The sequence below is a fragment of the Amaranthus tricolor genome, chromosome 13 (genome assembly GCF_026212465.1).
Source record: "Amaranthus tricolor cultivar Red isolate AtriRed21 chromosome 13, ASM2621246v1, whole genome shotgun sequence".
NCBI classification, from domain to species: Eukaryota; Viridiplantae; Streptophyta; class Magnoliopsida; order Caryophyllales; family Amaranthaceae; genus Amaranthus; species Amaranthus tricolor.
Window position 1 is genome coordinate 5182031 of NC_080059.1, and position 72089 is coordinate 5254119.

The window sequence follows — 72089 nt, forward strand, 5'->3', positions numbered from 1 at the left end:
AATCTCAACAATCAAGACTAGTAAATCACAAGAGTTAATGATTTGTCTCCATTCAAAAAAAAAAACTGATTAAAACTTAAAAGTGGATTTAACAATTTCAACCATGACATCTAAAATATATTTTCATGAACATAAATATATATTATATGAACTTTTAGAAGGTTATATACTCAAAAGTATTTGAGAGCCCCAATATCTTTCATATGGAAACAAGGGCATATCATCTTACTATTTGAAATCAAGCATAATAGCGTAGTATTTCTTAAACTGTATTATAAAAAATATATAATAAAACGAATCTAATGAGATCTAAATGATCATATACTTTTGGTTCACCGTTCATTTTGTCTCCGTCTCAATTATCATTAAATATAAGAAAAATCGTCCAAAATAATTTAATTTTTGTCTGATTTTTCTACAATAATCTCAAATATTGATTAATCACGAATAATTCATCTATTGATAGTTGTTTTGTGTGGCAATGTAATTTTACCTGTTACCGATTATGAAGTGAATTAATTTTTTTTTACTTTATTGAAATTTAGTTACTCTCACCTAACTCTTCATCTCCTTCCTCCTTCACAACTGATTTTTATAGACTGATTTTTTTTTGGAAATTATTATTTGTCGCCACCATTTTCATTTTATCGCCACCTCTCCTAATGAAATTACGAATTTGCCCCTGAACTTTAAAAATTTACAAATATGCCATTGGAGTTAATAACTTTTCATTTTCATTTTTTAAAAATTTTTCTTTTATTATTTTTTATTTATAGTATTATTGTTATTATAATTTTTATTATTTTTGTTATTATTATTATTATTATTAAACCACAATAATAATAATAATAATAATAATAATAATAATAATAATAACAAAAATAATAATTATTATAATAACAATAATAATAAAAATTTTTTAAAAAACAAAAATAAAATTAAAAAAAAAAAACAGTCGCACAAAACGTGCGACTGGTTTTTTTTTTTTTTTTTTTTTAATTTTTTTTTGAATTTCGACTTATAAAATTTCTTTTGTTTAATTAATTCATTTTTTAAGTTATTATTATTATTATTATTATTATTATTATTATTGTGGTTGTTATTATTATTATTATTAAATTATTATTTTTGTTTTAATTATTATATTTAATTTATATTTTTAAATGTTATTATTATTATTATTATTATTATTATTATTATTATTATTATTATTATTGTGGTTTAATAATAATAATAATAATAATATTTATAATAACAATAATAATTAAAACAAAAATAATAATTTAATAATAATAAAAATAACAACCACAATAATAATAATAATAATAATAATAATAATAATAATAATAATAATAACTTAGAAAATGAATTAATTAAACAAAAGAAATTTTATAAGTCGAAATTAAAAAAAAAAAAAAAACCAGTCGCACACAACGTGTGACTCGACCGTGCAACTCGAGTCGCACGTTTTGTGCGACTATTTTTTTTTTTTTTTTTAAATTTATTTTTGTTTTTTATAAAATTTTTATTATTATTGTTATTATAATTATTATTATTTTTATTATTATTATTATTATTATTATTATTGTGGTTTAATAATAATAATAATAATAATAACAATAATAATATAAATAAAAATAATAAAAAAATTAAAAAAAAAGAAAATGAAAAGTTATTAACTCCAATGGCATATTTGTAAATTTTTAAAGTTCAGGAGCAAATTCGTAATTTCATTAGGAGAGGGGGGTGGCGATAAAATGAAAAGGGTAGCGACAAATAAGAATCGGGTTTTTTTTTACATATACATGAAAATGGAACTGGTTGCATATTCCTTGATTTTATAGACTGATTATTAACACTAATTTTATACTCCCTCCGATCTTTTAATTTAGTCCCATTTCCTTATTTGGCAAAACCTTTGAATTAGTCCCATTTCTATTTTTGGCAATCCTTTTTTACTTAAATACCCTTAGTTCACACAAGTAATTACGAATATACCCCCATATACCTTACTTACCCAACTACCCTTCACTACTTATCCTTCACTACTTACCCTTTACTATTTACCCTTTTTAATGGACCCCACACAACCCTTAATATCCGTGCCCAACCTATATGGGACTATATTGAAAGATCGGAGGGAGTACATCAGTAGCATTTGTGCAGATCTGTACATTGATTTTTTTTGCTTATTCACTGATTTTTTGCACTTGAACGCCAACATTTAATTATTTTTCAAATACACTAATTTTTATAGATTGATTTTTTGCATTCGAACATCAACATTTGACTTGGTTCGTTAGATGCACCATTGCCTTACAATTTTACAAATTCATTGATCTTAAAAGCTTGGGCTTCTCTACCTGCTCCCTTAATTTTCGTCTGTGAAATAGGAATACAGATCAGCATCTTTTCATTATATACACTGTTCTGTATATTTTGGAATTTACACTGATTTTATTCTGTACATTGTATACACACTAATTTTTCATATTGGATTGGAGTGATAATGGTTTAAAATGGAGAAGAAGAAGGTAACCGTGAGAAAGAATGATTTTTAATGGAGAAGATGAAGGTAAACTGATTTTAATGGAGGAAATATCATGTGAAGAAGAAGATGCTTGGATGAAGAAGAAGGTCAACAAATGACCTGCTGTAGCCGGTTGTTTAACCTGCGTGGATGCTATTGGAAATAAATATCAATAGATGAAATTATTTAGGAAAATTTGCAAAGAAACATCTTATAAAATCAGTTTTTTTTGTAAAAAAATACCTTTTAAATTTCTTTTTGTAAAAAACATTTTTAAAGACTTTTTATTAAAAAAAACACGGACTTTTTATTAAAAAAACACCTTAAATCAGTTTCCAGTGACTTTTGTGAACTTTTCGGCGTTGGCTATGCCATTTGTCAACTTTCAGGCGTTGACTTTTGAGCTCAAATGGCATAGTCAACGCTGGAAAATTGACAAAAGTCACCAGAAACTGATTTAAGGTTTTTAATAAAAAGTCTCTTAAAAGGTGTTTTTTTTAAAAAAAAATTTAAAAGGTGTTTTTTTACAAAAAAAACTGGTTTTATAAAATGTTTCTTTGCAAATTTTCCAATTATTTATGATAAATCAATATTTAGGATTATTATAAGAAAAATCAAATATTTAGGATTATTGTAAGAAAATTAAATATAGCTTATTTATTTTGGAAAATTTTTCCCTAAAAATATTGTTTAAAAATGTAATGAGTGATATTAGAGTAGGCCATGAGTTAAAAATCAGAATGGTAGCTAAGACTAGTGGATGATAATTGATAATTGATATTGATCCTTTTTCACATGCGCCCACTCTAAGATGGATAACTTGGTACGATTTTTCCACTTTTATTTATTTATTTATTTATATTTTTCATTCATTCCTAAAACTTCTGCATTATCGGAGAACTACTAATTAAACTAGTCATTTAAGGATAATAATGAATTGGTCTCATAGTTAAGTGTCTTTTTAAAATTTTTGATAGAAATTTAATTTTTACTACTTATAAAAAAGATTAGTTTCTCTTCCCATTGCATGTAGCATGTTGAGATTTTTTAGTATACCCTTAAATAAAAAAAAAATCTGAACCTTATAAACAAATCTAGTTATGCAGTGTCATTTACTTGTCTCTAACCAGGAGGTCGAGCCTCCTTTGACCCATGTAAGTCCCACATAATTTCTGAAATGCACATATAATATATTCTTGTATAAATTAAGTGTGATACTTTGAAAGAAAAGAAGTATTTATTCGGTTAATTATCAATGCTAGTTTAAAGTTTTTTACTTTATTAATTATTAGGTTAATTATCAATGCTACTTTAAAGTTTTTTACTTTATTAATAATACTGTATTCTTAAGTTTTTGGAAGAATTATCCTGAATAATACGAACTTTCACTGATTTTCTTACAATAATACGAACATTCAATTAACCATGAATAATACGAACTTTGATACATATTTCCCGCTAGCATAACTGACCTGTTCTTTACCTGGAGAAACGGTAAATTCCCCATTTCTTCATTATGCTAGCGGAAAATATGTATCAAAGTTCGTATTATTCATGGTTAATTGAAAGTTCGTATTATTGTAGGAAAATCAGTGAAAGTTCGTATTATTCAGGGTAATTTTTTCTTATTTTAATAGGTATTTAGACAGTCTTTTTTCAGCAGCCTCTTCTTCATCTTTTCCTCACTTTGCTCTTCCAATTTAATTACTTCTTCCAACATCTAAATTTTTTTTCCATTTTCATTTTAATCTCTAAAATAATTTGATATTTAACATGTATTCTCCTTCGTTATCATCTCAATTTAGAACATCAATTGCAAAAGAAATTCCTTTATGTAAACATGATGTTCATACTAAATTACAAGTAGTCAAAAAAGATTTTGTAAATTAACCAAGCCATGTTAACAGTTCATACAATAATGGGCAAGGAATCAATGGCTTTAATTCTTTTTTTTAAAAAAATTGGGAAATTATTAAGCATGATATTATTTGAAATCTTTGTGGTCCATATTTTATTGAAATGCAGGTATCCAACAAGATTTAAAGGTCACCTTAACAGTTTCACAGGTTGAGTTAAAAAATTCTCCATCATCACGCATTGGCCAGCCTAACGAAAAATATGTCAGTGCTGCGGCTAGCCACCACCATAGCCCAAAGAACACAAACAAAAAAGGAGATAGAGAGGACTCAGATATACTAGTGGAAAAAAACGTATTTGTTGCGTATCATTTATTACGGTTTTTGTATATACGCAGCAATAAATAGGAAAAAGAATTAGAAAAAAAAACAATTAATTGCTGCGGTTATGCTATGGCCCGCAGCAAATAAATGCATATTAAACTAAAAAAATAAATAAATAAAATATAAGCATTATTTGCTGCAGTTATTGAATGATCACAACAAATAAGTATTAAAAAAAAAGTGAAGAAATAATTTAAAGGCAGATAGACCCTAATCCGCGGCTCGCGTAGATCTCCGCGGTACGCGGAGTGCATTTCGACCCAGCAAAATTTTTTTGCTTTACTTAGTTTTATCAGCCAAAATTTTTTTTTAAAGGAATGAGTAAGTTTACCGGTAACAGGTAAAATGGTATGCCAGCGAGAAATATGTATCAAAGTTCGTATTATTCATTGTTAATCGAAAGTTCGTATTATTGTAGGAAAATCATTGAAAGTTCGTATTATTCAGGGTAATTTTTCCTATGTTTTTTTGATTATCAATGGTACCCTCATGTTATTAAGCGTCTTACGACCATAACCTTTTCTAATTTTTTCCGTCCAAAACCGTCCAAAACCGTTAACTTTTTTTTTTCTTTTTCAATATTTTATTATGTTTTTAATTGAAAAATAAAAGAAAAAGATAAAAAAGGTTAACGAATTTGAACGATTTTGGACAGAAAAAATCAGAAAAGGTTACGATTGTAAGACACTCAATAACACGAAAATATCATTAATAATCGAAAAAACTTAGGAGTACCATTGATAAAGAATTAAAACTTAAAAATATCATTAATAATTTCCTATTTTTTATTTATTATTTATGTAATACGATATTAGTAACATTTTAACTCAAATTACTATGAGCTTCTAAATAATTATACTCGAACACCATATATAGTCCATACTCCATGGACAAGGCTACTTAATTGGGGGTCCTCAACCATAACTAATGTACATTTGTATTAAATGCAATTTCCTTTATGAAAAGAAATTAACACTAATAGGGTGTAGATCACGTGGAATAATGTGTGACCGTAAGTTAGGAAATGGTTCAAGAAGGTTAGAGTCACCAACCAAACATCATCATAACCATATTATAATAACTAAAACTCTAATGTGAAACAAGATTTTGTCTCGGTTGGAGTAAATATTGTCTTTTTCATATGATGTAATAAGATTAATTATCAGCTAACTCATGTTTTCACAATTCCCACGGCCTACCCTATAATCCAAAAAAAGTAAAACCCTAATACAAATTAAGTTAATCTAACTAAATAATTAGTTTAATTTGAAATCTAATTAATTAGGTTATTATTAAAAGCTTATATTGCCCCTCAAGAATCTCTCCTATAAACACACAACATTTCCCCATTAAACTAAGACACAAAAAAGCTCACAATCATGAGTTAACACTCTAATGTGAATTAGATTATGTTTCAATTAGAGCAAATACTGTTTTTTTTGTCAGATAATATATTTAAGATCGAATCTAACATACCAAATCTCAGAGCCTACCTATAATCCAAAAAAAAAGTGTAAACCTAATACAAATCAAGTTAATCTAACCAAATAATTAATTTAATTTTAAAATCTAATATAGATTATTATTAAAAGCATATATTGCCCCTCAAAAATCTCTCCCTATAAACACACAACACTACCACAAAAAACTAACACAAAAAAGTTCTTCATATCATTTTCTACATATATTAACATACATTCTCCCAAAACATGTCACTCTTGCAAATAGCATCCTACACCATAGCCATTGTCATCTTCCTCTACTACCTAATCACCACCACCTTCTTCAGATATCCGCGACCGCTTCCTCCCGGTCCAAAGCCATGGCCCATCATCGGAAACCTCCCACACATGGGCACAGTCCCACACCATGCCCTAGCAAAGTTGGCCCAGAAGTATGGTCCAATTTTGCACCTTAGATTGGGATTTGTACATGTGGTGGTGGCCGCATCGGCGAGCGTTGCCGCCCAATTTTTAAAAGTAAATGATGCAAATTTCTCAAGTAGGCCCCCAAATTCAGGAGCAAAATATATAGCGTATAACTACCAAGACTTGGTTTTTGCACCATATGGTTCAAGGTGGCGACTACTTAGGAAAATTACTTCTCTTCATTTGTTTTCTGCTAAGGCCTTGGAAGACTATAAACCAATTCGTCAGGTTCACTCTTATTTTGCTTAATTCATGCTATTTCTTTGATGCTATTTTTATGCACCTAACTGATATAGTTTTTGTTGTGTTACAAATGATATATGCAACCCTATTTAAACATTAATTATTAAATAACTAAAAGTTGATATACGAGAATCCTGCTTAGTAGTTGAGGGTTTTCCTATCACCCTTGTAATATGATTTATGTTAAAGTATATAACATAATATGAGGCTTCAATAATAAGTTTTAAGCTTTTGGTTGAGATTTCAGATTATGTTATAATTCATCTGACACGTCCTCTTCACAAAACCGTTTGAAATATTAGTGTGGATGCAACACAAACCCTTTTTATACTATATATCAAACAAAAATGAATTGTCCTTCTATTACAAGGTGTCATTAAAAATTAATTAGACAAATTGTAACGGATGTGAAAGATAATAAATAACCAAGTAAAGCATGAATACAGTATAACTATTATTATTTTCTTTTTATTGTTGTTAATTTCATTATTTATTACTCCCTCCGTTCTTTTTTGATCTTCCACTTTGGGTTTTTCACACATATTAAGGAAGATAGAATCTTTGGGTTGTAATCGGTATTATTTTAATTAAATAGTAGTGTGAAGTAATGATTGTATTGGAAGTATGAGGTTGTAGTGGGTATTATTTTAATTAAATAGTAGTGTGAAGTAATGATTGTATTGAAAGTATGAGAAAGAAAATAATTATAAATAAAAGAAAAGGGGTACATTAAAAGAAAAGGGGGGTTTTAAGGGGTAAAAGTGGGATAAAAACTTTCTAAAAATAGAAAGTATTCTAAAGTGGAAGAACTTTTGAAACTACCCGTTATAGTAATGTGGAAGATAAAAAAAGAACAGAGGGAGTATTTATCATAAATTGTTAATAATTATGAATAAAATTTATTTATTTTAATTTTTTTGTTACTCATATCTATCTGTCAATTTTTTTTACGAAAATTTAAGTTTATATTAGTAATGTATGCTCTTTTTTAATTATTAGGTAGAAGTATTTCCTATGTTTTCATTGTTCTAATTTACGAATTTTAGTGTCAAATTCTGATTATAATTTATTATTGATTTATATAAAAAACATAGTTATGTGTGATCTTGATAAATTCTTCTCAATATATATTTTCTAAATATATATCAAGTTTTTAGAATTTTCAAAAACTCATAATTAAAATTATATAACTTTTAATTAAATTTGCATTAGGATGAATAAGAAGAACAAATGAAAACATAGATATATAAAGTACTTTTTAGTAATCTAATACTTTTATGCAAAAAAATACTTTTAATTTTGTGTTTGGCACGGGTAAATACCTACTAAAGTTGAATCCCAAATCAGTATACAACAACAGTGTATCATTTGTTGGTTTGTTCTTATTTAGTAATTACGTATGAACTTTGTATTTAAATAACTATATTGTATTTTATATTTGTTGATTATATTTGAAATATTTTATATATGAATAATGATATTCTTAAACATAAGTTTTCATAAATATAAAAATGTTAAAATATATCCTATATAATTTTAATATATATATATATATATATATATATATATATATATTATAACTTTTTATAAAGTATATTTATAATATTTAAACTCAAATTTATTAATAACGGTGAAAAATAGTCAATAAAATGGGGTCCACTAATAAAATGGGAACAGTAATATAAAAGTATTTGGTTTCTAGTGTTGGAAACGATGCCACATTTAGGTAAGAAAAATTGAGATACGTTAAAAAGTTTCTAATTGATTAGTTATCATGTGCCTCAATTAGTTGAAACTTCTTTTCAAAAGCATTATTCTTTAAAATTATATAGTTGAAATTAATCTTTTCTTTTTAAATTTATATCATTCTAAATAGTAAATTTATTAGAGATGTTCAACATAACAATTTAGGTAAATATTAGTGGTTTAATAAGGCTTACATGCTATTTTAATACAACATCATTGTTTTGTAAATTGTGTTTAAACAACGTTTAATGGTACAAATAATATTTTTAGAACTTTACAATTTACTGTTTTAAAATCGAAAGTAACTTTTAAGATTTTTTAAAATATTTTTTTAACAAATTTTTCTCCAACAGCTATCATAACAACCACTACTTTTAACTAACATTTCTAATTTATACACAACTAATTAGACAGTTAAATATCTAACACATATAATTATACAATTATAAATTTCCACAACTACCACTACTTAGATAATCACATATAACTACCTTATATAAAATGATAGGACAATAGCAATAATTTTAGTGCCATGTTCCACTTTACCTTCTTTTAAAAAAAAGTTTTCTTGACTTCTTGTTAATTATGTTGTTAAAATTATTCTCCTTGTTTATTTAAGTTATTATTAATAGAGACATTATTATATGAAAAAAACCATTATAATGTACAAGTACAAATTTAGTAAATAGAGGTATATATATATATATATATTTAGCGTTTTAAAAAACATTAAGAAGTATGCAATACGTAACGTCAACTAATTATGACAAATTTTACTCCAACTATAATCTATAATAATGTGTACACTTCCATGTAAATTGTCAATTGTCAAATGTTTATACTTTGAGAAAGTAGTTACCATTTCAATAAATTGTCATAGTTATATATCGTATAAAAATTAAGAAATAGTGAGATTATTTGACTTGTGTGAATGAGAATAAAAATAAATAACAAGGTTAATATTAGAAATTATAGCAAAATAAAAAAGACTGGCTAAAAAGAAATATGTAACAATCTCTTAACAACAAAGAAAAAATTACCAGGAATAATATAACCTTTTGCTTATTTCCCTACAATAATACCAACTTTTGATTAACTATGAATAATACCAACTTAAAGGGATATTTTCGTATAATATACCTAACATGTTGAAAATCAAACTATAGGAGATTATATGACCAAAAAATTTGGTAAATTAGTTAATAAACTAAAGTTAGTATTATTTTAGGAAAAAAACCCCTAAGTTAGTATTATTGATAGTTAATAAAAAATAAATATTATTGTAGAAAAATTATTCAAAAATTATATTATTTACATTAATTTTTAAAAAAACAAAAGTTACTAGATAGGAAAGTAAATTTAACTCGGTAGGTTGTCAGGTTAAACCTTTTCCCACTAACTTGTGTATATATTGTGAACGTATAAATGGACTATGGAGTTTTATTTAACCACGTCGAGTATTTTCTATTTTCATATCATATGTCTTTCACACAATCAGTAATCGCCGAAAAAGTTTGGAAATTAATAAAATCTACATATCACAAGAAATATCAAGTAATTATTAATGAAAGAATTAATATCCTAATATGTCAGTTTAATCTACAAATTTTTTTTTAGGTTAGAAGTAGATTAGTTAATAGAAGTATAACCTTTATAATGAAATTATAAGTTGTGATAAAAGTTTTTGGCTTTCGCTAACTAGAGCTGATTATTTGCGGGTTGTCTACTAAGTTTGATCTGTCCAATTTAAAATGGGTTGATTTGGATAATAATATTTTAAAAAATTAAAAGTGTAAGCGGGTCAAACTCGCCTGTACGTGTAACGACACAAATAAATTACTAGCGTGTGAAAGCTCAATTTGAGAGAGCTTTTATTTAAGACTTGGGAGTAATATTGTTTAAATAGTGTCTTAAGGGTAATTATTTTAAAGAGCTTTTAGACTCCTAACTTCTTGTTTTCAAAATCCAATTTGAAAGCATTTTGCAAAATAATGTTGATTTAGGAAATGCTTTTAAAGTGCTTGTTTGAAATATTGCTAATTTTTTTTTTTAATTTTTTTTATCTAAGATGGCTTTTACTTAGGAATGTGGATCATGTACTTTGTGCCATGATTTATTATTAAAAATAGGTGATATATTTCTAAGTTAATAATGTCGATTTTTTCGTTGTAAGTTATACTCTAATAATAAGAACAAAAAAATATCGTAATATATTTAATTATAAAATTAGGCCAGTGGGAGAATAGCAGTAATAAAGTAAGTCCGCTAAAGCAGACATGCTTTGTTATAGGGCAACGATTAGATTTTTCGAGAAAAGCTCGGTCTGTTACTCACCCATACCCGACCATAAACACCTCTACAATTAACAATGTCGACTAAAATATTGTGGGTGTGGGTGGTAAAATAAATTGTTAAATAATTTTAACTTATTTTATATACAAATAGATGAATAAAATTATCTAATACAAGTGTTTGATACATTAATTGGTCGAAAAAGTTTATTAATATGAATAAACTAATTTACAATATACTCCTATTCTTTTTAGAGGTGGAGCTCATTTTAGCTTTACACAAATTTTTTTAAAGAACAAAATTATTCTAATACCCAAACAACAAGAAGTCATGTTTATAATAATTCTCTTTCACATTTAAGTATATAAAATAATTTGCAACTTTGATCATTGTCATGTAATTCAAAGCGTTAATTATTTAATACTATAACATAGTCATTGATTTTTCTTACTAACTAAAAGAATAATTAAAATGTAAAAACTTACTATAAAATAATGTAATTACTAATGATTTTTAAATAATTACTAATAATTTAAAATATAATTAATATAACACTCCAAAAAATAAATTTATGATTTGATTTGTATTAGGAGGAAGTGGGCATACTCACAAAGGCACTAGCAAAGGCTGGTAAAAGTCCGGTAGAATTAGGACAACTTCTAAATGTATGCACCACCAATGCTCTCTCAAGGGTAATGTTTGGAAGGAGAGTGTTTGGCGATGGTAACGGAGAAAGCGATTCAAAATCAGAGGAATTTAAAGATATGGTAATGGAAGTCATGATCCTTGCTGGTGAATTTAACATTGCCGATTATATTCCCATTCGGATTTTGGAATGGCTAGACTTGCAAGGTGTTGCTACTAAGATGAAAAAGCTTCATAAGAGATTTGACAATTTTCTTGGTGCAATTTTGAATGAACACAAGAATAATTCTAAGGGTGCTGATTTTCTAAGCACATTGATCTCTTTGAAGAATAATAATTATGATGATGAGGGTGGACAATTAACTGATACTGAAATTAAAGCCTTGCTCTTGGTAAGCTTCTTTTTTTTTTCCTCTTTTCTTTACTTCCTAGTATTTTCTTTGATTGTTAAAAGTATAAACGTAAACCGCAAATGAGATTCTAACTCAAAATTATGTGATAGGAGTAGTAATTAGTAAGTTGAGTTATTCATTACTCTTTAAAATAACGTAAATAAGTGATTTGATGTGGTATGATGCTTTTACACAATTTTTTAAATAATTCAATGTGTTTGCAGAATATGTTTACAGCAGGGACCGATACATCATCAAGCACAACAGAATGGGCCATAGCGGAGCTAATTCGTCATCCAAAAATTTTGGCCCAAGTCCAACAAGAGCTAGACTCAGTTGTGGGTCAAGATAGACTAGTTACCGAATCAGACCTGCCCAATCTATTTTACTTCCAAGCAGTAATGAAGGAGGTATTCCGGCTTCACCCATCGACACCACTTTCCCTCCCTCGAATCTCAGCTGAACCGTGCGAAATCAATGGCTATTACATACCTAAGAACACCACCCTCCTTGTCAATGTATGGGCCATTGCACGTGATCCAAGTGTTTGGACAGATCCACTACAATTCAGGCCCGAAAGATTCTTGCCGGGCGGTGAACGGCCCACTGCAGATGTTAAGGGGAATGATTTTGAGGTCATCCCATTTGGAGCTGGTCGGAGGATTTGTGCTGGCATGAGCTTGGGGCTTCGTATGGTTCAGTTAATGACAGCCACTTTGGTCCATGGTTTTAACTGGAAGTTGGCTGATGGGCTAATGGAGGAGAAGCTGAACATGGAAGAGGCTTATGGGTTAACATTGCAACGAAAGGTTCCCTTGAAAGTCCACCCACTGCCTCGGCTGCCAGCTCATGCATATAACTGGGCCAGTTAAAATGATGCATATACAGCTTTAATGCATACTTGCAGCTTATAGGGACGAGGAAGTTATGCCTTCCAGAAACAGTACTGAATGTTCACAGCTTATTGCATATCGCCTACCGTGCTTGTAGTTATGGTGAAATAATAACATGAACCGTTGTAGAAATGCTTTCATTTAATTTAGTCTTCAGCTAATATTTTAAATCAGATGTTTCAATCATGTGTTACTTGTTACAAAGCAATAACACAAATTCGGTAGAGGCATTACTATGCATGATTAAATTTCCTATTTCTCAACTCGAAAGATAGCATACAGATAAATAAGAGTCTGCACCTCGATTTTGAAATCTTGTACAACATAAAGCAGAGAACAGCTCGCTGCATTATATTTCAAGAGTTCTAAGTCGGATTTCGATGCCATTTTACCATTTGCTAAGTTTGGTAAACCCTTCTGTTTCTCTTTGATTAGCTCTTCAACATGCATACAAATTCATTAAGCAGTTGGCGCATAAGTTATTCAGACCAGATGACCGAATCAAGGTGCACACATTTTCTGAAAGCCAGCCTTCTTAGAAATCTTGCAGTTGACCTTTGAGAAGTTCTTCCAAGGAGTATTCTAGTTCATAACCAAGATAACAATCTGAGACCAAGATGAGCTTCAAATCCTGGATTGAAAACAATTGAGATGGGAAAAATTGCGGTTAGCAAATGATGGCATAAAAACATTAAGTTTGTAACTGAGCATCAAACGAATATCATAACATTGTAAATGGTATATTTCAAGTGAAAAAGGATACCTGGCTAGTAACTGAATGTGATGGTAAGTCAATGTGCGTAACCAAATGGTCAGCAAATGAAACTCTCTTCAATGCATATAACTCAGAAGTGATAGTATTTCCGAGCACAAGCCACCACGCTTCATCTTTAACCTGTTAACATAATTTTGGCATGTGAAATTAGTAGAACATGAAGTTAGAAGTAAAAGTGGTTGCAAGATGATCTTGGATCAGTATTTAGGCTCAACACCTTTAAGCCAGACATCACTGACTCACTGCTATACCCATTTTTCCATTCAAATAATTTAGATTAGATAAATATTGGCAGATTTGGCTAGCTTTTAGTTTCTGTTTATAAATTATGCATCTCAAATTGAATTCCAGTATCCAGAGTGAAAAATAATATTTATTCTACATTGTGTTTGGTAGGGAGAAAATCAAGTTTGGAAATAGTTTAGTGAGTCAAACAAATCCAATACATGGGCCATAACAAATATCTTCCTATAACACATGCAACACATACCTTAGGAAATCGAGGAGCAAATGCTCTAGGTGTCTTCCGTTTGCCATTGGCATTTTCCAATCTCACATTAAGAGAGTAAGGACTGCTTGCACTCTCATCCTTTTTCTTAAGTCTCAGTTTGATGTGTACGCAAGGGAATTTTTGCAAGTCCTGAAACAAATGGGGTAAATGAGAAAAATGAAATCAGAAGAAAATGGGACATACAACGGCAAAGAAATCCGCATAAAGTAGCAAAATGACACAGTAAACGAAAAGTGAACAGTTTCAAGCATTAAATAGAACCTATAAACAAAGCCCAAATAGATGCCACAGTGGAATTGCTCGACTCTGTTAAGTAATCCAACTTCAAATAAATTCTCTATAAAGGAGAACTAGTACCAACTAGTACTGTATCAGCACAAACCAGATTTTTATCCTCCTGTCTAAAATTCTCACATAAGATGAATTTTACTTTTTAGGAAAAATCACCTAGATAATCTAACTTTTCATTGATTTTCCTACAGTAATCCCAACTTTTGATTAACCATAAATAATCACAATTTTAGGGTCACTTATCCAGGAACATTGTTACCTAAATGGTGACCGGTTTTATAGGTTATTTGCTAAAAAAAGGGAAAAAAAAAACTCAAAATTATTAAAAATTAAAAGTTAAAATCAAAAAATAAAGTTACTTGATTTTTCTTTTATTCTTTTTATTTTTCGATAATTATAATTTATTTTTATATTTACTTTTTTTTTATGCAAAATGACTTGTTGTATTGGTAAGAGTTTACCTTGGTGCATTCTTAGCAAACACCCCTAATACTTGGAATTATTCATGTTTAACCAAAAGTTGGAATTATTGTAGGAAAATTAGTAAATGGTTGGACTATTCTAAGTAATTTTTCCTACTTTTTATTGACTGTAACACTAACTTATTTGTCTACTCAATTTGCATTTGGTTACACTTTACAAACCCCAAACATCCCCTTAGTCATGATGTAACCGAGCCTGTACCAATGGTAAGCATCGGAATTCAAAACATGTCAGAATACTCGTTCCAGAAGAATACTTATCAAGATAATCTAGGATTAGAAGCAGATGTTAAACTGCAGGCATTTCTCTTTTCTACCTGATATAAAGTTGAAGCAGGGAAGTTTCCAAGTAGATTCTGCAAACTTGCCCTAGGAACATTCAATAAGTGCTGCACATTTGATATACCTTGCCTCCTGAGTGTACCAATTATATTGTTGTTCAAGCATGGTAACATTTGCAGAGCAGAATCCTTGTCAAACCATAAGCCCTGTAAAGAAAAAGAATTTTATACAGCATAAGGTGAGAATCTCACATCTGTTGTATTAGACCGTCATCAAGACAGGCATTTCAAAGCAAAATATCATACTAATAAATGCCTCTGCGCTTCACAGAAATTATAAAACTTGGTTGTATTAGACCATCACCAAGACAGGTGCTTTAAAGCAAACTATTATACAAATAAATGTCTCTGCACTTCACAGAAATTATCAAACTCACACAAAGATCATCAACTTCACTTAGGCGTGTGTTTGTGAACTCGTATTTTATCAAAAGTTGGAATTAAAACCTGAATTTGAAATGTGAGAATTGAAGTAGTGTTTGGGACGCTCTTGGAATTTCAATTCAGAGAATGAGTTGTTACATGTGAGGTTTGATTTCTCACAGTACATGGAATTTGAAATGACACCAAATTGATTGTCATTTGAAATTACAAATTTTCTAAGGCCTCTGTAGTATTTCATGCAACTAATGGCAATTGCGAAGGACAAACCAGACATTGCATGGTGAATACTACAACAGCTAAATACGTGCCCTAATACTTGCACAACACCTTTCTTTGTTTATCAACAACGCAATAAAGTAATAGCTTTACTAAACTTTCTTGTTGTATTCTGTAAACTGATAGTTCTAACCAAGTTACACCAGGAGGTTTAAAACTGAATTCACTTTTTCCAGTAAACCAAGTAACTTTCGCACTATGCAATTGAAATTTGAATACTGAAAGAAAACAAGAGTAAATTAAAGGCGCGGAAATTATTATTTGTGAGCCACAATTCACAAGCTAGCTCAGAACGTCATAATGTAACTGATAAAGGCAAAAGTGCACTGACAAGCATGTAATATCATATGATCAAAAAAACACAGACATATGAAGGAATAGAAGATACCTGCATGACCATCTGCATTAGATGCATACAAGTAATTGTGCTAGAAAGCCATCCACTGTTAGCGCAGATGTCTATCATAGCCTGGATTATACGTATACTCTGGTCCAAAACAGACTTCAGGTCTGTCACATAGTCACTGATTGGCATCTCTAACTGAGAAAAGTGCGCCTGAATCCCAAATTTCGATATCTCATTACATACCAATTAATTGCAACTAAGACTAATAGAAAATAATATATGCATGAAAATAATAATGCCCAAGAGACTGACCTGAAAAAGCAAATTTGTTTTAATGTGAGGATCATCAAGACGATTAATATCCACCTTGTATGGAACCTTCTCAGTCATTGTTGCATTGTAGTTTTCCTAAGGGGAGAGAGAGAAAGAGCTAAAGAGTATATATAAGAAAATTCACGCATTACGGAAGAACAATGCATTCATACACTTGGACTGCCAAAATCAGAGGTTAACATGTCTAGCAAATCTTTAACTATAAGGACACATGACAACCCGTTTTTTCAATTCTTTGGGATTAAGGCTTTGGCATTGTTGTTTTTTGAGGGACTTCTACTGTTTTTGCTTTCGTAGCACGAAATCTCCTGAAAACTTCCTAAAGTTAACAATTTCCATCACGAAAGATGTTCTGTGTAATTTCCATTCTCATAAGGCATTTTAATCACATAATTTACAACCAGTAACATATGTATATCAAAAATGGCTTCGATATGATTCAGGGCCACACGGTGATACTGCAATTATAACCATACCTCATTATGCCGCACTGGGAGTTCATCATATTCTGAAGCAGCAGATAAAATATGCAACAAAACCTAGCAAAAGACTAATATCTATTAAAAGGCATGAAATTTGAAAACTGATAACAAATACAAATAGGCTTGAACTAACACTCACTTCAAGTGAAAGGTTTGGTCCAAGGTTTGAACCAAACATTGATACAGTCAAATAACTAAGGTAATATTGTGATGCAATTGAACCCAACATCATTGGTTCTACAGCATCCTCAATTACTTTGATGCATCCACTGTCTTCTAAATCTTCAAATGTGCTTTGCACCAACCTGCAACAAAGAGTTAGAAACTTAGATTGATAATATGTCTTACAAAAATCAATGTGGAACTTATACCAGAAGAAACGAGACATCTAGTCATTACCTAGACATGTATGAGCTTAGAATCGCTGGATTGGTATCTTCCAAACCATAGTAAGCTGGATTAACCACCTGTTAAAAATTTGGAAGTAATTACAATAAGCAAGGAAGAAGAATGTCGCATCCGAGTTTACTAGTTGCCTCTACTAGGAACCAACAGATATCCTAACAGATGTTATATAGAGAGTAACAACAGTTGCAAACAGAACATGCAAGAGGAGAGAGGAAGTGAAGACAAGGTTGACGAACACCAGACATTGATATGCCAATGCTCGTAGAAGACAAGAGAGCATAGCATTACTTACACAAAACGGCTGAATTTTTTATGTCCTTTTAACCATGTCCTAGTAACCGAGACATAAGTAAAGAGTGCAGAGAGAAGCAACGTTTAAATGCACAGTTATTACAGTGATCAAAGTTTTTAGGCGGACAAAGATATTGCAACTGTAAAGGCATGATTGTTGTTATGTTAAGTGCACAATCTTCATCAAAAGAAATTACAAATACAGTAGGAGTAGATGGGAGAGAAACATATTACAAACTCATATGTAAAAAGAATTTCTTAGTAAAAATGTTGCATAAAGACTTATGTAACTCAGAAAACCATTGAGGTCACAGTAATATAGCTGAGAATACCAATTGCCACCAACAAAGTAACAAACCAAAAACCAGAGACTCCATTAATTATACTAAATAATCGGTCATTATAAGATACTCCCTCCATTCTGGTCTATGTGTTGCACTTGTTTTTTGATACTATGCATCAATCACTCATAATTTGTATTTTACTCTTAATCTATAAAATAAAACATAGTTAAGTGGGATATTGTTTGATTTGTCTTAATTGCAAAGATTATTTATATCACTTTTGTAAATTTCTAATTATGTTAAATTTAAGATACGGCATGAATAAGTGCATTGGCACATGTACTAAACTAAATAGGACACCTAGGGTGGAATAGAGGGAGTAATAATTAGATACTTACTAGTCTTCTGTACAAATAAGTCCAAGTCAAGTAGTGGATGGCATCTTCCTTGTGGCCAATTGTGCCTGACACAATTTCTGCATTAAAGTGATTATGCAATTGTTCCCTGAGACTACTCTCAACTGGAAAGGGCTCGTAAAGGAACTACAAAGCAGATAAATGGTGCTGTTAAGCTGATGAAACCTCTAGCAAATTGCATTTTCATGATACAATATCGAGTAACATGTAAGCGACCTTTTTGTAGAAACTCTTTTTGGGCTCATGAACCAAGATAACTGCTTTTCCATGCTGGTCATATTGAGGTCGACCTGCACGACCCATCATTTGCAAGATATCTGTTATAGGAAAATCAACATATCTTTTTGATTTCCCATCATAATATTCTGTTCCCTGCATCAAACATGAAAATATGTTCTTGATACTTAAAAGATGGAGGGTAAATCATAAAGAGAAAGAACACATAAAAATGAAAAAATGGAACTACTAAACCACAAAGGTGCATAAAGAGCTGTCAAACTGGGCCAATCCACCCAATTTAAGCTTAAAAAGCAAACGAAATAGAGACATTGATCAAATGGATCAAAAGCCCAAAAAGACCCAACTCATGATGTCACAGCTAAAACTTGACCCAAGCACCTCATTAGACAGCTTTAGATGCAAAATGAATTTTTATGGTGGTATTTTTATGCATCAAAAATGAAGCAGGTAAGGATGACACTACAGCATGACTAGCAGGTTTTGCACCTCCCTAAGTTCAAAACTACTACATATATAACTTAAGTATACATAAGGCAACTGAAAATTTGGCATTTAAGTAATGATTTGTGCATGGGCACCCATAGATTGTACGGTAGGCTTCGAGTTACAATCTGCCTTCAATTTCCATAGAGTTTTTTCCCTTTTTGAATGGGTAAATGAACAATACTAATGTCTGCAGGGTTGCACCCCTACCCCCCAAAAACATTTAAACACATGCCAGGTCAAAACCTTCAAACATGCATTAGTTTTTCATCTAAACAACCTAATCCGTTCCTTCCACTTTACAACAATGTCAAAGCCTTAATCACAACAATATGGAGTCGGCTACATGAACCAAATCAAATCACGGTGGGAATTCTGGTAGAAGAAACTCCCATTACTAAAGAATAACATATTCCATTGAAGGGCTATCAATGAAAGTAAATTGTTTTCATTTCTGATCAAGCAACCCAAAACAGCAGAAATACATTTCCAAATTAACATGTCACTAGGTTCAGACTATCCATGAAAGTGCTTAGGAAAGCTATGTATCTGCCAAAACTATATCACAAAATTTACCCCCACCCCTCCCAGCCCCATCCTCAACACACGAGTCACCATCTTCCAACTTAGGGTTTGTCCAAGCCCACGAGTCTAGCACTGTCACATAAGTTCTCGAGGACTGAAAAAACATCCCAGGAGGATTCCGGCCGAACCTTCCGCTGGGAAGGACCATTGGTTTGGCAAAGTCACTTGCTCAGGCGAGCAGGCAACTGTGCGTGCAGGTCTTTTTTTCCACAATGAATCCTACTCTCTTTTGTTTTGTTTTCTTTCTTGTTCCCTTGAGTTGCACTAGGATTTTTGTAAAGATTGTTCCGTAATTAATTAGGTAATTAGATTAGGAATATTCTAGTGTTCTGATTTGCTAGGAATATCCTTAAACACCACAAATGGTATAGGATACTGAATTCTATGAATCTGTTAAGTGCACCTCATGGTAGAATTCCAAATTACAATACCATGAGTGTTTTGTTGAGAGGGTGTGTTGTGGTTGCGAGTTTACATAGGGTTGTTTCTCAATATTTATTTATTTATTTTTTTTTTTGACAATTGTTGCTCAAGATTTAGTAAATCTAAATCTGACAGGCCAAGAACAGTAACCAAAATCAGATTTATTGATGAATTAACAAGAAAGATACATTGGGATGTTCGAGTCTCCCAAATACTCCTAGTGTTTCCACTTTAATTTCAAGTAATTACCCCCCCTCACCATCCCATACTTCCCTCTATTTATAATATGTGAGGGGGAACACAAACAAGAACATAGGCTAACAAACTTCCAACAAAAGAGCAACCAACATAACAACCTAAAATAACTCTAACTAACTTTTATTTATTTACTTTACTTAAGACCTTTTGTAATTTTCCATGCATGACATTTCCCCCAACTTTATTCACGAGGAGTTTTCCACATTTATACTACTACCTCCTTTCTTGTTAGTCCATGGTTTTATTGCTTCAAACATTAAGGCAAGTGATGTGACATTATGTCATTTGTATGTACCAACCATGCGAGTAGGTTTTGAAGAGAGAGAATGTGAGAGTAAAAATAATATTGGGAATATTAAGAGGTGAAAGGCGGGCCAAACAGTAAAAGCTTAAGCGTATGAAGGAGAAAAATATAGAATAGAATTAGAAAGATTTTAAGTGGACAAATAAAAAGACATAGCAAAACGGAAAGGTAGACTAACATAAAAATGGTGGTAGTTGTATTTGGTTCTTAATTTCCACTTGATTTGTTCATTAAACTTGTTGCAAGTCACATGCTTTTGCTAATTCTAACACTTATAGCTGTTAAAAAAGATTTGAAAGAACAAAGACCAACACAATCTTGTCCTAGACACTCAATAAATCAAAAAGGAAAAAAATGTGTCTGGTTAGAATAATTGTAGAACTTGCACAGATCATATAGATATGTGTACAGTTGCCTAACCTTGATAATAACAAGATGAGCAGGAAGATTCACACCCCAGGCCAACGTGCTCGTGGATACTAATACCTGTTAAGGGATCAAAATATTTGAACATAGAAAGTAAATATTTCTACTTCAACAATCTGCAAGAAAAAGAAAAGGCAGGACAAGATGAATGTTTGATATGTCAGAAAAGTTTTTGAGATGATGCACCTGAATCTTGTTGTTTCCAAACAGTTCTTCAACTGCAGATCGATCCTTGTCATTTAAACCAGCATGATGCAAACCAATTCCAAACTGCAAGGTGTGCCTCAGATTTTGATCTGTAACCTGGGAAAGAATCATCTGCAGTGCGTCTTCTGATATATTCAAGAACTTTCTTGGATGCTCATCAGATGCAGCATACTTTATCACAACAAGAACAAATAATGTCATAGAAAGCCATTACCATAAAAACAGCAATCTCCGCAAAAATTAGGAAAATAGAACTGATTGAACACGTTAAAAGATTGTCTTTCCTACCTGAATTAGGTCCAAAGCTGTTAGTCTTGTTTGTCGACGTGATGAAACAAATATAAGAACTGGCTTTGTAGGTGAATGTGTACAGATAGCAGCATATGCAGGTTTGTTCATGCTATTCATCCTTGGACAATAATACTTCCCAGGGTATCCCTGTTGACGAGAAGCACCAGTGAGCAGATATCTACTCAACTATACTCAACAGAACAGATGTGACCTCAAAAAAAAAAATTTTCAAAGAACAAAAAAATAAGAAGAAAAGAAAAGTGGAGACAGCCACAACTTGATAAGTACTGCACTTTAAATGAAGACACGGACAAACACAGAAAAAAATAATTAGGTTTCCCTTTCAGCATCACTGTTATTTGGCATTCAGTGTATCAACCTATCTAAACAGAAAATTGCTTACGATTAAGCTTGTGGCAAGTCAAAGCAATTAGAAAATCAACCAGTCAATCTATTGGTAGTGTTCTTTTGACAAAAATGTCTTTAAAGTTGGTATGTTGAGCTTTATATTGATGACAAGACCAATCATGAACAAACAAAAGATATCTTGTCATCCTTCCTCGCACAGCTAGTAATTCCAAAATCCAACCCCTTCTCAATCCACGATAACCAGATTACAATTCCCTCTACAGAGTCACCAAGATACCTCTCAATCCACAATGACCAGATTGCACATTTGCAGTTCCCTCAATGGAGCCATCAAGACATAGAGAATTAGAGATATTCTGTATAAATGTAACTTTGTTAAAGCGGTATCAAGACAGGTGTCACAGGTACCAAACCCATAAGTTTTGGATTTATGACACCTCAAAATAGGTATGTAGCACATGATTCGTTCACTCAAAGTCAAAATCCCCACTTTTTCTCTCTACTTCCCAGATTTCCTCTCCTTCCTCCTCTCCTTCCCCTTTTGATACCTCTGCATTCCTTTTTTTAATAACATTTGATTTTACTCTTCCTTACTAATCCACCATCCCACCTCATATCTCCACTCCAAAGTTCAACCAATGCCTCTGAATTTACCTTTGCTAATCAAAACTGACCAGTAAGTTTCAGAGTTGGCATTTTAGAGGCTGAAGTGAACAACAATTCTCTAGGTCACAGAAATCTAAGGGATGAGACATACGCACTCACGCATGCATGTTGCAAGCAGACATGTACGTACATACCTGAATGTATAATTGATTGCAGCAGAGGTGAAGCGGATCTTTTTCATTTGATTTTGATTTTTTTTGTGGTAAAAGAAGGCGATGGAAGGGTTGGTATCAGGGAAGCAAGGGAGTGATGGTGGCTATGTGGGGATTGGGACTGCATGGCAGGAATAACATTAACAACAGAAACAAAAAAAAGGGTTTGGGAGGTATGTCGTTGGTAAAAGGGGCGGGGTGGCAATTGGTTTATTAATCATTCATTTGTTACATTCGATTCTAATTCCATATGTGGTGGGTGGGTGGGTGTGGGGGGGGGGGGGGATAGTTGCATACCTTCAGGGTTCAAATACTATGCCTCATTTTGATTTCTAGTAACAAACACAAGGCATAGGATGATTCAAAGCATATTCTTGATTTTTGAAATATATGATCCAAACAAACCATAACTAGAACAAATAAATATAATAATTTGACCACTAAATCCTACCAAGCAAGCTTAGGCATATGGAAACAAGGAAAAAGGTCCAAAAGACAAGCAGTCTAGAATAGAACTTTTTGAACATTATAAGTATTTTTTTAAAAATTACAAAACTAAGCTTTTGTGCAAACTTATTCTCAAAATAAATGTCTCTTGGTCCAAGCTTGTGGTAAGGCTAGTTCGAACAAAGGATTGGTCGGTCAAAAAAAGTCAGTCAAACCTTTGTTCGTTGTTAGCAACAACGAACAAATGAGAACCGGCCAAACAAAGTTCTCTATCTAACTATGAACGCCTAGTTTGCTCCTTACAATTGTAAGAGGCTTTGATGTGAGGATCGGGTAGTGGAGAAGACAAACACTTGATGGTTGTGATGATCCCACACCATCATGTGGATATGACAATGGAGGAGTTTTTCGAAGAAATTCAATAGTCTTTGTTTGCCGTTACTAACAACGAACAAAGGGGAGCTGACTTTGTTTAACCAGCTGTCCTTTGTTCATTGTTAGTAGCAACGAACGAAGGATGTTGACTTTTGTTGACTTTCTTAGAACAACTCCACCCTTGTTCGCTGTTAGTAACAAAGAACAAGCCCTGACCTTAGGCTCGAATAAGGATATGCTTATTTTCGGAATTGATTTTTTCAAAAGCTTGTTATTTTATTATTTTAATAAAATAAGTTCATTATATTCAAAAGTTCTCTAGAATACATGTAACTTTACCAAGCTAAAGACTAGCATCAAAACACTAGAAGACAAAAGGCAAGCCCAATTTTAAGAGTATGCACTCATACAGATTGAACAAAGAACGAGAAAATGGGTGCATTTTAGTGCACATGTCATGTTAAGTAAAAAAGAGAACTGGAGCGGGTAGTAGAGAATACAAAAGCATCTAGCTCTTGATTCAAAACTCTCAGACTGTAATACCCCAGATTTAGCTTGAAAAAGGATTGATAGACTACTCATATCAACAAGGTGCATCTTCTTTTCTAGGGAGCCCATTTGCTAAGAACTCCACAGTTAAGCGTGCTTGGTGGAGAGCAATCTTAGGATGGGTGACCTCCTGGGAAGTTTTCCCGGGTGCGCACGAGTGAGGCCAAAGTGCGTTGGAAGGACTTGTGTTGTTTGTGGGGCTAGTCTACAGTCTCCAAGAGTAGTCACCAGCGGTTCGAGGGGCCGGGGTGTTACAAATGGTATCAGAGCAACCCTGCGACCGTGGCTGATAGTGTTCAGTGCACCTAGCGGGGGAAAAGATCTTGAAGTTACGGTCCAACGAGGACGTTGTATTCTTAAGTGGGGGTGAGTGTAATACCCCAGATTTAGCTTGAAAAAGGATTGATAGACTACTCATATCAACAAGGTGCATCTTCTTTTCTAGGGAGCCCATTTGCTAAGAACTCCACGGTTAAGCGTGCTTGGTGGAGAGCAATCTTAGGATGGGTGACCTCCTGGGAAGTTTTCCCGGGTGCGCACGAGTGAGGCCAAAGTGCGCTGGAAAGACTTGTGTTGTTTGTGGGGCTAGTCTACAGTCTCCAAGAGTAGTCACCAGCGGTTCGAGGGGCCGGGGTGTTACACAGACGTAGCCAATTACAAGAAAATATGGTATCACCAAAACAAATACTTATCAAGATGAAATACGAATTTCCTAACACTTAACTTTTTAAAAGGTCACTACATAAAGTATATATTTGTCTAGATCTATTTTAACATGCCAACAACTTTCGAGATAATCCATTCATGCTTCTTTGTTCTTCCCATTTTAGTTTAAGGCAAGGAATAAAAACTCGCCCGTTACGTCATTTAATAGCCGTTATGTAACCTGTTTGAGAGTTACCGCGGCGTTAATTCCAGTTAGGTAAAGGTGCATGAATATTCACGTTTAAAACTCCGCTTTGACCTTTATGTAACGTGTAAATCACACTTTTTCATCATTACGACGTTATTTGTCCAGAATAGGTTATAGAAAAATTTATTCCAACATCTGCCTAAATTGTAGAAAAAGTCTTCTGACATCTCCCTAGTAACATTTTATTAATGCCAATTAACTTTAATTGTTACTTATCAATTATATTACAGTTCCTTATAATTTATTTTTTAAACAAAATAATTAGCTTTTAAGTTATTTAATTATCCACTGAAAGTACCTCATATAGGCAATTATAATAGCTATGGAGATTGGAGATATTATTAAATAATAATAGTAGTCAACAAAAATGCAATTATAAGCTCAAAACTCTCCTTATGATTTTTTTTTCCAAAAATTCACACCACGTTGGCTGCGATTCGCGTTATTACCCTTTATAGTTGTATTCCGCGACACAACGACCGTTTCCGCAAACACGTCTGCGACCGCGGATTTTTTTTTATGGTTTTTGAAGATGAATGGCAGAGCAATTTGATTAGAGTATCAAAACCAACTTGTGAAATAAGACCACACTCCACACTCCACAGTCCACACAAGAAAGAAAAAAGTCTATTAGCTAACAAATTAAGAACACAAAAGTATGCGATATACATCAATAAATGGCAAATGCAATTTAGCATTGTTGTCTTGAGGAAATTGCTCAATACATCTATGTAAAGTCCCAGGATTATAGTATACAACTTATAATTTTTAATAATTGCTATATTTCTTGTTTACACTATCCAATGCCTCAGTTATGCATGAATACAAATTACTAAAAGCTGATATTATGAAAAGATACATTGAGACGAATTAAACTAAATCCCATTTGATTGTTTGTTTATAAATAAGATGTAAGACAATATTGTTTAATGAGTAATGGCTACTACTAAGAATCATAGGAAGTATTATATAAATGCTACAAACTACGACCAATGTGAAAGTTCGAGCAGATTCAACAGATAGAGCCCATAGAGGACGTGAAAAGAGGACCGGAAGTAACTATCAAACGTATCGAGGCAAGATTAGGCCCATAAGTAACCATCACTATGATCATCAAACATTAATATTCAGATACTCCTGTTTCGTTTTGCTCATAGTGCTATGACTTTTATGGCCAAAGATAATTATGGTCACAAAGTAGCTTTCTAATGACCACATAAACCAAAACACCAATAAGAAAAAGAACGGAGGGAATATTAAGATAACATTAGAACTGAACAAGCTCACTGACCTGAATATGTACTTCAAGTGGTACAGGTCGCACACTAGGCTTGAAATTGTAGAGTCCCAATTCACCAACGCCCAGCCAGTCAGCTAAATCCCTAATAAATGGTCAAAGAAACAACAGAAAAAACTCATCATGAAAAAACCGTTATGTTAGTTAGACCATCACATACAAGGTTTATGGATTTTTTTTTGGATGTTCGTGAAATATAAGTACGCCTTCATCTAATTCAGTCACATACATACATATTTCAAAAATGTAACAAACAGACACTACTAGAACTTTATCTAGCTAATTATACATATTTACTTTAGTCTCATATGAATATGTATATGTTCATGCCTACCCATTTCTTGGAGTCCAATAAATCCATCAACTGTCTAAGATTCTAAGCATATCAATGGCAATTAAATAGAAGTTGCCAATTTCAGTGGTCTAGTGAAGAAAGAAGTGGATTTTAGATATTTTGAGCTCTTATATTTTAAATTCAATATTGCTATATCACCTTTTCATGTCCCACCTTTTTCAACTTTTGCTTGGGTCGAAGAGAAACAGAAAGAGGACGAAGAGCGAAAAAATGGGATTAAAGGTTGGGGAGGGAGGTCAGTGTTGAAAAGGAGAGGTACGGCTGCAGGAAGAGGGAGTCGTCAATTACATGATCTTACCAGAGACCAGTAGAGTGGTTTCCAGGGAAGCAGGAAGAGACACTGCCCGTGTGCTTGTAAGTGGTCAAGGAGGAAATAAGTACTGGCAGTGAACCAAGCATGAGAGACATGCAAAAGGAGAAAAAGAAGCAGATATTCAAGAATAATAACAATGATAAGCTTAAAGAGCAATGAAGGAAAATTGAAAGGGACTAATTGAAGGGAGAATGAATTAAAGAGGGGAGAGGGACTGAAAGAAATAGAAGAAAAAGATTGCTTATATATACACAATTTAAGGACATTGAAAATTAACCATCACAGGTAATATGACAAACGCATAATCACTGAAGCATAACTCTATATTACAATAAGAAGCATAACCATCATAATTTACGGACATTGAAGCATAACTCTATATTGCAATACTATAAAAAGGAAAAAGGAAGAATTCGTCAATCACAGAAATGCTAATACTATAAATAAGGTTGACGAAAATAAAATTCTACCCTGCATTTGCTAGAGCTGTAGACAGTCCCACAAATCGCACTGAACGTTCCGTTTGTGATGATATATATCTCATCCTTGAGACAATAACCTAAAAAATAATCTTCAATTAGCAATCCACTGAAATGATCTTTCCATGAGTTGCTTAATAAAATACCAAAAAAACAGATTAAATATGATAAAAATCTGAAACGACAATGGTAAAGAATTTAACAAGTATATTTCTCAAAAGCTTATTCAAATAGGGTTTAGTGCTAGACCCAGAAGTCAGAATTGAAGCAAATCACAGACAATATCCTTTCGCACAGGAATGAACAAAAACAATTTAGTTTAGCAAGATCCTAGACACTCAACAGTCACCACCATGATCAGGGTTCAAACTTTGATGACTTACCATTCATGCATTTGTAACCAATATTTTAACAATAGAAGCACGCACAGATCATTACCTCAAGAATTGGTCCTCTATCAGCTCCGAGCAGGTGAATCTCATCTAAAATCATAAGGCCAACCTGCAAATGAAGTTGCAAGCAGTTTAAAACCGAAACAACAAGAATATAAGAACGCTTTACGTTATACAGATGTTTACAATGAGATGGTGCAAGAAGACAGCTCATGAACCATTGAAAATCAAACAAAACCATGAACATCATTCAAGAGACATCCAATAACTAATGAAGCAGCTGTTATAATTTAAAAAATTTGAATGTGCACTGCCAATCTAGAAATCTAGTGTATTTTCTTGTACATTTCCTCTTTAAAACAGACATATTAGCAGTACCATGAAATGAGAGAGGAAGAAAAGGACAGGAGCATGAAAGAAGTAGCAGAAGATAAGAGGGGGACTAAAATAGCACAAGAAAAGTACGGAATCACATGAAAAAGTTCATTCTAATCGCACAACAACAATGTGCAGTTGTGCACATATATATCTTTTCAATGCATCTTTGAACAGAAATGGGGAAGGAGAGATTTTAAATAAGAGAAGGAAAAAAGGTGGAAGGGTAAACCTTTTTAACATAGCTTCGAGTGTGCCAGTTACGGCTGATCCCATCCCACTTTTCAGGAGTGGAAATGATGATATCTGCTGACAAAAGGGCCATAAAGTCAGGAGTATAATCCCCAGTCATTTCAACCTGATCACACAATTCAATCATAAATCATTTAATCATCAATACACAAGAATATCAAAAGGAATTCCTTTCTACAAAGCAAGTAGGCAGAAAGTGTAAGTATAAACCATCTCTTTTCCCAGCTGAGTGACAAGCCGTCTTCTCCAGTCATTCACTCTTTCTCGGACAAGGGCCTTCAGAGGGGCTATGTAAATAACCTGCATGAATACAAACTAAAAAATGTGAATATACGCTAAACTAACAGAAATGTTATAAAGAGCTTACTAGCTCAAGTCAGAGTGGCAGACACTACAAAACCTATGGTGACTGTCACATTTGCCTTATGCATAAAAGAAACACCACTAATCAAAGTTTCAACTTTGAAGAATGCAGTTTGTGGAAAGCAATTTTACACAGAATGCAGCACTACATGTATGCACACATCCATGCACACCTGACAAAGAAATATGAGACATGATAGAAAAGCAAGAGCCCTAAAGAGAAAACACATCAGTACATATTGTAAATGGAACCTACTAAGAGAGCACCATTAATTATGGAGCTTATAACATCTAAATTTTCTAAACTTAAGAGATCAGTGCTAGCTCTAAGAAAGATTTTACAAAATTAACCTTCATATCAGGCTGAGTGTTGAAAAGGCGGAACATTGCAAGCTCAGCTGATATAGTTTTCCCACTTCCAGTAGGTGCTCCTAAGAGCACGTTGTTGTCTGTGTGATACAGAACATGAAAAGCCTACCAAAAAGCACAGAGATATCAAAATACTCGCACCACAGAATACAATACAGTATATTCAAGATGTATGACAAGATACATACCTGTGTCTGAATTGGATTGAAATGTGAAAAGTTGTACAAGGATTCGTAAGTTCCGTTGCCGAGTGCAGTTATTGGTAGAGGTTTCAAATCAAGCAATTCAGTGTGAGAAGAGTGAGCCTGTGCAACAAAACAAGCAGTGATTTACCCAAAGAAAAAAAAAATTGGGATGAGATTTGCGGGGAGGTAAACACAACAAAGTTTGAATAACTAAAAAAAAGAAAAGATCAATTTATCTTCACTATAAATCTCAGATTACCTCAGGCAATGCGAGATTGTGAAGGGAGATAGTATAAAAGGATTCAGATTGCAACCAAGAATCAGAAACGGCACGTATATAGTACTGTGGCGGATGTGGCTCAAATATTGGCACAGTAAAAGAAAGCTTTTGGGGCTCTCCTTTTGCTGAACGCTTTGACAGCGTGAAGAGCTCTGAGTGATAAATGTGGTCATTCTCAGAATCCTGTTCACCAAAGATATTCAGCAAGTAAGATATACAGATTACCGAGAACCATCTAGTAATGGAACTTTCTATCAATTCTAATTGCAATGACCACCACAAAGGTTACAACCATCATTACACAAATAGCACAAGCTCCATAAATGCAACTCTGATAATTTGCATCTATGACGTCATGACAAGTCATAAGCAGTCCCTTTTAATAACAAAGAGATAGGTGCTTAGTTGAAAATTGTGTGAGGGGCATCATAAAGATGTACATAATTGTGTCATGATGTAGTGCCTCACTCCTTCAGCATAGGAGGCACAAAGGATGACACATTATTGTATCTATTTTAACTCAAAATATTGCCTCGTTAGGCATTTGCTAGCGCCTCGTGCCCACCAAACTAAGGTTGGGTGGCACAAACATAGAGGTGTATATAGTGCAATCAAACCATACCTCCAGAGTCCAGTGTTAATAGGACCACTATTAGAGTTCACGAGTGTGCCTTTAAGAAGAATTATATTCAAAAGGTATTTATGAAAGATGTGTATGTTTAAATCTATACGTCGGAACACTCTATAAAGGAAAGCGTTATGAATAAAATCAGCATAGGTATTGCGGTTCAGATGAAGAAGAAACTGATTGTGCTAGTTTGGGCACATACGCCATCAATTGCAAAAGGAAGGAGTTGGGAACACAAGGATTTAAAATGAGGAGGCCAAAGATGATGGATACAAGATTATAAAATGATATAAAAAATAGGTTTGCTGAGCAATTAACACTATCAGAATGAATTGCAGAAAAAGATCTTTGTAGACAACAAGAGAAATTTCTACTTCAGGCAGTATATGGATGGGATTTAGGCTTTGGCAGTGTTGTTGCTTATCACGTTTTACCTAGAGAAATCAAAATGCATGATAAGAAAGAATGAAAACTAACAGAACAAAACGTCTAGGTTAAAAGAAGGAAGAGAGTGAAAAAACATATTTTATAGATTAAAAAAGGCAAGTCCATTTAATTGAATGCAAAATTTCATCAAAATACTTCTATGTAGTGTTTGGGAACAAATATTTCATTTTAAATTATGGATTTCAATTATGAAATCATAAATGAAGAATTTGAGAATGACAAGGTTTGGGTAGTCATTCTCAAATTCTCAACTTTAACTACTATAAAAACAATGGTGGAATTTAATCCAAATCCAAATTTGAAAATTTTTGATTTGTCAAACAATAAATTTGAGTCAATTCCAAATTTCCAAATGAAATCATCGTTTCCAAACATTACATTAAAGAATATTGACACAAAAAAACCACACAAGCTTAAATCAATAAATGATACCAAGCAAATCATGAACCTGAAGCAAGAATTATACCTCAACAAGAATCCACCATCGCTGAACAGCACCATGGAAACGATCCTTCCATATGAAATCCGGGGTTATAAGAAGATCAACCTAAGAAATAATTATCATAACAAATTTAGAAGAATTACATCTGTCTGTAATATGAATCCAGTAGTTACCTCCGTGAGAAGCTGGAATACATATATCTGCCATTCACGTATTGAGAATAAATCCACTAAAGACAACTGGAATAACCTTTAAAACAGTTCTTGTTATAGGACTGACAGTAGCCGACAACTGAACCATTGGGAAAAATGCCAAATATTGCTTCACAACCTGCAAAGCAAATAATATGCAAGTTACTTGCAATATGATAAAGTTTGCAAAATGATTAGGTATACCTTCCCTCCAGGTAAATAACGAATCAAAGCTCCAATATCTTTCTCCTCCATATCATAGAGGCGATCGAGATCAGCCCCTCGATCTTCCAGCTTCCTCAAAATCTGAAACAAATGACAGTCATCAAGTTGTGCTTCGATCCAATTAAGGTGTAAACGAAATGCATGGTTCCCATGAAACCTCTAAAGAGATTTCTCTGTCAAATTGTCTCAGTGGATGCTGATGGGGCCAAATTTGTCGGTCAACAGCCTTGCAGTATTCTAACATAAAAGCTGACATCTCTGACCATCCTCTCCGCAGACAAATCTCAAACAGAGCACGCATGATACGGGCCAAACTTGCACTAATATAAGCAGCATCAGATATCAATGAAAACCCCTCTATAGATCCTCGTGATATGTATAGCTGCAAATAAGAAAATAGATACATAATGTATAATAATCTTAATCATCATTGTATAAGTAAACCATGTTTGTCCATGATGACTGTCAGAGTCAACTACTCCAGCATTTTAAAAAGATATATTGCAACGCATGATCATTCGAGCAACAACAGATCAAGATAGATACTCAACAATTGGTCAACAATAAGCCAATAGAAAGGTGGTAATAAACTTTCATAAATAAATTGTGACTGAAGGAGTGTAAAACCAAAGCAAGACAAGACATGATACAATGGAAGGACTATGCCAGTTCAAAGAGACTAATTGCACCTGAATGAGAATAGAAATTTTCCCGTGTTTACTGGAGGGACCACCTTTGATTTCAAGAGGGCATTCACGTGCCAAAGCTTCCAATTCCATTTGCTCCTCTTCTCTAACAACAATATTTTCGAACTCAGAAGAATGTGCAACCATGTTAATAACCTAGATCAGTAGAAGGGAAGAAGTGAGCCAACAAAAACAATACAAGACAATCATTGCAGTAGGCAGAAGGTCCTCATGCAAGAAGAAACAGAGGATATTATTGTTGTGTTTGCATTTATCATTAAAAGTGAAGTAGCTATTTGAGTTAGTCTAGTCTTTCTAAAGATACTTTAAAATGAAAAAATTATTCTGCAACTCTATTATTCCTAGCGGTTAACAAATTGCTGATTTTCATATTCGTTCCTAAGGTTCCAACTTGATGCATTCAAGCATAGATTTGGATGTGCACAGCTCAAAGAACCAATGACTAACGCATCAGAGGTGCTAAATTTCAGATAACTAAGAACTATAATAAACTAGCATCCTCAAACAATTTAGAGTCTTCTTATTTTCTTATATGATGGTGCATTTTTTCCTGTATGATAATACATTTTACAGCTTTATGGAGTCGAAGAATAATGCAAATATAAATATCAGCTAAAATACAGAATAATAGTAATGACAATGAACAAGCTACCTCACTATCACTCATATGTCGCCTTAACATTTCGTTGTAAGTTTCCACACTAGAATATTGTATATAAAAATGGCTTGCAATACGACCTAGCTCCGTACAGTAGAAGTTTCCACTTTTCTCATCAAAACGCATCATCTTTGCTTTATCAAGGGCACAAGCAGCATCAGTTATAAAAGATCTTTGTTTTAAACCCAAAGAAGGATCCGCAACCACCTGTTGATACAAAAAAGAAAAGAAAAAAAAAAGAAAAAACATGATAGGTCCCTTAAAATGTTGATGTCGCAAGATAACCTTTTTCGAGATCAATATCACAAACTTAGACAATAGGTTGCAGAGGTAAGTTAGCCTCTAGTCACTCTAAAACTAAGGTAGAAAATACAAATGACCAAAAGGGTTTTTTTCTTTACCTATCAGTGTAATCATTTGTTAGCTAGGAAATAACAAGCACAAAAATTATACTAATTCCTATACAAGGATAAAAAGATGAACCACCCTTCAGTGCAAGCAACGAAAAAATGTGTAAAACCACAACTTGTAAAGATCAATGGTAATATAAATGCATGATTAATGCTGCAACTTCAAACTAACAGAATCCACAAAAACCAAGTCCGAAAGACAAAATGCAATATACAAGGGAGGGGGGGAAACATTACTATTACAAAACAATTCAAAATCCGTACCTCCTCCCATCCAATTCCATATGCCAAGGGGTTCATCTTCATCCTGATAAATAGATAGGTATAACCAAGCCAAGCACAAGCTTCTTTCACATTTGTGACAGTACCCAGTGCGACCTCAGCATTCAGATTATCTTTCAAGGAGCTGATGAACTGTGACAAGAAGATAAGACTACAGAAATGAGTAACGAGACAGACCCAGCTAGACGCTAGTAACACGTCTTCTTTTCACTCCTTGAACATTTTATTAAACAAAAAGTATAATTATATTAAAAAGCAACAGAATACAAAGAAAGGTGACATAGTCCTTAAAAATTAGCCAGCTTTCAAGCTAGATCACAAATTGAATCTATTTCCACATCCATAATGGCTCATCAAGGTGGTGCAACACACGAAAATCTTCTTGAACATAGATATATCTGTCCCACTAGTTCGAAGCAACCTCACACTAACAATGTCTAAATTATCTTGCAACTCATAAAACACACAAAACAAATATCTTGCACATCATTTAAAATTTCATTACACCTTACAACAAAGAATATATATATATATATATATATATATATATATATATATATATATATATATATATATATATATGTATATATATATATATATATATATATATATATATATATATATATATATATATATATATATATGTATATATATATATATATATGTATATATATATATATATATATATATATATATATATATATATAACACGAGAGAGAAAGAAAGCCAGAAAGAATGCTCAAGCCCTATTTGGTAGATGTTCATTGTTGAGTAAATTATGTACAAGCTCGCTGGTGACTATTGGCTGTATAGTTAGGTAAAAAGTTAAGTAGATATGGGTCCATTCAGGATCAGTTTTGACTCTCATCGTTCAACTCTCTTAAACTCATTTCCTTAGTCAGTTAGGGGTATTTTTCAAATGAAAGAAAAATTACTCATCAAAGAAATCGATTTGTATCAGCATCTAAACATTCTTTGGCAGAAAGTTAAAGGCAAGCAAGTCCGATGTCAAACATAAAACTAGCAATAAATATTTTCAAATATAGAATTCAAAAAAAAAAAAAAAAAAAAAAGTTAGATCAGTTCCCCCAGAATCCTTCCTACTCAATAAAAGTCTGAGAAAAGTAAAATGAAGCAGAAATGGCACTCAGACAAGATAACAAAGAAAGCTCAAAGCAGTCATAGTCATTTCACATAAAACAACAGAAGTAGAATATTACCTGACTTTCAATAGGAAGTTGGCTGGTAAGAAGCCGTAGGTAATGAGCTAATTTGTCATGAGATGTGATGATAATGCCCTCACCACTCTTGTCAAACTGAGGTCTCCCAGCACGTCCAAAGATCTAAACAAGCATCATCACGACTGTTATTAAGATATACTACTAGAACTCTAAAAGCTATAAGGAAAAACAAGAAAATAAGGTAACTAACCTAAATAAAAAAGTTAAAATATGTTACCTGCATAACGTCAAGCATGCCCAAATCCCGCCAACCACCAGCCTTAGGATCGTATATCTGTGTACCCTGGTTTAAAAAAACAAAAAAATACTTGCTTTAGGCATTTTTTTATCAATAAAGAGAAATGCATAGTTCTATGAAATCTCCTGCTATCAACTGAATTTAGGTTTATAGAATCCAGGAAATAATAACAGAACATTTCATCTTATGCTCACTTCAGCAGTCAAACACTAAATAACACAAAAGTCTGAATAAGAGCATCATTGCAATTGTATTCTATCATTCATTGTTATTACCCGTAACTTTTGAAAACTCCAGTAACAGTAGCAGATTGAGAGACTTTTCTATTATTTCGGATCAATGGTGTTGGTATCGAGAAAAGGAAACATCTCGTGCGATAGGATGTCATGCCACCCTAAAGCCAAAGGAGAGGGACTAAGGTTTAAGAGGTGGGTAAGAAAACGTTTGCTCCAGTGACAACATAATAACGGTTTACTCTTGAGCTTGAGTCTTTGTGGCTCTAATGGAAAGATAGCCATGGCGTTTTCTTCTAGAGCTCAAGTATGGACAACAATAAAAAGAATAGGATGATCAATGTGCTGCTATAGTGACATATGCTTCCCCCATGGAAGCATAGTGCAAAATATCGCCATCATCACCGAATCATAAGCGTCGCAAAGGTTTTTGAGCTTATTACGGAGAACTGCAAAACCATCTGCATTGACGGTAAAGCCGATCCACAATCATGACTTCTGCACTCTACATAGAAGCTCATTACAATGGCATATAATGTCTTCGTTCCACTTGTGAAGGGTATAAGATGCAGAACAGATCAAAGAATGCCAAATTACAATTTAGGGGGATTTTATAAAAAATAAAAATAAAAATAAAAAATAAAAAAAAAACTGTGTCAGGAACCCTTGTATCAATTTTAACCTCTTTACTTCGTGCTTTTGTTTCTACATTAATGGTCAACATGTTTGGATATTCACTTACAGAGGAATCTCAAGAAATAAAAATGGATGCGCTCAATAACAATTTTGAGGTTTGTCCCCACGATTCTTTCTAGGAAGTGGATGGGGGATGCATCTAGCAGTTTCACTTGTGACTTGTAAGTCATAATCTAATTTACCTTCAGACCCTTTCAAGATTACGGAGAATAAAAGAGAAGATAAAGTAGTGGTTCACTACTATCCCTTTTAGTATGGGGAAACCTTATAGGGGTTGCCTGGAATGGGATTACAAATTACTGGATTTTCAGTTAAGGGTTAAAAATTTTGGGAAAATAAATCACAGGGGAGAATTTCCTTTTCCACAAGTTTGTTTTGTTTACTGGAGTAATGTCATCATCCAGTATGTCCAGTCACATTTACTTGTCTATCTACTCTTCTTTTTCTGCTTACGTCTCATACTTTCATGAGTCATTGTTTCTTTCCCACTATCTGAAACGGTATCAATTTTCTAGCCACAAAAATCATTATTTTACATTTGTTTCAGATTTCCATATATCATCCTCTTTCCTTTTTGAATTCCATTTAACTATCAAATGAACAGATGAAAATGAAAACTAAAACATGGTATCGCACCACTATTCACAATGATTGCGGCAAATGTAACCATCATCAGATGATAAAAACATGGGGTAAAAGGTGGAGTTGGTGAGAAGTCTACAGCGGGCGTGATGACTTGTAAGCTGACCGGAGTGGTGGTAGAGGAAGAGTGGATGAAGAAAAGAGAATTGGGAAAGCGAGGAAGAAAAGGTTAGAAACAGAAGAAATATGTTTACTTCGTAAATATTAACTCCAGGCTCCACTAGGGTAAATATTTACTCCCTTTTGGGGGAATAAATTACACCAATGAAATCTTTTTCCCAATCAGGCAAACCTAATATACCAGGAAAAAAAAATTCCATTACAATTCTCCCCTATTACTACCAACTAGGCAGGACTTAAGGGAACCCAAAAAGAAAATTGGTGCACAACTGAAGGGAAGAAAGGAGTATTCTACAAAGATTGATATTTCTTGATAAAGAAAACATTCTACAAAAACTTTACAAAAGACACTGTAATTAAGGCTTTTCTGAACAGCGCCAGTAACTATTAGACAAACAGAAGTTTAAGATGAAAGGATCATTTCTCCATAAGATGCTATAATAATGATTAGTGCAAGCTGTATAGATCGTCCAGCAAGAAACTAACTTTGAGCTTAAATTAAGTTCTTATAAGAAAAAGAAGAAATTCACAAATATTTATGGCTGCTTTGAAGGAAAAGTGATCATATTCAGCTATAGCAAACCTGCCATACACCTAGATGTTTCAGATAAGGTTAACTATAGTTGATAAAGATTTCATTTATGAGAGAAATTTTGCAATGTGATTTTCAGAGCAATTACTCATAAACTAGTATCTCTCCTTATCATAGTTACCAAGCTTGGAGATCCTGCTTAGGATCCATAAGGGCAGTAGGATCGAATCGATAAAATCAATCATAGGATCCTACATTTATGCTTTGAATGTGTTGGAAAAAATGGTAACTAGTTGTCATTGTTCATTTTTGAGGTTTAAAGTAGTGAAATAAAGCCTTTATAACTTTAGTTTTAAAGATTTGAGAATAAAATAAACTAAATTGATGCACCGTTACATCTAATTATCAAAGTTCACTGCAAGAAAAGAATGAAATACACTATTTCATACCCATTATTTCACCGTCACAACGTTATTGTCTCCCGTTAAAATTTCATTAATACCCATTAACTTTGATTATTAAGATCACTTAAATTATAGTTACTCATAAATTGAAGTTGTTCAACAAAATAATTAACTAATAAGTTAATAAAATTATACACTAAAAGTACCTCATATTGTGCAATTATAATAGCTATGAGCATATTATTGCATAATAACAGTAGTTCAACAACAAAAATGCAATTATAAGTTAAACTCTCCATAAGTGATTTTTTTTCAACAATTCACACCGCATCGTGATTCGCATTATTACTCCGTTATAGCCGTTTTCCGCGACACCGCGACCGTTTCTGCAAACGCATCCCCAACCGTGATTTTCTTCCATGCCCTATTATCATCAACTTATACTACGCTATCTTGAGATACAATAAAATATTACATAGTGCTGCAGCCAATCTATTAGCGAAGATACCACTTTATTAAACCAAACTCTCAGTAGCAATTTCTATCAAAAAGAAAAATAACGTAGATCCCAAGAATGTATTAAGCAACTAAAGCACGAAAATACAAACCTTGATTACAACAGTATGAGCAGGTAAGTTAACTCCCCATGCCAAAGTTGCCGTGCAAACAAGCACCTGAAGAACAGTTCATCCACAAGTCAACAAAGTCCAAGAAAAAATCATACAGGATTAACAGTTGATAAAATTTCACCTTCAGCAATCCGTCAGAGAAAAGTCGTTCAGTAAGACCCCTATCAGAACGTAACATTCCAGCATGATGAATACCAAAACCGTAATCAAAGAGTCCAACTAATTCTTTGTTTCTAGACTTCATGACCTCCTTCTGCAATGCATAGAGTTGAGAGCACATCAGTGAACAGAGCCATGTTAACAAGAGATGATGAATATACAGTTAAGATCCTTGCCCTTATCAATTGAAACTGTGGATGTGTCTCATTCTGGAAAAGCTCCAAACTGTTGTCCTCTCGGGCAAGCTCAACCTATAGGGTGAAAAAAAAATAACAAACAAAAAGAACGCCATCGATTGTTAAAATTCAAGTACTCAGTCTTACAAACAAGAATTTAGTACCTGGATAACAAAAATTAAAGTTGTTACGGATAAAATTCCAACACAACAAGCACAAAAATCAAACATTACCTCAAGAATCATTTCAAACAGATGGTTTATTAATATCAAGTAAAAATATGATATCCAATCTTTCAGAAGAAAACTTTTGCTTTCCCCTAACATTCCCCTTTCGTGTCTCAATATAACATTTAATCTTTGAGAAGAAATCAAAAGGCTATGACTTAATTGACATAGTGCCATCTCGAGAAAAGTATACTTTAATTTGACAAAAGCTTGATGTTGTAGCAGCACTATATTGCAAAGAGACGTGGCTTAACACGAACATTAGTTGATTTTTAAGCATAGCAAATTGTTTAACTGTACAGCAAAAGCGAAAAGAGCCCAGATAACAACGCAACACGAAAATTAGCTTATTAATAGACATAGAAAATTACCACAAAAAAAATTACAACCATTCCAAAATAACAAATCCTTCCTCTGGCTTTATTCACATTTTTCTAACTTCTTAAGTATTAATTTTTCTAATTTCATGAATCTCAGATGTCCAAGTCCAAGCTTTCTCATGGATTTTACACAAATAATCTTCTAATATCCACTAATAGCTCTTACAATCAAATCTGTCAAACACCTAGCTTCATAGTTGATACTCTTCATACCCAGAAAAATTAAAGCCTGTGCTGTTTTGCAAATTTCCCATATTTGTGTCATTCAAATATATTAATTTAATATCTCAATGGACCAAGCCCTGGAGTTTCTTCAAATAAATCATTATCTAACCAGTAATCAAAGAAAATTATTTACGAGAAGCAGATAGCTTTAAGAAGAAAGTAAGAAGAGAAATGGCCAATCATGCTAACTAATAGCACCACAGAGACACCTAAAGCGCACTCCATTCCAAAAGAGCTTGATAACTAGAGGGGGTCATAAAATCCAGCACTATCATGAGTGTCTACTTTCCTATTGAATGAGCCACAGAGATCACTATTTTTTTATAATATATTTTTCTCATACATATATAAATGAGTAAGAACTCCCCAAAAGAGTTCAATGATTTATTGGGATACTCGGAAAGCAGAAATACCAGTCTATCTGCAGTTTTCCCAGTATCTTTGCGTGAATGAACAAATACCATTACTTGGTGACCTTGCCTCAAGGAATCAACTACCTGTCATGAAATTATTGAAAACAAATCTAATGCAAATTAGCAACTCAATGAAAAAAAAAACCAGGAACATTCATGAATAATTACCTTGTAGTAGCAAATCTTGTTCAGCAACTCAGTACGGGCCAAAAAGTTTTTCTCACTAATACCAATGTACTGTTGTGCAAGAGGGACAGGACGATAGCTAGAATCAAAGAAAAAGAGCCCGGATTCTGGATTCACCCTCAAAAATTGTGCCACCTAAATGAATCTTAGGCCGTAAACTTTCTATTTTACTCATGTGAAGTTTATAATGATATGTTAATGAAAAAGGCAGAAAATCAATCTAAGGTGACAACCTCCAAATAATTTGGCAATGTAGCTGATAGACCTACAATGCGGATCATGGATTGAGATGACTCAACCTATCAGAAGAAAAAGCAGCTTTTATCAGTCAGAACAATAACTTATATTATTGCAATATAAGTCCAAAATATAGACCTGAACACTCGCCACCTCTTTCCCCAAACCCTCTATTTACCCTGACACAGATATTTTAAAACAGAGCAGTTGCAAACAAATCAATTGGAGCTTATCCCAAGCACAACAAATTGGAGCTACTCTTTGGGACTTTACTCTACAGGCTCTATTCTCTACTACTAAAACAGTGGTAGCACCTTCTAGATGCTCGACTGCCACCATGGTGGACCTCAAGCAACACAGTAAGAATTTCAGGTGAATGGTTAGCGCTCAAGACATTCATCGCAAAAAACTATGCCACCTCCCATCCCATCTGTTAATTATCAAGGGAGCTGTAATTGTACGTTTAGAGGCTTTACAAGCAAGAAACAAGAACATTATGGTGCCAACCTTCCCTTCATGGTCCAAACAGAATTGGCCAGTAAGGACTCACATGAATGGACCTAAGTGGATGAGCCTTGCAAATAAAAAAATCAGTGACACCTTCGAACCCCATTATAACATACCTAAACCCAGATGGTGAGACAATCTAGCCAGACCAGAATAATACTCACGTCATTTACAGATGAGTGACCACATCAACACAAAGGATATGTAGCTCTACAGTCATCAACTGCTACCAAAAATTTCATACTCAAGGTAGATATCAACAGACACAATAACAATTCCAAAATTTAATGAAACTTACTTGACGAAGAGTACGAGCAACTAATGCTTCTATGACAGGACCTCTATCATCATTCAAAAGGTGCACTTCATCAATTATTAACAGTTTAACGAGCATCGAAAGTGACATGTCACTACTCTTGCGTGTGATGACATCCCATTTTTCAGGTGTAGTCACTATCATCTGGTAGACATGAAGCAGAATGATTACCTGCATAATATATACACCAGTACAACAGGGTGAGAGATGCCAAGAATTGAGAAACAACCTGAGTTACTTCAAGTTCATTCTTAGAAAGTTGCATATCTCCTGTTAGCTCTTTTACGGTCATATTCAATGGAGCTAACCGATGACTAAACGTCGCTGTGACTTCAGCAGCTAATGCCTGAGAAAGGAGACATGATCCATGGTAAGATGAAAACAAAAAGGGGAGAGTTGGTACTAGAAAAAACTGAAGAGAAGATGGCAGGAAGAAATTTTCATAGAAGCATAATTTACCTTCATTGGAGCAACATAAACAATTTTAAACTCATTTTTGTGCAGGTAACCATCCTTGAAATGTTGTCCAATCTGCCATTGTGCATAAAAAATTATTAGTACTCTTATAGTCTTATCAATAAGTGTACAGAATAGCTACCATAATTGATTCTTCCGATAAAAGATATGTGAAAATCATAATAGCCAGTTCAAGAACTCAATTAATCGTTATTCACCAACTACATTATTCCACCAAAAATTCCACAAACTACATCGTAAAGATGGATGAAATTTCAACAGTTGCTCATTTTAAAAAATAAAAAAAAATTAAAAAAATAAAAAATAAAAACTCATGACCGATTTCATGGAAAGTTGAACCAGGAGAAAAAGCCACGGAAGATTGGGGTAAACGCAGGCCATTCTCTAGTTATTCAACTCCATTTACTCAATTTAGCTAAGTCATGTTATTGGGATTATCTTATTTTAATTGGTCTGCAGATTTATGGTTCTTTAGAGTTGAATTATAATGGACTCTAGTAAAACTAAAACAGATACACATGCAATGTACCGGCGTGTGAATGTGGAGATATATCTAAGTTCAATTTAAAGTGATGCAAGTATATAGTATCATTATTAAATTAATCTAGTTTTGTAAAAAAAAATTAATTATAAAGTGATGAAATATTATATTTTATGAATAAATATCATATGATATCAATAACATTTTCTAGCAAGGAAAATATATCAAGTGAGGAAAGTCGTTGGGAGCTTTATACAACAATAAATGAGCTTAGGTGGGAGTTTGTTAGAGAACTAATATTGTAAGATTGATTATTGACCTCATTAAATGTTTTATAGGGAGAATTGGATGAATTCAGCCATGGGCTATCATGCACCCACAATATGTTTTATTGTTTATTGGAAATTATAGAAAATTATTTATTTAAAATATTGGAAATTTTTAAAAACTTTAAAATCTTTCAAATACCCCTATAAAGTACTTTTGAGTTTCTTTGACATTTAGATGAAGGTTTTGATAAATATAAATTTTAAATGTAAATTTATTAATTAATGATATGGTGAGTGCTAGACAATGAACTTTTGAATCTATCTTATTAAAATTTCATGGTTTGGATTAAAATGAAAATGAAAATTTGCAAGAATAGCGATGGTATCAAGCGTATATAATGTGAATATGATACAAAGTGGATATAACCATGATATGTAGACTCGGTTGGATAGTGGGTGGGGATATTTTGGATACATATATACGAGGACAGGGATGGATAAGAAATTTACCGGCCATGTGGTGAATATGACATTTTAGGTGAGTGTAGCAATTAGGAAGGGGTACCCATACCTATTTGCCCATATTGTCATCCTTATTTTTATCCCCAAGTGGCGACAAAAAAAAAAGTTTGACATTACAAGAAAATGGATTAATGATAAGAGATTTCTAAAGTTGTTTAAGTAATCTTTAAAGATGGTCGAACATGCTTGAATGTTCTTTGGTATTAATCGGAAAACACAACCAAACATGAATTAACCAAGGAGTTTTCAAGGAAAAACCTCTCCAACAATGAAGATGATTTTACGACGAGAAAAGTGGTTGCGTCATGGTATAAAAACTCCCTCATTACGTTACCTAACACCCGTTATGTAACTTGTTTGAGATTTGTTGCGACACTGAATCCCGTTATAATGGTGCATGAATTTTCACAGTCAAAACGTCGCGACTGTTATGTAATGTGTAACACCCGTTATTTCACTATTGCAACGATATTTCAACGTTACAACATTATTTGTTTGTCCGTTAAAATTTCATGAAGACCCATCAACTTTAATTATGTAGATCACTTCAACAATAGATACTCATTATTTTAGTTAAAACAAAATAATCAACTAATAAGCTAATTAATTATCCACTACAAGAGCCTCATATATTACAATAATTATAATAGCTATGAGCATATAATTGCATAATAATAGTAGTTGTTCAACAACAAAAATGAAATTATAAGTTCAAAACTCCCCTTATGTGATTTTTTTTCCAAATGTCCATACTGCATCAACCATGATTCACATTATTATTCCTTTATACCCGTATTTCGTGACGCCACCATCGTTTCTGCAAATGCATCCACAACCACGGTTTTTTTCCATGGATTACATTGAAACGTGATTGTCTGTTTGTACTGAAACGATGCAGAGAGACGATTCGAAATTTTATATAAATGTTTCTTCTGTTTGCATCAAAGTGCAAAAACTAGACTTTCTATTTTTGAGCCGTCAAAGCTGTTGGTTGAAATTGGTAGCTAAAACCAAGTGGTTGTTTAAGCTTCAAAATGAGATGTTTGGCAAAAATTATTTGTTGTTTTTGCTGTTTATTAGAGAAAAAATACGCTAAAAGCCAAAAAACAATGAAAAAAGCTAATATCGGTAGTTTTTTTATTTTAGCTTAAAAGTCAGCTTGCCATTTACCAAACACTTGTTTCTGGCTATTTGACCAACTAAGAAACCAAAAGCTACAAGTCAACCAAAAGGCAATGAAAAATAACCAATTGCTAAACACCCCCCTTCACTATTATAGTTATATTATGTTCTACTTTTGAAATACAAGACTTTTTATTCATGACTAATGTTATGATTATATTTCCTACTTATGATTAATAAATTGGGAAAAACTAAATATGAATAAAAAAACTAAACAAGGGGATTATTATAATTATTATTATTATAAATAATATCATTATTATTACTATTGTCATTATTACTATTATTGTTATTAGTTACTATTATTAGTATTAATTTTAGCATTTGCAATTATTTGCCTAATTTTATTAAAATTGTGATAAAAGCCTCAAAAAAGTTCTATCATTAACATTTAACAATAACATTAGTACTTTACTCCAGCTCCATTCAATTAATTTCAATTCCATTCTTTTAAATTCTCCTACTCGATTAGGTTATGTTCCATTTACATCAGCTGATTCAGCTACATTTAGTTCAGTTCTTCAACTGTTATCGGCCAAAGAGAACAGGTACACAATTGTATTGGCATATGTGCAGTAGTGATGTCATAAGATGTAGATGTAGAATCAATGCTTCCAATTAATTCAAAAAGACCTAGAGAAAGTAATGTATCCCATGAAAGCATAGTCCAAAAATATCATTAATGAAACATAATACCTCATGCAGAATAGAAATCATAGCTATATTTGTTTTACCAGCTCCAGTTGGTGCGCAAACCTGAAATCAGAAAGGTGAGTCATCAGAAAGCGGTGCTGATATCATAGATCAATAGTAGGGGTATTAAATAATCACTCACTAATATATTCTCATTAGTGTGGTAAACTGTCTGAAAGATCCTACTCTGGATACGGTTGAGGGATTTGTACCCATGAAAAGCAGCTTGAGCAAAATCATCTAATTCTTTTATCTCTATCTGCAGGTATGCGAGCCAATGGTTAGTTAGTGCAAAATCAATTACACAAGCTTGTAACATGCGCCAAGTATACAGAAAGGACACGTTAAAAGAGATAAAGATTAGAAAAAAGAAGTAAAGAACTCCAATCACAAAGACTTTCAAAAAAATATGCCATGAACCTCACAAAGGTGAACCAAAGAGAAACTATACAAACCAATGCCACAGGGGAACATATAAAACAACAAACGCTGAAACTTTCTGACATTTCTATCTTACTAAACCTTCCAAAAAAGAAAAGCAATTTGCAACACAATCTGTGCCCTTTGCGGTAATTAAACCTTATGAATGAGGCCTGCTAATGACCTAAATTCCACAATAGTTGAAGGGGCTACACAAACTTAAACAACACCGCCGAAAAAACTCCAAGAGATCACCGAGCAGCAAGTGAGTGCTTATCTTTCCCTTAGTAAAATGTAAGATGTAGAGAAAAATCCATGCTTGAGCCTTTAACTTTAATGTTTAAAAAACATATAGCATGTTTTCAAATTTTATCAATTTATTTTAAAATATTTCAAATGAAAAAAATTAGACTCAAGTAAATTGAGTATATTTAAAGCTGAAAACAATACAAATAAGCCTAGCCACAAGTGTTCAATAAAGCAAAAAAGTAACAAAAAAATTGGTGCATTACTAGCTTTCTGATAGGGGAGAGAAAAGAAAAGAAACGATAAGAGAGCGAAAAAGAGAAGGGGGAAAAGAGATAAAGAAAAAAAAGAAGGAAAATACTCTCCTTTTTTGAAGTTCACCTCAGTACCTCTTCCCCCTCTTGGCTTTCTCTATCGTCTCTTCTGATGCTGCATTACTCCAATGGTGATCTTTGCTTCAACCAAGAACAAAACTTATTTGTGCTTCAACCAAGTTCTCTAATAATGGGTCAACAAAAAAAGGATCCAAGTCGCGCATCTCATTAACTTGGGTCGCAACTGACCCGCGACTAAACTGACACCCGAGATTGGGATCGAACGACCTGCCTTGCAGTTCAAAGGCTACTAATGTCAGCAGCAGACAAAAAAAACAGATTTACACATGCTCAAAAAGTCCGTAAGCTTCCCATCTTTTCACATAGAATCCTACTCCGGTGAAATGCAGACATATACCTGTTATCCACCAAGAGCTAGGAAACGGAAGTATGACCAGCAGTGATTATCAGTAGAAGCAAATAAAATTTCTAAAGCTGATGGCCTTGCAAAAAAATCCTTTCATAAGCGAATATGAAAATTGAAACTCACCAGCCATGTGTATGACCAAGACTCGAATAGAGATAATATCAGTAAAATGAGCTTCCAAGCCCAAGGGATGTGGAAGAAAATGATCAGTACTTCCAACTTTCCATTTGTCTTTTGAAGCCCATATCTGCTTCTAATGAACATATCCCAAAAAGAACCGGATCGATGCACAAAATGCCACGACTACTTTTCCACTAAGGAAATGTTCTAAGATACAGAATCACAAAGATCCCAGCCTATTCTTAGATGTTTACACCATCAAGAATTAAAACTCACTGGATAATCTAGTTTCTTCACCAAATACATACTAAGTTCCTCATCTCTAACCTTTACTTGAAATTTCAGTCTCTTCATGAACCTAAGCCCAACCCTGCTAAGTGCCAAGAAAACTCACTTGCGCACACCAAAATTCCTCTTTGCGCTCATGGTGTGGTATCACAAGTTTTAAACCTACAGATTTACGGCCCTAGCGGCCCGTTTGATAGTCGGTATCAAATGGTAGGAATGCAATAGAAATTTAGTGTAATTTTGGTAGGAAAATCTCTTGATAAGTTCAATAGTCATGCTTGTTCTACATTTTTCATCTCATTTTTGTCACAAAATTCATTCCAATGCATTATTATTTAGAGATGGTATTAGGTGGTAATGAAAAATTGTGAACAAATAAACTTTATTATGATCAACTTTTCATTACCATGAGAATGACATGGTACATTTCATAAAAATTTATTACCATTATTCATACCAACAACCAAACGGGCCGTAAAAGAACATGTGACACCAAGTCAACAAGAGATTAGAACAATGGTTCATCACAACCTTCATACAATTGTCACCTTCTGAACTCCTTCGACTTCCCATTGATATTTAACGCGAACAACTAAATATTTTGACATATATCACATAGGGACGCCATATAAGAACACCTTTTCTTACTTTAGATAGCAAATATAGATTCTGATGTAATAGGCTTAAAATCAAAAAAAAATAAAGAATAGACAAAAAGATCAAAGAAAAATGAACCTTTTTGGTCCACACGGGTGCATAAGTGAGTTCTTGAAGTTCTCTAGAACCTAGATGAATGTTGACATATCAACCACATTTTAAGCACTCAAAGATAACCAAGGTAAATGCCCCACTCAAAAAAATCAATGATGAGGTTGTGATTGCAGTAACTAACATACTGTGTCAGTATCAAGAAAGCAGCATCTTGCTGGTGTCACGTTACGACGCAGTTTGCAACCATCATGCGTGAATAAACAAGAAAATAGAGATCCATATTCTAAATGTAATTCAAGGTTTGAAGAACACTTTTTTAGATTATGATATACCTCTAAGAACCTTACACAGTTTAAATAACGGACTATTATGGATTTCGCAATATGAGAAAGTAAAAATCTATCACAAAGAGGCCAATGGTTACATAACAGAACGGCCTCATTTTAAATCCATAGTTCTGTCCTAAGTAAAAGCAAAACACAGCAAAGAGAATTACTTTGCACATATAACCTAACCACTAGGAGACCTATTCTGAAATTTTCTACCATACTCTCTAAAGTCTAAACAATAATCATAAACATTGCAGCCACAGACCATTCAAACAAACCCAAACTAAAACTCTCAAAAGCCAATATAACTTCAAACAAAGTTTATCATATAGATTTTAGTCTCCCCTCCCTAGATCCCCCTTCCCATCACCACCACCAAGAGATCCCCCTTCCAAGATCCCCAAAGTTTACTTCAATCTGACATCGACAACCATACTAAAACAGCACAACCTAATTAGATATGACACTTCAATGTTTTCATCTCTTTCATTAGTCTCACTCCATCCATCTTACCAATGACATAATAAGTTTGCTACATCTCCATGACCCCCAGAATTATTTCTCTCCTAATAGCCACAGCCACCCAACCCGCCAAACCCCAAAAAACAGAGAAGTATGAAACTGTAAAGTAGCAGGGAGAAAACATTGTATGTGACCAAAAAAGAACTAAGAAGCTAGAAGCATTAGGTCCTTGCATAGCAAATGCTTCTAAGATTATAGACAAAAAAGTATAATAAGATATTAGGGGGAAATCACATATGCATGATTGATTTTTTTTCCAACTGTTGGTGTGCCCTTTAGCTGGTAAACTTCACATCAATTGCTTCTAAGTAGAATTATTCACAAGAGCTTCCATAGGATAAGGCTCTAACAAATATTACATTAACAAATTAACAAATCACCCATTTCATTAAAGATGATTGCTGATGACTTTTCTCTGCAGTCCTCACCCCACAGAGAACAAACAAGATTTTGGGCACCAGCACAATTGATGTATTGTAATTGTCAATGATTAATGAAATGTAATGGATGCATGAAAGCAAGATAAATACCAGTTTTTCACCAGGTTTCATTGGAGCTGTTGGTATTGGAGGAATTATAACTTCTTCATAGCCTTTAAAATGCTTTCTTACAGTTCCTTGTGGTAGTGCGGAAATTGTCAATGACTGAGGCCCTGGTCCAGTTCCAATCACATCATCGAAAAGATTCTTCCTCTCACTTGCTTCAAGTAAGGAAGAAAAGCTTGTACAAGAAAAGTCATCTTCAATCCCATGATCTACACCGCGTTTGTGGCGTTTTTCCTCTTTGCGCCTAAGTTTATCAATTTGCTTCTCAGACTCGGTTTGCACAGTGACCTACATATGACATATATATATATATATATATATAGTTAAAATCAACAGTGGTGACTCTTCGGCGACTAATTTAAACAAAAAACACTTTTAAAATACCTGTGTGCCATAACTGGGCATGCGAGGTTGAGCATTTGAAGATGATTTATCCGATCGTAATACAAGCAAGCCATGATGAATTGCTTCAACGAGCTGCTTCCTGTGCTAAAAGAACAAAAGCAAGAAATATGCAAATCAACCACAGCAAAATAAAATGCTCCACAGACATGATCTTCTTTGTTTCTATATAGTTTATTCTGTTCTTTCAAATAAGCCTCTGTCAAATAAGAAAGGGAAATAAAACAATATCAAATCTTGCACATAAATCTTCCAAACCAAAAGTTATGTTAATCAATTATGTTAGCTAGATATTTTAGCACTATTATCTCTACTATGGTCAGTTGGTCACACATATTGATGTCAACCCAACTTACAATGTGTCTATAAGAACAGGACCCAAAAAAAATCAAATTTGTTGATAATAGCTAAAAAACTTCGATATAAACCAATGAAGCATGCAAGTAAAATACATGAGAAATATGATATGCAAAGCTTATTTGTGGAAGTATTAAAAATCTATTAAATCTTACCAAGATAAGCTCCTGCACAGTTTCAAAAGCACCATCCCCCACAAGATCCAGTAAATCACCCGCAATCTACAATGAAAAGAAATTTATATCAGACCAGAATGATATAAAGCCAAAGTAAAGTTCTTAATAGCTAACAATAACAGAGAAGAAATGGCAACACCTGAAATTCTAATGTCTAAACATACCTCTTCCCCAGGTTTGTCAGAATCAAGAATCCAGCAAATGGTCATGGCCAGTTCATCTCGGGAAAGTTCCGAACCACTTCCACGCACTATTAGATCACAGGACTCTTTTAACCATTTTAAATCATACCTGATTCCACCATTGGCAAAACTATTGTCAATTGTATCAGCTGAAGACCAATCATTGTAAATTGAAGTTGATGGAACCAAATTCTCCATCTCCAAAACCTCCTCTTCCAAAGGAATTTCCAATAAAAACCGTGAAGGAGGTTTAAAATCAAGGTTAAATCCAAATTCAACATCATGATCATTCAGATTTTCATCAAAATTTTGTGTTGTGTTAATTCTAGGTTGCAAACTACCCAATCTCTGAGCCAACTGCACAACTTTCTGAAGGCTACCATCTGAAACAGCACGACCCAGCAGTTTTTGTAAATCTGACCTACATATCATATTCACAAATCCCATTCATAAGTTCAACACCATCAACAATCTTTTCAGAAACAAGAGCTAAACATAACAAGTCACCAGAAGACAAATGAAAACAGATACAGCAAATTATGAAATCTACATTCACATGTACCTATCTATCATGAAGATAATGCTACACTCCAAACTTGTTTCTCCATATCCCCCACCCAAGAGTTTATTATGGCACCAATGTGGAGGCACTAGGAAACATTACAGGAATACACTGACATAATTAGCATATTGTACTTAATGTATAAGTCACCACTTGTCTTCAATTATAAACCCCTTGTTATTATTGTAAAAAATAGTTATTTTAAGTAGTGTTGGAAACCCCAAAGATAATAGAGAAAATTTTTAATTTTTAAAAAAAAGTATGTAAATTAAAAGTTGGAAGCCAACCCCAATCTTTAGGGAGTAAGGCTTTGGCATTGTTGTTCATCTAAGATTAAAAAATTAACAACCCAAACAAGAAAAGAACTCACTACAGAGGAAAAGAGAAGATCTATGAGAGAATCCTGTTCAAGGCAGCATTTCTTAACATTTATATATACACAGATGCATTATATAACAAAATTCGGTGATGTTTCCTCTACCCTATTTCGTTGTTCATAACTAAGAAATCTTAATTTTTCTCCAACTGAAGAATATCAAGTGCCCAACCCACCCCCACCAAGCAACAAAAAAACTAAAAATAAATTCCGCATTCGCTCTCTTGTCAATCAAGAGACAAGAGCAACGTAAATAGAACAATGCAATTGCAGTAGAATATTTTAGAATGCTATATGAGAAATATCATGGAAGAGGCAATGCAACAAACCTCTCTCCAAGTCAAACTAAATACAATTGTGTGCGTATTTTTGCATACAACATTAAGAAGTGAACATATTTGCTACTCCGTCTAACCCAACCAACTTGCTAATCATCTTTTGGAAGCATTGCATCTTTAATATTATAGTTTCCATATTACGATTTCACTAAACCAAAACTTCAAGTTCTACTTAACATTTTGAATTTGAAGCTAAAAAATTCCTACTTACTTTCGTACTTGTAAGAAATATTCAAATAAATGTTAATGTTCACCTAACCTAAAAGAGGCAATCTGTTGTTATAACACCGTGACACACCACAATTTCACCGCATATCATAAATTAGAAATTCAAACTAGATGTAAGAAAACAAGACTTATGAAGCTTTACTTCTTCTCAGTAATCCTTCTGCTATCTTGCTCCACTCCTTGATCACTAAAGAGTCGATACGCAGTCAGCGCCACTTCATGAAACTCCTCAGACACAACCTCTCCATTAATCAACTCAAAAATCGCACCGATAAACAGTTTGTATGTTTGTCGCACTTCAGGAGAAGCTACAAGCCAATTGCACAAGGTCAAATATAGATTAGCAACTCACAATTCAAAACCATCAAAAATTTCAACGTCATGTGATCTCAACAATAATGATTTCTCAATGAAAATTGAAATGATATTTACTACTAAAACACAAATTGATTAAATCAGTTTATAGCATCAAATTCGATGTAACAATACCTTCTTCCCAATTATACACAATCTTCCTCGCTAATTCTGATTCATCGAGAGAATTGGGCTTGCTAAAAACCGCAAAAAAAACAAAAAGAGGAAAAAATTGAATCATTATTGTACATATAGCTGAATGAATTCGTTAAAACAAGAGGTAATGGACAAAGTCATCACCTATTATGGAACATAAATGAAGAATTACCTAGGAGGATTGAGGTTTAGAAGGATAGTTTTGCGATGAAGATAAGCACGGTCAATATCGAAAGGGTCTCTGAGGGAGTTGGTGAGTCGAGGAAGTTGGAGCACCATGATTGTAAACTGTAATCTTCGGCAAGAGACGTCTGAATATGGTATTTGCAGCAGAATACTGAAGAGGTTCTAAGGTTTCATAGGTTCACCACTTGTGAGTGGAGAGACTATCAGACTACTGAGGACAAATATCGTCACCTCCGATCAAAGGAAACCGGGGGGTTTGACAGGAGGAACATGAACCGGGGCAGTGCGGGGATGCTTGGCAGATGAAAATAAGAAGTGCAACCCTTTTAATCGAAACGCCAACTAAAGTTTTGTGCTAAAAATTATCAAGAAAAATAAAAAATAAAAAATTAATATAGTAATATGAGGTTGTGGATTTTGCACGTAGTAATCAAGACTTTTAAAAAAATCCATGTGGTGGTCATGAGGTTTAATAAATTATTCCCCCGTAACCTTTTTGGACATAAAACGTTAACAAATGTTAATTTTGAAGCTTTAAAGTTGTACACCTATTTATGCAACTCATCATTTTAAATGCCATCAGTTTTAATCTTTTCCCCAAAATATAAACCCTAACTCTACCATATTTAAATTTGGGAGAAAAAATATGACGTGGATGAAAGATAGTAGAGTTGGGGTTTATGTTTTGGCGAAAAAGATTGAAATTAATAGCATTTAAAATAATGAGTTGCATAAATTGACATACAACAACCTCAAAACTTCAAAATTAACATTTTCTAACGTTTTATGTCAATTTAATTCGATTCATATTCTTCTCAATTTGAAATTGGTTTGGTCCTTAATGATTATCTCTTTGTTTTATCTTTTTAGTCATGTCTTAACTTATTCACTACGTCTTATATTGTCATATTTTTCCTTAATTTGCAGTCCATTTGAGTCGAGAGTTTCATTAGTTACAACCTTCTTTAACGGTATGTCATCTTCTATTCATTTACAAACCATGATCATTACTTTTTTGAGTGAGATCTGTTAGGCATGATAAGGACGATGATCTATTAAATTCAAATTATTTTTCCTAGCGTTGGACTCAACTCACACTAAGACTAGTCATTAGGCTGTCCATTGGTTATTTTAGATTAAGGGTGATATGGCAACATCTCAAACCAATAATTTAAATAAAATAAAATAAATTTAAATTGTAACTATTTTGGAACGAAGGAAATATAAATTACTCCAACATAAATTCTTGTGAGGGACCATCTCTAATTTGGCTGACCCAAAAAAGAAAATATAGAGTAAGTTTTTCGATAGACATTAAGAATATTGTGAGTAATCATTTAGAATATTGTAAGTACTTAAGTATTTACTCGGTGAGCATTAAGTATGTTGTAAGTAGACATTAAAGATATTTTAAGTAGGCATTAAGGATATGCTAATTAGACTTGTAGGTTAAGTTTTTCGATAGACATTCAAAATACTATAAGTTAGCATTTTAAGTACTTTTTCGGTGGGCACAGGGCCGACTTTAGATATTTTGGGGCCCTGAGCGAAATAGCTCATTGGGGCCTTTTCCCTTGGCAATTTATAACCTATATGAACCCTTCTAAAACCATTAATTTTGCTTTTTTGACGGCCCCTCTTGCCCACCTTTAGGACCGACCCTGAGTGGACATTAAGTATATTGTAAGTAGTCATTATGAATAATATAAATATGTATTAAGGATACAATAAATAAACATTAAAATTTAATGAACTAGACTTGAGAAACGTCTATTAAAAAGACGATCTCTCAAGAAACGAGCTATTACTCCAAAGCCTAGAAGTTTTTGGTGCAAAGTTGTAGAACTCTAGCAAGTTCTAGTGGTTGATTGATGTCTGGACTATTATGGAGTGAGGACTCAGGAGTGCAAAACAGTACTCACTATTCCTTCATGATAGTTCCTTTGATTTTAGCTTGTTTTATTTATTCATTTTATTTTTTGAAAATAGTTTAATCTTTTTTATTAATATCATCATTATGCTCGGTAAAATTCGTGAGTTGTGATTAATGTTTGAAGAGGGTTATAAAATGACATATCTTTCTCAAAAGTGATAAGAAATTTGCGGCAATAATTAAAGTCTTTAATTCGACAAAAATCTATAAAGAGTCGTTTATTTATCCTTATTTCCGTAAGAATTCTAAATCTTTAAGAAGTTGGTAATGAATAAATTGTTTTTTATATGAAAAAAATTAAATTGTAAGATAAAAGTCAAATTATGCATATAAAGGTTAGTAGAGGTGAATTTGAACGAAAATGTAGTATAAAGAATATAATGGTATGAGGAAGATGAACGAAAATAAAATTACCAACCTTATTTTAGAGGAGGAGGGAAATATTTGAAAGGAGACCTATTCTCTGTATCTCTTCTTCTTCATCATCACTTACAACTATTTATTACATTTCATCATCAGCATCATCATCTTATTCATATCCAGTATATCCCGCTCACTGGAACTATGATGAAGGTCAGGGGAGAGAAAAAAGACGGCAACTCATACCCATAAAAAAGAGTGCGGTCAAAAAGCCTCTCGGCTAAAAAAAAATATTTAAAGAGAGTGTAATTACTCGAAAGCCTGCAACCTACAACACGCATTGATTGACCATTGACAATACTTTAAGAAAGGATAATAAAAAATTTAACTAATAAATAAATACATATGAAGAAAATAAAAGGAAAAATAAGAAGATAGTAAGATAAAAAAAAAAGTAAAAAAAATATATAAAAGGCAAGGAACAATAAAACGACAGGTAAGTTGCAATATTTTTCTTAATTTTGATTTTTATTCCTCCATATATAAATATTTATTCACAATACAAGCATAAATTACATAACATAAGCAAGATAAATCACAAGGTAATTTCTAATGGATCTATAAATACTTCTTCCATTCCAAAATACTTATAACGTTTGCTTTTTCACGCGAAACAATGTACTAATTCAATTCTTAATATTTATAATTATGTATAATAAAAAATTATAAAAATTTGATATTAATAATCTTTGCATCGAGACGAATCAAACAAGATCTCACTTGACTATATTTTAACTTATAGATTAAAAATTAATCACAAATTAAGAAAAATAAATAAATAGTATAAATATTTTTAATGTTGCAAGTAAATTAAAACGAATAAAGTACAACCAAAAGACCATACCATGCCACAAGCAAGATAAATGGCATGGTAAGACAACACAAAAAAGAATCAAAACAAGTATTAAAATTAATAATACTCCATATCGATCAAATATGAGAGGAACTATGTACTTCATCTCTAACAATCATTTATTATCATTTGTTGTTTTGATATGTCACTTTACATTATTTTTACTACATTTTATAAATCCCATTCATGTATTTAACATTTTTTTAAAAAAATTTTTATTCACATACTTAATTTCATTTGCTTTTTTTCTTAAACAAGACTTTAGTTTTTCTGTTATGGATGAACTAATAAACAAAACAAGCCGACATTTGAAAGTGTCACCACTGAACATTAAGCACTGGTCCTCCACCGTTTTATGCTGTCTCTGTCGAGTGTCCAAGGCCTAAGCATGAATTTTTAATACACGTTTTCATTATTATTATTATATTATATGATTATAATTATTACTCCCTCTTATTCTTTCTACTTGTCCGTATACTTTTTAGTTACTATTCACTGATGACTCTTAATTTCTATCTTGTTTTATTCATCTCAATGCAAAGATTATTAATATTAAATTTTTATAATTTTTAATCTTACACAATTAAAAATATTAAAAATTAAAATATTGTATCAGCATGTGAACAAGTTGAATGAATAGAAAGGAGTATATAATAGTAAGAATGATAATAAAATGTCAGTATAATTTTGATGGAAAATCTTTTGACAAATTTTATGAACATATTTATTTTACTTTAATTATCTTATATTACTCACAAAATTTATTTAAATGATCCATTTGGAGACTGGTATTAAGTGGTAATAAAAAATTATGCATAAAAAAATATTTTTATAGTCGTTTTTCATTACCACAGAAATTGCATAGACACATAGTAGATTTCACAAAAAATTTTACATTACTAATCTATCCATTTGTCTCTCTTAACTTGCATCACTTTCCATTTAAGTTTTTCATATTGATTTTGCACTACTTTTTCATTTTTGCTAGTTCTAATGATTTTGCATCTTTCTCTTTATGCAATGGTCTTATTGTTATCTTTTTAATCTTATCTACAAATTTATGGTCTATCTTCATCCACTAATTTTTGCCATCTATTTGTTTTTTTTATTTTATTCAACAACCTATTACCTTGTTCAACTAAATTTTACCTATTTTTTGCAACTTGTGCAAAATAAAAAGGACACAAAAAATGCTCCCTCCAATTCATTTACTTTTTAGACGTTCACTACAATTGTAACACCCTCATAATTAGGTCAAAATTTAAAAAGGATTTTTAAATAAAACATAAACCAAACCTAATCATGGGAGCGTTACCTCCATATCTATTCCCGATGAGGAATAAATATAAGGCTAAACAACTATAAAATAATTCTATTTAACAACTAAACAACTTTTACAACTGAAAGTGATATTTTAACTTGGACATTATTACTATTAAAAACTATTTTTCAAGGTAAACTTGACTCTTACGATTCCCCGCGTGATCGATCCCCTGCAAAATAAGAATACAAAAAAAACAAGGAAAAAACTTCCAAAATCAGAAAAATTATGAATAATTCCAACTCCTTCTCGTAAAATAGTTTAGTTTGATAATAATTTAAGAAAATAAAATATAATCGAATTGAAAATTATTTTAGAAAATAATATATAGCTGGGTTTAAAAAAAAATTGTAAAAACAATATATATATATATATATATATATATATATATATATATAATATCACATAAACCAATTTATTAATTTGATATTTAATAATGATAAACACATAATCAATTTATAATTTGAGGGAACGAGAACGCCAGTAGGCCGAGGCTTTACCCCTATGCCTAATTCATCAAGAGGTCGTCACCCCAAATAATTCATCAAGGTCAGTAGAGTAGTCTCAGATAACCCAAGCGTGCACACCCTTTCTACTTGGATCACAACAAAAAGAAGGAAGACCAAACATCGTATCAAGTAGAAGAAATAATAATACTTATCAGCAACTAAACTAACCAAACAGGACAACCTGTTCATCACCCTTATACTTGGATCACAACAAATATAAGAGCTTCAATTCCCTCGTGTTTCACTTTACGTTATTTAATAGATTTTAATAATTAGTCGCGAGCACGCAAACATATAATCAAACATAAATTATGTATTTTATTTTGGGATCATAAACTTTCCCAAGAAAAATATATCTCAAGAATATTCCACTGAAATCTCATTTAACAAATCACCACGTTAACATCGATCGGTGACAACAATAATTAATATCATAAATATTTCTCTTTCCAATTCAACCGCATTTTAAAATCATTATTAAAATAATAATATAACTTCTGTTGGTTTGTGGGGTCGGTCTACAATCTTCATAGGTAGACGCTGGCGGTCCGTTGGGCCGGGGTGTTACAAATGGTATCAGAGCAACCTTGCGATCGTAGTTGATCGTGTGTTCAGTGTCTAACGAGGGAAAAGATCCTAAAACTACGATTCAACGAGGACATTGTATTCTTAAGTAGGGGTGAGTGTGATACCCCGAATTAAGCTTTTAAAAGGATAGGCAGACTACTCATATTAACAAGGTGCATCTTCTTTTCATGGGAACCCATTTGCTAAGAACTCCACAGTTAAGCGTGCTTGGTAGAGAGTAATCTTAGGTTGGGTGACCTCCTGAGAAGTTTTCCTAGGTGCGCACGAGTAAGGCCAAAGTACGCTGGAAAGACTTGTGTTGGTTTGTGGGGTCGGTCTACAATCTCCATGGGTAGACGCCGTTGGGCCAGGGTGTTACAACAATTATCCCATTTATATTTTAAGTGATGGGGTGTTTGGAAAACGACTAATAACTGGTAGTTGATAGCTAATTACAATGGCTGGTTTGGCCAATTGATTTTATTAGGTGATTTGACCAATTGATTTTGAACTCACTGCTATAAGCAGCTTGTTCAAAAACAACTTATTCATAATATTAACATTGACTGGTTTGACCACCCAACCCTCAAATTGTAATAAAATAAGCTAAACTTGTCCAATTAGCTATTTTGCCAAACACTCCAATGACTTTTGATATGGACCCCTTTTTGCTGTGCTCGCCTCTTTAATTTGTACATGTAAACACCTTTTTGTAGCGATCCCCTCCTTAATTTGTAAATGTGAAAACCTTTTTATTGTTGTTCCCTCCTAATTTGTAAATGCAGAAACATTTTTTTAATATAGTCTCTTTCTTATTTTAATATTTATGCATATCTCAACATTTACTTAGAATTGAAGAGAGTATTATTAGTACCAAAAAGTTTAAAACTTTGAAAAATAATACTCATAGTATTTTCTTCGTTCCAATTTACTTGCAATGTTTGCTTTTTCACACAGTTCAATGCACTAATTCAATTCTTAATATCTCTAATTATGTACAATTAAAAATTATAAAAATTTGATATTTATATTAATAATCTTTGCAATGAAACAAATCAAATAAAATTTTATTTGACTATATTTTAATCTATAAATTAAAAACTAATCACAAATTAAAATAAATAAATAAATAGTGCTAAAATAAATATATCTATACAAAATAAAAATGAATCTACCCCATCCCCATGCTATTAGTATTAGTATAGCTCACATCCCCATACCATATCACTTCTGCCTCTTCTTTCTCTCTCTATACTCATTTGATTTCTTCACCTTCCTTTTTGCTCAGTACACTCTCACTTTCTCTCTATATCATTATCTTTCTCTCTCCTCTTTCACACACACAAAATCTAAACCTGAAAACCTCAAAACTTTTCAAGGCAACTAATCAATGGCTGTTCATGTTCTGTTTGGGCTTCTCTTCTTAGCCATGGCTGGTCACTCTAGTAAGCTTCTATACTCTGGTTTTTTTTATTTTTATTTTTTTTCCTTTTTCTTACTTCACACTTTATATTTTTAAAAAAAAATATATTTACTTCAACAGTTTATTTATGTTGTTATTTAAGCAATTATTTTTGTTAGTTCTTACTTATTTATATTTTCATTTCTTATTCAAGCCATGTACTATTTTAAATCTCAATAATTTCAAATTAAAAAAAAAATAATAATTTTTCTTCATGGAAAAAAAATATTTTTCTTTTTTTTTTCCTCCATTAAAATTACCTATGGCTTTTTGTTTGGCTAATTTTTTCCAAATTCATTTTTCTTATTGATTGTTTTTGTTAAGCTTATTTATTTCAAAATAGTTTCCTTTATGTGCACTTTTTCATAGAAAAGCATATTCCTTTGAATTTTTTTTACCTTTTCTTGAATATTGCTTGTAATTACAACTTATAACTCCTTTCTCATTTTTTAAAAAAAATAAAAACTACCAAAAAAATAATATAATTTTTTACTTATTTTTCTACAATAATATAAAATTTTAATTAACCATATATAATACTAACTTTGGAATGTTTCCTTTGTAATATGGCTAACATGTTAATAAACCAAAAGTATTACTATCAAAAAGAAAAAAGACATAAATTAATTATTATAAGAAAATTAAAAAAAATAATATTATACACAGTAATTTTTCAATTTCTAATTTATACCTTTATTTTACTAAATGCTAAATGTAAAGATCTTTAAATAAGATATATCGGACTCTATATAGCATACCTACACGGAATTTCTAAATATTTAATTAATTATTATGAGTAAACAAAAACTAGCAGTAACTTTTTATGATGTAAGTAAAAAAATAAAATAAAATAAAATATTCTCTACCTGGTAAATAAAAACAAAAAACCGCAATCGGGAATAAGTTTTACAACGGCTTTACTGTCAGAGCTGAGCTGAAGCTCGGCAATAAACAATAGCGAATACTGTCCCTCTATTTTTGTCATGCGCCAGAGATGTGCAAGCGGCCGGGCACATTGGGCTCGCATCTGACTAAACAGGCCAGACTCTAAACGTGTCAGGCTTTAAACGTATTCTTATTTAAAAAATTAAAATTAACCAAAAGTAGATTTTATATTTAATTGTACATAATTAGAATTATAAAATTTTTTAATATTATTAATTCTTACATTATAACAAATTAATTAAAATCTCGCTCGAATATATTTTAAATTTATAATAACATATAAATTAAGAGTAAACTGTAATTCTGTAAATAAGGTAAAAAAGTTAAATGGAACAAAGTAAAGAAGGGAGTATTATTATTATTTTTAGTTATGATATATTATTATAAATTTATAATGGTTAATAGTTTAATTATAAGTGGTTCGACCCCACGAGCTATGGAAAAAATTCGCTATATGTGTTAATTAAATTGGTTGAAGATTTACTAAGTGAATGTATTGTTGATAAAAATTCATTGGGATCCTCTTCACAGTTCATAGTTTCGCTTTGGCCATTGATATACACCTTTTTAATCAATGTAAATTGAAAACAATTTCTTGTCAACCATCGACTTAAATTTTTTGTTTTAGCTATTTTTAGTGACATCTCTAGATAAGTTTTTAATGAAATTACAAGTTGAAAATTTGTGATTTAAAGTACTAAATGATTCTTCCGTGTATGAAAAAATGGTGGCAGATGCGGCATTTTGTGTATGTAAGCAAGGGATAAGCCAAGATATTCTGCAGAAAGCAATAGATTATGCTTGTGGAGCAGGAGCAGATTGTAATCCAATTAGACCAAATGGGCAATGTTATAATCCTAATTCAATTACTGCCCATTGTTCTTATGCTGTTAACAGCTATTTCCAAAGAAATGCTGCCAAGGGTGCTACTTGTAGTTTCAATGGTGCTGCCATGCTTACTAATTCTGACCCCAGTATGTCACTCCCTCCTTTTCACTATTCATGTTTTTTTCGATTTTGTTTTATGATAATGTTGGAAAATACCCACATGTGATATAGATAAAAAATAATTAGAGAGAGATTAACTGAAATATATACTTGATGGGCTACTGATGGAACATAATCAGGATTATGTGCAATCAACTCTCCTTTTATGCAATATACAAGCCTATCTGATTATTTGTAAGTATCGGGAAAAATATCATTATCAAGGGTAATGTTGCGTATATTTGGACCCCAAATCCCCTAATAGAATGTTGAGGATATCCTACATTGCAATTGGGTCCTGAAATGTTCTATATATAAATGCTTTTGCCTATATAGAGTTACAGACTCCTTCTGAAACTGAGGTGGTTCGTTAAGTTTTTTGAAGTTACTGTCAGGACTCCTGATACCTAACAAGTTACTAAAGTTGATGTGAAACTATTAATTCCAAGAGATTGGGGTCGGCCATCAATCAATAAATGAATTATGGTGGTTATTTACAGAATTGTGTAGAAAAACAGAGAGATATATGTGAAATGATGGAAATGTGTTGCAATTTTACATGAAAATGAAAATCTTGGAAAAATGGCAATGAAAAAATACTTAGAGAAAAAGAATTTATCTGCTTTTAACAAGTGATTAGTAGATACTACTAGTGTAGTATATATTTGAATCTAGTTTCAAATGTAGTATATTTTTGAAAAAAGTGTTGAAAAAAATAAGGTAGTTGTGGCCTCATAGATGTTCAAGAGGGTTTTGTGTTTCTTGAACATATTGAAATCCCTTTTCAGGAATAGAGAGTCTTATCCTCAGCATTGAACCTAGGAATCGTCTGGATCTGCCTAGAATCGAAATCGGAACCCGAACTCTACGGTCCAAATCTTGTTCTAATTTTTAAGGATTCAGAACCGGCCCAACCCGGACCATGGCCATTAGTGATATGCAACATAAACTGTTTTTTTTATCTTTTGATGATCGAGCATATAATACATCTTGATCTTGGAGCCAAAATTCCTAGATATGTTATATCCCCTATCATCATCGTGTTCTTACCACCCTTGTTGTCTTGTTGAAGTGAATCAAAATAAATCCATACAGAGATAGCTAACTTGGTTTCTGTTCTACTGATTCTTGCAGGTGGTGGGGGCTGCTCCTATTCAGCTACTTCTGGGTAAGTCTTGTACAAAAACTATTTCCTTAATTCTATTGGTTTTTTGTGGGTTTATGAACTAATAGTTGATCCATTTGGTTGGCATGACTTAGATTGCTTGTAATATTTTATTGAATTGTTAAAAGAGTAGGCAAAATCATCCATGAGGTGCCGTCATGATCCTAACCTATTGATTAGTAGAGCTAACTAATACTCTTTTTGAGAAAGCACAGTTTGACTCAAAAAACTATTACATATTCGAGTCAAATGGTGTGCATAGAGGATTTGATAGGATTTGTGAAGTAAAGATTTCACCGCTTATGTGGTAGGATTCGATAGAATGAGAATTCTATGACTTTAATTTACCTTTTTTAATGTCATTTATTTTACTCTTATTCTTTTTGTCTTTTTGCGGTGATTTACAAATCACGGTGATTGCTCAGAAAATTTTGGTAATTGGGTGTTAATTGGGTGTTAAGATGAAATATATGTATTGACCAAGCAAAGCATGTGTGAATGTTATGGGTATTCAAAATTCATGTCAAAAAAGATGGAAGATACTTATGTCAGATCTGTTATAACATGGCCTTTTTCTAAATTTGTTTTTGGTGGGATTGAGGATTATGTAATTCTTTTTCTAGGATGAGTGTAGATAGTTTGTACCTAATTGATTTGTTCAACTAGAGTTTTTAAGTTTTTATCCATCCCAAGTTTTTCATTATAAAAGTGGTTTAGGTGGCATATAATTTTATGATGTGTATGCTAACCCTTAAAGTCTGTTAATCTCCTTCTCAATTCCCATGGTGTCTTGAATTGCACATATATTTGGATGTATTGCCTTTCTTTTCAATCCAATATGTTCATAAAATTGTATACTTCATTTGTTTCTTTTTATTTGGAACCTTTCTTAAAACACGCATGCCAATATACTTTTTAAAATGCTAATATCTCTAAGGATGTATAATTAAAAATTATAAAAATTTGATTTTTTAAAAAATGAACGAATCCCACAAATCTCACTATGTTTGTGTAACATTTTAGGAAGGAAATAAAGAGGGTGAGAGGGAAGGGAAAAGGAAGGATAGGAAAGGAAAGGAAAGGAAGAATTATTGAGTTTTCCTTTCAAATATTGTCAACATTGAAAGAATTTGTTCAGTATAAAATGCAAGAGACTTCTTCTTTGCATTTCCCTCCCCTCTTTTTTTAAAATCCAAACAAAGAAAATGTCATCCCATCATTACTCTCTTCCCTCCATTTTCTTCCATTCAAACATACTCAAACGTCAAAGTGTTACAAGTAAAAAAAACGGAAAATACTTTTTTTTTTATCCTTAGAGTCAAAAAGTGCGAGATTAACATTTTAATACCTCTACTAATCAAATAATTGCTTTTTATATCTTGTACACTCGGCTCAATATGTTCAAATCCATTAAACAAAGCTATACATAATGCATACAATGGCTTGGTTTTGATGCATGCTTTCCTCCCTCAATTTATGCATGGTTTCCCGTTAATGAAAATAAACAAAGCTATACCCATTAGGAAAATTGTTGGCACTTGGAACAGGGATACTTTTGAGGAGTCATTCTTTTAATTATAGTGTAGATTAAAGTAAAAGAGCCTCCTTTTTGTATGTTACAAGACCTTTGCCTAAAGCCTTCACTTTTTTCCTGTGGTGGATAGACTAAGCATCTTTACCTTTTTTATCATCACAATGTAGGGAGCCTATCCTTTTCAAATATTTCTTGTTCATACTATACAAAAATCTCAATCATACCACTTTTCCTTTTCGTATTTTGAGAGTAATCACTATTAAAATTTGTCATTTTACTTCATATCTTACTTGGATGATTGTATTTTGACTCACCTGTCAGTGTTCATGTTTTTTATAGACTGACAGATGTTTTGCACTTTGGTAAAAGCTTTTGAATTAAATATGCCACCATTTTTTTTTTCTGTTGCTATGTGTCCACCGATGAAAAAAGATCATTTATATTAGGTCATCGAGTCAATTTTAGGTTAGGTTTTTCAGGTCGATTAAAAATCGGTCTTGTGTGCACATTGATTTTTACATTATTTTAAATTTATTTTGAAGTCGGGTCAAGTCGAATTCAGTTTCAAGATCGGGTAAATATCGAGTCATTGGGTCTGTTTTGAAGACCTCTAGTTTGTACAACATTCCGTTCCCCCAACGCCATTGACTGATTCCTAAGTCCCATCTACACGGTTTTGAGAGGCAAAAGTATGCACCCCGCCTTGTTTCCCATCATAGTGCGAAGATGCTGTAACGACATGGTGATTTAGTTAGTGTAATGGCAAATATCAGTCAAAAGGATGAGATATCCCTTGAAATTACACAAATGCCATTTTTTCACACTTTTACAACACGGGAAATATCAATTTGTTTTTTTTTTCACACCCGGCTAATAATATTCAATGCAACCTCGTTTTTGCACTATATTTCTGATCGACCCTTAAAGATATGTATATAGTAGTTTTGGTTAATTTATTTTCGGGAAAATGTAACATGCTGTCACATGAATATAGTAGAAGTGGAAAGTAGCATAGAGATAGTACAATAATGATTTGTCTGTTATCATATTAGCTGGAAATCTATATGGTATTATATGGATGTTACTGTATATACTTACTGGAGGTATTATTCTTTTGTGGCCACTTATTTTAGATCTTGGATTTTTTTAGATTCCTCCAGGCATATTTTGTTGTCTCTAGAATGCTCCTGTCCTGCTTTATTTTTTATTTTTTCCCTTTTCTTTGGGTGCTTTCGTTTGAAATTGGAAGTAGTTTAACTGTCAACCCCTGAAAGGCCTAGAAAACTTAACAAAGTTGGGATGACATCTTCTGGCCAAGTGTTTTTATTCTTGTACCCTTTTTCAATGAGGTGTTTAAAGTAGATCCAACGACTCGATATTTATCCAACTTTTTAACTAAGCCCGACTTGACCTAACTTCAAAATGAATTTGAAATATTTTAAAACCAATGTAAATACAAGATTCGACGTAGGCGTAGAACCAACTCGAAACGCTTGACTCGAAATTGATCCGATGACCCGAATGAACACCTCTAGTGTTCGGTTACTTGCTTTCTATCCATAGTTTCACGTAGTCTAATGCACTACTTTGAACATTTAATATCTTTAACTATTCTTAAATTAGAAACACGATATTTGTAAATCACAATTGAGACGATGGTGACAAAATCCCCCGCACAATGTGGTTGGTGAGTAATGTTTACTATTGAAGCGCAGCGACTAATGACTGAAAATCGACCAAATATGTTTTTGACTGTTATATTGTCATCAATTTGGATGTGCATAGACAATATGGTGTGTAATGACTCGTCTCCTTTTCATGTGAACCAGCTCTACTAGCACTGGTACTCCTACAACAACCGTGCCAACAACATCCCCGACTACACCAACCTCCACTCCGGTAGGTGTCACACCCGTATCTGGAACAGGTGTGACACCAGTATCCGGCACTGGAACCGGCACAGGCCTTAATCCGACTACTGCTTCCCCCTACACCGCCTCACCAAACACAGGCACCGGGGTGCTTGGAGGTGTTAATACTGGAATGGCCCCTACCGGATCAAGCTTTGATGACAGCGATGGTGGAAAGAAGCGTCAAACCATGACCGTAGGCTCGATGTTTACGACACTAGCAAGCGTAACCATCATGATTATGTGGAATTAAAAGCGTGGGCGGTGGGCGGTCGAGTACGAACTAATATGCTTTACTGGTAAGGCCATGTGCAGGGTTTAGGAGGAGGGCAAGCATGTGAATGCTGCATTACTATTTTTGGTAAGTGGGCAGATTATGTGTTCATGTGAAGCAATTCTAAGCTTAATAGGGTATTTTGTATCCTTCACATCAGCTTTTGGGGGATGCTTATTTTCTAGCTCTCTTCCATATTTTGGACTTATAATTATTTGTTGTATTATTATTATGTAATCTAGATCTAGTTAGAAAGGCTGAGAGGGACTAGTTACTAGTACTACAGTACTATTACTACTTTAAAATGGTGAGCATCCCAGGATTGTACAACTTATATGTAGGGAAATCTTTATTTATTATTGGTGTTGGTTTTATTTATAACTCATAAAAAGTGTGATTTTAAGGATTGGAGAGAGATAAAATGGATGGTAGACCTTACCTTAATCTTATCAAAGGAGATAAAGAAGTTGAATGAGATTCTTGACTAGAGAAAGATCATTAAACAAAAATAAAAACCAGATAAATATTATGGCTATTAACATAAATGATAAAAGCACACATTGGAGAGGGATGAAATCAAGGATGGTATATTATAATTCCTCCATTCTATATTAGTTGCGATATAAGATATATGATATTATTCATTCACCACTTTTAATTCGTGATTAATTTTTAGGAAAAATTGTTCAGAGTAATTTCACTTATTGTCCATCTGCCGTGAATAATCCCTACTATTGATTATTTATAAATAATCCAACCTTTGTATAATATTTGCTGATAACACTTTTTTCACATTTTAACCGGCTAATATTGGTCCGTACCACCAAAGAGGAGTAGGGTAAGACTAATGAAGAAGCATAAGGGGGAAGAAAAAAATGAGTTAACAACTAGTAGGTACTAATAATAGTCGGTTAAAATGTAAAAAGGGGTGCTGTCAGCAAATAATATACAAAGGTTAGATTATTTAAAAATAATCAATAGTATGGATTATTCACAGCAGATTGGCAATAGGTGGGATTATTCTGAACAATTTTTCCTAATTTTTAATCTATAAGTTAAAACATAGTCAAGTGAGATCTTGTTTGATTCGTCTTATTGCAAATATTCAATTCTATAATTTTTTACTATATGTAATATAATTAGAGATATTAAGGATTGAATTAGTATATTAGACTACGTGACAAAGCAAATATTACAAGTATTTTGAAACGGAGGAATTACATTGGTTTTAACAAAGGAAATAAAGAAGACCCTTGGTTTGAGAAAGACTAGTAAATAGAAATTAAAAATAAGTTAAGTTAACATAAACTAAGAAAATATAAATAACAATAATAAATAAACTTATATAAGGGAAAGATGATTGTTGATGATTTATTTGTTAATAATAAATCGATTTTTGCTTGATCTGTTGAAAATAATTTCACAAAAATATTATTTATTTTAAAATAAACTCATATATTAGGTACATTCTAAAAATAAAAATGCTCTATTATAATAATTTTCAAAGATTTTTTTTAAGTCAAGAATTAAGAATAAATAATAGTTGAGTTTATTTTTATCAAATATATCAAATATGTGGATTTATTTAAAATAAACAATAATTTAATTTATTTTTGTCGGATCTAGAAAAAATTGATTAATATATATATATATATATATATATATATATATATATATATATTTGATTAATATTTTTTTACAATTTCCTGTGTGGTTTTATGATTTTGAACTGTCCTGTGCTGTTTTGTGGGCACCACCATTTAGTGGTTAGCAAGGTGGGGACATAAGATTGACCTTGAGAGGGCCTCCTGTTGCAAATTTGTAACCGTTGTGTTTGCTGCTTTCATGACTTGCATTGCAGATTGCTCATCCATAATTGAGATTGATACACTTCACAAATCCATAGTTTTCAAGTGTAAACAATTTGCGTCATACTTGATATGAAATGACTACAATTTTTTATTTGTTACGTCTATATTGATATTGTTTATAAGAATATTTTTATTAGTTTTATTTAATTTCATTTATTCGTAAAGATTTATAAATTGAGATGGTTACAAATATTAATAAATGGAGAAGTATTAATGTATTAGACGATTATTAAAAACAATATATTAGCTTAAGGTGTTCAAAACAGATTCGACGAGCTAATATTTACTCAACCGTTTGATCAATTACTTGCGACAAGACCCAATTTTTTATCAACACCAATGTAAACACAAGACCTAATTTTAGAATTCCTTTTATTTATATGTTTGCTCTTATTTTCATTACTTGCGACAAAAATATTCTAAAAACACATACTACTATTCAGCTCTTCAAATATTATTTATTTCCTAAACAATAACACACTATTAGAATTAAACGTCTATGCTTCTAAACTTTCCTTATCCTTTTTTTCATCTGTCGTGTGTTTCATTGATATCAAAACAATTCCACGTGAACCCTCGTTGTTTATATTCCCATTGTGTTGATGATCATGTTGAGAACAATTGTGATAACCAAATTTTCCATCTTAAGCATCAAATTCATGTTTCTGACGCATCCTCCTTTCACGAATCTCTTATAAATGGGTCAACCCAGATAACCCATTTGCATCAGATTCATACCCAGTTGATAATTTCTGGACTTTATGGAAAAAATAGTTTCTTTGTATCTAAATTTATCAATGCCTGCTTGGAAATCGATGAGATTGAATATGCCCGTAAGGTGTTCGATGAATTTCCCCAACCAAATATGTTTCTATGGAATGCCATTATTGGAGGATATTGTAAATTTAACATGTTAGATGACTTAATTGAGATGTTTTCAAGAATGAGGAAAACAGGTGTGAGTACCAATTCCTATATTCTTAATCGCGTCCTCAAGGCGTGCACTGGTTCAAAGCTGCTTGGGATGGGTGAGGCTGTCCATGGGAATATTTTCAGGCTTGGGTATGAATCTGATGTGTTTGTGCAAAATGGGCTTGTTTCATTATATGCCGAGTGTGGTAGTATTGATTGTGCCAAAAAAATTGTTTATGATGTTGTTTCTTGGTCAGCCATTATTTCGAAATGTGCACGAAATGGTGATTCCATTGAGGCTTTGAACCTTTTCAGTGAAATGAGGATGATGAATGTGAAACCTGATTGGATTACTCTTGTCAGTGTTCTTAGAGCTTGTACTGATCTTGATTATTTAGAACAAGGGAAATCTCTCCATGGTTGTATCATAAAAATGGGTCTTGAATTTGAAAATGATTTGCAAATTTCACTTACTGCTATGTATGCTAAATGCGGGCAAGTTATCGTGGCAAGATCTTTGTTTGATTGGATCCATACTCGAAATGTGATTTCGTGGAATGCTATGATCTCAGGATATGCTAAAAATGGTTACGCTGAGGAAGCCTTAGAGCTGTTCAAAACAATGATCATGAAAAAGAATATAAAGGCAGATTCTATCACTGTCAGGGCTGTTATTCTAGCCTGTGCTCAAGTTGGTTCACTTGATACGGCAAGATGGATAAATGATTACGTCGATAGAACTGATTACAGGAATCATGTGTTTGTCAAAACAGCACTTATTGATATGTATGCTAAATGTGGAAGCATGGAATTAGCTAAACAAGTTTTTAATGGGATTGTGGTTAAGGATGTTGTAGTTTGGAGTGCCATGATCGTAGGATACGGAGTACATGGTTGTGGTCGAGAGGCAATCGATCTTTATGATGAAATGATGCGAGCTAAAGTTAACCCGAATGATATCACTTTTCTCGGCCTCCTTATGGCTTGTAAAAACTCCGGTCTTGTAAAAGAAGGATGGGATTTCTTCCATAGAATGAAAGATTATGGCATACAGCCTCTTCAGCAACATTATGCTTGTGTTGTTGATTTGCTCGGTCGTGCAGGTTATTTGGCTGAGGCGTACAAATTCATTGTTAGAATGCCTATTCAACCAGGGCTAACCATATGGGGCGCTCTTTTGAGTGCTTGCAGGATCCATCGCCATGTGCGAATGGGAGAATATGCGGCTGCTCAGTTGTTTAGGATAGATCCTTATGATACAGGACACTACGTGCAGTTATCGAATCTTTATGCTGCAGCTTGTATGTGGGATCAGGTTAATGAAGTTCGTAAACTTATGAAAGTACGAGGGTTGAACAAAGATTTTGGATATAGTCTAATTGAGATTAACGGAAAGGTTCAAGTGTTTCGTGCAGGTGATAAGTCCCATCCAAAATCCGAGGAAATTTGGAATGAGCTTGCTGATATCGAAAGGAGGTTAAAGGAAGTTGGGTTTTCCCCGGATATGGAATCTAACTTACATGATTTGACTAGCGAAGACGTTCAAGAGTCTATGTAATCATAGCGAGAGGCTAGCCGTTGCTTATGGTCTTATTTCAACACCACCGGGAAGCACCCTTCGGATAACTAAAAACCTTAGGGCTTGTGTCAACTGTCATTCGGCCATTAAGATTATATCAAAACTAACCAATCGGGAAGTAATTGTTCGAGATGCTATTCGATTCCATCATTTTAAAGATGGAGTTTGTTCTTGTGGAGATTATTGGTGAAGTCATATAGTAGATGTTTAAAGAGTCGAGACTAAATGTGTACATATTTGATGAACATGGAGTATTCGACAACTCGACATCTAACTATGTGATGCAGATTAGTCATGGCCCATTTTCGGCCCAACCTTACAAAGCCCTTCAAAAAACGGGCCGGATAAGGGATCAAAATGGGGCTCGGCCAATTGAACACTCTAGTCATGGGTTTAGAACACTTTGGTCTGCTTTTTGAAGAGGTTAGCATCATAAAGAAGATGCATTGTGATTTGTTAATTTAGATTTTAACAAGATCGTTTAAAGCTTTCCTTCTAGAATAGATTATGGCCTGTGATTCTTTACATCACATACAAGTATAGTAGGATTTCAAGGGCTAGGATTTAGTATTGTTGTTCGTGTCTGGGACTGAACACAATTTGGTTAGCACTAAGCTTGGTTAGTGCTAAAGAAAGCTTATGACAGTGTTTGTTGGATGAGAGGCTGGTCTTTGTTATCTTTGCCTTTTTTGCAGTAAGGCCATTTCAACAACTAGTCTGCACATGTAACACAGAGTTTGACGTCGTGAATCAATCTGACATTCAAGTGAATGACATTACAAAATGAGTACAGCTCTAATCCTAAGTGCACTGTGGCCGTAGCTTAGAGGCATTAATCTAGAGAATTAATTATTTTTAGGAAAAATTACCGTGAATAATATAAATTTTTACTGATTTTCCTATAATAATAGGAACTTTCGATTAACCTTAAATAATACCAACTTTAATATGAATTTTCCTAGAGCATCCTTAACCTATTACTAACCTACAATTGTAGGTTAAGTTGCCCAAAAAAAAAGAAAATACAAAAAATAAAATAAAAAGTACAAAAAAAAAGGAAAAAAAATTAAAGAACATGAATTCCTAATCCTCACCGTACCCCTTCCCTATCTCCAGCCCAACCTCCAGCCCCCATCCCCCACAGGCCACAACTACTACCGTTACCCGCTCACTGTCACTCCCATTCCCCACCCACTTTCAGGCACCACCATCTTCATCAAAATCCACCACCAAATCCAACTCCCCCATCCTTTGCGCAGCCCCCATCCCTCTATTCTCAACAACCATCAAACCCTTCCCTCCACTCCACCACCACCAATCGGCCTCCCATAAACAGCGCCATGTGCGGCCTTCCTCACCTCCTTTCCCCTGACTAGACCTCCACAAACAACCACCATAACCACCCACCCTAAATGTGAACCACCACCATAACCATCCCAAATTCAAACCAACATTAATCCACCTTTCCACCACCAAATTTGACCATCAAAATTGACCACTATGAAATTGGTGTTGCAGATATGGGTTGTTGAGCCTCGTTGGATGGGGGGAGCCGT

General features: G+C 32.9%; 4 protein-coding genes across 4 annotated transcripts; 3 read left to right on the forward strand and 1 right to left on the reverse strand.

Annotated features, from left to right (window-relative positions):
- The first annotated feature begins 6380 nt into the window (after positions 1 to 6380).
- LOC130798260 (flavonoid 3'-monooxygenase) lies at positions 6381 to 13295 on the forward strand. The gene is made up of 3 exons (XM_057661174.1): positions 6381 to 6926; positions 11570 to 12016; positions 12241 to 13295. Exons 1-3 carry the CDS (start codon positions 6480 to 6482, stop codon positions 12886 to 12888), a joined length of 1542 nt encoding a protein of 513 aa, XP_057517157.1. The 5' UTR covers positions 6381 to 6479; the 3' UTR covers positions 12889 to 13295.
- Positions 13296 to 13322: 27 nt separating this feature from the next.
- LOC130798259 (DExH-box ATP-dependent RNA helicase DExH14) lies at positions 13323 to 52622 on the reverse strand. Its single transcript, XM_057661173.1, has 49 exons — positions 52278 to 52622; positions 52085 to 52146; positions 51738 to 51903; positions 50074 to 50512; positions 49889 to 49954; positions 49359 to 49463; positions 48960 to 49262; positions 45195 to 45311; positions 45056 to 45115; positions 41888 to 41959; positions 41658 to 41774; positions 41411 to 41572; positions 40602 to 40667; positions 40351 to 40503; positions 40183 to 40266; positions 38938 to 39012; positions 38724 to 38855; positions 38582 to 38647; positions 35326 to 35391; positions 35088 to 35210; positions 33850 to 33999; positions 33170 to 33382; positions 32500 to 32652; positions 31968 to 32192; positions 31790 to 31891; positions 31644 to 31724; positions 31419 to 31499; positions 29857 to 30060; positions 29601 to 29717; positions 29395 to 29517; positions 28891 to 28980; positions 28661 to 28786; positions 28100 to 28162; positions 27653 to 27741; positions 26509 to 26599; positions 21744 to 21893; positions 21435 to 21626; positions 21243 to 21308; positions 18746 to 18901; positions 18512 to 18655; positions 17530 to 17597; positions 17270 to 17435; positions 17125 to 17187; positions 16628 to 16723; positions 16358 to 16525; positions 15286 to 15456; positions 14175 to 14324; positions 13673 to 13804; positions 13323 to 13540 (listed from the first exon to the last, which is right to left on the reverse strand). The coding sequence occupies exons 1-49, from the start codon at positions 52382 to 52384 to the stop codon at positions 13445 to 13447; spliced, it is 6267 nt and encodes a 2088-aa protein (XP_057517156.1). The 5' UTR covers positions 52385 to 52622; the 3' UTR covers positions 13323 to 13444.
- Positions 52623 to 59069: 6447 nt separating this feature from the next.
- LOC130798370 (PLASMODESMATA CALLOSE-BINDING PROTEIN 3-like) lies at positions 59070 to 66562 on the forward strand. The gene is made up of 4 exons (XM_057661312.1): positions 59070 to 59339; positions 61036 to 61275; positions 62423 to 62456; positions 65817 to 66562. The coding sequence occupies exons 1-4, from the start codon at positions 59285 to 59287 to the stop codon at positions 66148 to 66150; spliced, it is 663 nt and encodes a 220-aa protein (XP_057517295.1). The 5' UTR covers positions 59070 to 59284; the 3' UTR covers positions 66151 to 66562.
- A 1743-nt stretch (positions 66563 to 68305) lies between these two features.
- On the forward strand, positions 68306 to 71317 carry LOC130798371 (pentatricopeptide repeat-containing protein At3g12770-like). Its single transcript, XM_057661313.1, is given in 2 exon segments — positions 68306 to 70502; positions 70504 to 71317. Coding segments are annotated over 2 exon segments (2181 nt in total). The 5' UTR covers positions 68306 to 68541; the 3' UTR covers positions 70724 to 71317.
- Positions 71318 to 72089: the final 772 nt, after the last annotated feature.

Bases quoted from the DNA above. Each gene is read 5' to 3' on its own strand.
- LOC130798260 (XM_057661174.1), top strand. From the start codon at position 6,480: ATGTCACTCTTGCAAATAGCATCCTACACCATAGCCATTGTCATCTTC. The intron at 6,927-11,569 runs GTTCACTCTTAT...GATTTGTATTAG, and splicing joins ACTATAAACCAATTCGTCAG to GAGGAAGTGGGCATACTCAC. The intron at 12,017-12,240 runs GTAAGCTTCTTT...ATGTGTTTGCAG, and splicing joins AAATTAAAGCCTTGCTCTTG to AATATGTTTACAGCAGGGAC.
- LOC130798259 (XM_057661173.1), bottom strand. From the start codon at position 52,384: ATGGTGCTCCAACTTCCTCGACTCACCAACTCCCTCAGAGACCCTTTC. The intron at 41,960-45,055 runs GTATTATGTTTC...GCACAATGGCAG, and splicing joins TGATTTCTATTCTGCATGAG to ATTGGACAACATTTCAAGGA. The intron at 29,518-29,600 runs GTATGTATCTTG...GCTTTTTGGTAG, and splicing joins TCAATCCAATTCAGACACAG to GCTTTTCATGTTCTGTATCA.
- LOC130798370 (XM_057661312.1), top strand. From the start codon at position 59,285: ATGGCTGTTCATGTTCTGTTTGGGCTTCTCTTCTTAGCCATGGCTGGT. The intron at 59,340-61,035 runs GTAAGCTTCTAT...AAATGGTGGCAG, and splicing joins AGCCATGGCTGGTCACTCTA to ATGCGGCATTTTGTGTATGT. The intron at 61,276-62,422 runs GTATGTCACTCC...TGATTCTTGCAG, and splicing joins GCTTACTAATTCTGACCCCA to GTGGTGGGGGCTGCTCCTAT.